Here is a 72,089-nt window from a genome sequence, read left to right as displayed (position 1 = left end):
ATATATATTGTATGTGTTTACACTGACCCTCGATTGCTAAAATATATCCTCCAGTGATTCTTTCAAAGAGGGTATGCAAGAAATGAACTTTCTGAATTCTTCAATATAAAGAAATACCTTTGTTTGACCCTCAAAATCAAATGCCAATTTGGCTGGATATAAGATTCTAGGTTTAAAGCCTTTTTCCTGCAGACCTCTTATGATACTGCCCCATTGACTTCTAGCATCCAGAGTATCCAGTGATAAGTCTGCTGTCATTCTGATTCTTCTTCCTCTGTAGGTTACCTCTTTTTTCTCTCTGGAAGCAGTTATGATTTTTTCTCTATCACTGGAATTGCCAAATTTCACCAAGATGTGTCTAGGAGTGGGTCTCTTTTCATCTATTTTACTGGGTATTCGAAAGGCACTGACAATGTCCAGACCTGACCTTTTTAGCTCTGCAAAGTTTTCTTCAATTATTTCCTTAATTATTTCCTCTGCTCCATTCTCTTTATTATCTTTTTCTGGAATTCCTATCAAACGGATGTTTGAGCTTCTGGCTCTATCCTCTACATCTCTTATTCTTTCTTTAATTATTATCTGTTTGGCCATTTGCCTTGTATCCTTAGAGGACTCTTCAATTCTATCTTCTAGATTATTTATTTTCTCCTTAAGTATGTCTATTCTAACACTCAGTGTAGATAGTTTTTTATTTCCAGGATGGTAATTTTTAATATCTACAATCTCTTCTTGTATCTTTCTGAATGAATTAATTACACTTCTCCTAAAGTTCTCTTCTGTTTCTTGTAGTAACTCTGTTTCCTTAGATGTTAGCTTATGTTTCACCAATTTTTTCTCCTCAGAATCTGAAGCCAAGTAAGTACAGGGAAGTTCTTTAAGTAAAAGTGAGGCCTCTTTTTCCTCAGTCTCGGAGGTAGTCTCTTCTACTTCAGAGTCCTCTTCTTCTGGCCATGGTAAGTACAGTTCCCTTTCCCACTCTGAGCTATCTCCCTCCTGTAGCTCATAACATTTTTCCTCTTCAGAAAAAATTCTATCCAATTCCTCACTGTTTAGTTCAATTCCATGTGCCATAGCAGAATACTGCAAGTTTGCGTAAAATTTGTTACATGATACTGAGGCCTTTTCTTCCTCCAGTCCTGAAGACTCTTCCTCTTGCTCTAACTCTGAAACCTCTTCCTTCTCCCCTAACTCTGAGAACTCTCCGTCTTCCTCCAACTCAGAAGCCTCTTGCTCCAGCCCTGAAGCCTCTTCTCCATCCTCCAAATCTAAAGCCTCCTCTTCTTCCTCTTCTAGCTCTGAGGCCTCTTCCTCCTCCAGGGCTTCCTTTTCCTCAGACTCTGAAGCCTCTTCCTCGTGAGTCTCTAAGCTTTTTACTTCCTCTGTCTCAGCAACCTTTACCTCTTTACTAAATAGAAAGCTCAAGCCATCACTGGTTGCTGCCACAGATCCATACTTAGAGGTTATTAGAGTTTTGTCCATTTTTTCTTGAATCCCATATCTTCTTCCTCCTTTCTTCCTGTTTTCATTTTCTGGGAATGCCCCTTTCAGTAATTCTTTCATAAAAGATTTTTGGCTGATAAATTTCCTGAGGCTTTGCATGTCTGAAAAAGTCCTGATTTTGCCATCACATTTAAATGCTAGCTTAAATTGGCATAAGATTTTTGGTTCAAAATCATTTTCCCTCAGAATGTTGAAGACATTACTCCATTGCTTACTAATGCCCAGTGTTGCTGATGAAAAGTCTGCTGCCAGTGTTAGTATTGCTCCATCTTCTTTGAAGGCTTTTAGAACTTTCTCTTTATTTTTGAAGTTCTGAGGGATGTTTTCCTCTCTCCTTTCTTTGACTAATACATCCTCTCCATGCTCTTGGCCCTCATCCTCTCCTGTAACTTCTATATGAATGTTGCAATTTCTACCTGTGTCATCTGTATTACCTATGGATTCTTCCATATTTTCTAGAACTTTGTGATTTTGTGAATCATCCGGGGACAGTTTTTTACCTTGGTTACTAGTGTAGTCTTTACTTTGGTCTAATTTGCTACCGAGTTTAACTATTTCACTTCTTTTCAAAGTCAAATTTTCTATATCCTCAATATAGTTTTCTCCTTCTATTTTCTCTACCAACCCTCTTTTTATAGATGTGGTATCCTTCATTTGTTGCAACTCTTTTCTGATATTGGGGTTCTTTGGATTTTTCATTTCAAGCATTGTAGTGTTTACTCCTAAAATTTCCTTTAGGTCATTTTTAAGAGATTCCCTTATCTCTTCAACCATTAAGTCCATATTTTCCATCAAGACTTTAAACTTACTCATAATAACTGCTGACATGTCTTTGTATTTTAAATACAATAATTGAACCATCTCAGTTTCTATCAACTGAATCATTTCCATGTGGAAGCTGCTTTCTAGTTTCTTTGCAAGTGTAGGAATTTCTGATTGTATACTGGACATGGTGAATATGTTGTCAAGACTGGATTGTCTTCGTTTCCGGAAAAGTAATTCTGTTCTTGCACACCTGCTGGATTTCCCTTAAAATCTTTTTACAAGATCATCCGCCGAGGGCCCCGGCCTGAAGGTGAGCCCTCCGCAGAGCAGCGCCGGCCTCCTGCACAGCTGCCTCTCACGGCCTGGAGAAGGAACCCGACCTGAAGATGGAGAGGCGGAGAAGAGAAATTGACTCACTGATTACTTCTTTTTAAAAAAATTGATTTTAGAGAGAGAGAAAGGAAGGGGGAGAGACAGACACACACACACACACACACACACACACATACACACACACACACACAGAGAGAGAGAGAGAGAGAGAGAGGGATTCATTTGTTGTTCCACTTATTGATGCATTCATTGGTTGCTTCTTGTGTGTGTTCTCTGACTAAAGATCAAACCCCCAACCTTGGTGTATCAAGGTGACACTCTAACCAACCGAGCTACCTGTCCAGAGCCTGATTATGGTTTCTTGAAAGTCTTAAATTTTATCTCCTTTGAATAGAATGGAATCTCAGCTAACAGAGCACATTAATTAATATAGCACTTTATATGCATGACGGTTGCCTATATCAGTCTGAGCTCATGACTCACATTTTCATTCAACGAACTTTCCATTTTTCCAAAATTTAATATTTATGGAGCAGCTATATTTCTCTGCTCAAAAGACTATTAGTAGAATTACAATATAGTTAAAAGAGGTATTAACAAGATAGCATACTTTGAGCTCTGGTTTCAGATGATTGACCTGTATTTAAATCTTGCTTTATTATTTGCCTCAGTGTCCTCATTTTAAAAAATGGGTTATGACCTGGCCTGCGTGGCTCATTGGTTGAGCATTGACCTATGAACCAGGAGGTCACAGTTCGATTCCCAGTCAGGGCACATGCCTAGGTTGCAGGCTCCCTAGTCAGGGGCATGCAGGAGGCAGCCAAACAATGATTCTCTCTCATCATTGATGTTTCTTTCTTTTTTTAAAAATCCTCACCCGAGGATATTTTCCCACTGATTTTTAGAGAGAGTGGAAGAGAGAGGGAAAGACAGAGAAATATCAGTGTTAGAGGAACACATCAATTGGTTGCCTCCTGCATGAGCCTTGACCAGGATCCTGGACGGGGAGGAGCCTGCAACCGAGATACCTGCCCTTGTGTGGAATCAAACCTGGGATCCTTTGATCTGCAGGTTGACGCTCTATCCACTGAGCCAAATTGGCTAGGGTTCATCATTGATGTTTCTATCTCTCTCTCTGTTTCCCTTCCTCTCTGAAATCAATAAAAATATAAGAAAACAATAATCTTAAAACATGTGATATGACTATTATCTAAATCATGGGGCCATGCAAATGAACAACTGAAATTAAATATATAAAAGGCTTAGTAGTATGCCCAACACATGATAAGTTCTTAAGAAACTATATTTTTGCTTTATATTAAAATCAGAACACTGGGGATGTTTTTATTTTTTATTTTTATTTTTTATTTATTTTTAAATTTCTTTATTGATTAAGGTATCACATATTTGTCCTCATCCCCCCGTTCCCATCCCACACCCCTCCCCACACATGACCCCACACCCCTGTTGTCCTTAACCACTGGTTAGGCTCATATGCTTGCACACAAGTCCTTTGGTTGATCTCCCCCTTTACCTCCACCCTCCCTTACCCTCCCTCTGAGACCCGACAGTCTGATCCATGCCTCCTTGTTTCTGGGTCTGTTCTTGTTCATCAGTCTATGTTGTTCATTATTTCCCCTAGATGAGTGAGATCATGTGCTATTACAAATACACTTATAAGAACCGAAAATGAGACAAGCAATAATGGTTATGGTGACAGGCAAATGAATCAGTGTGTAGTGAGTTTCTTTCTGGACCAACAGTTCTTTTGAGACCCAATTTCAATGTCCAACAGTTCCTTATGTGTACATGTCAGCACTGACATTTCAGTTCTGGATGGTGGACAAATGGTGGTAATGCAGGTCCGACTCTGTCTGGTTTGGTCCTGGGCAACCTGCAGTGATGCACAGCTGCTACCTGCTAGTATGGGAAGGCCACATCAGCGTCTTCCATCTCTGGACTGCTTCTCTTCTGTCTTCATGGCTGGAGTAGTCCTGTCGATTCCTCTCTGTTGCTGGAATCCACATGGTCTCGGAGTTGTTTTCTGAAAATATACAAACATATTCTCGACCAAAATTTAATAAAGGAATATTTTCTATAAATTTGACTGGGAATCCTTTTTCATTTTTTGCCCAAATGATTTTCCTCTGGCTTGTTTTGTCACCTTGTGTGTTTTTCATGGGTGTCTTGCTTTTAGCCTTACAATTAATTTTCTAAAGTATTAATTTTCTAGATGTAATTTACTTACAGGATATTTTTCCTTACATGATATTCCTCTACTATCCCCTCCTTTTTTGATTTAAATGTTAGGAGGCTTTTGAAAATTTTACAATGTAGTCTTGATGGCTTTTAAATTTTAATTTTTGCACTATAATATTACTGTTTTAGGTTTATTATATGGTGCACAATTTTATCATGAGATGAAGTACCAATAAAAATTTTAGTTAATACTTTAGGAACACCTTTTTGTCCAATACAATTAATTTTTCTAGAATATTCCCTTGTTTCAACTAGCCAATTTAAATTTGCCTGAAAGCTTGACTACTATTTTACTGTCAAATTTATTACTCTAACAATAAACTTATTTTACCCTGTAAATATTGGTGGAAGGGATTATTTGCCTTCTTGAGTAGGTCCTGAGCATTCCTGGTGGTAGGCTGGATTTAGATATCGTAAACCCACTTCCCCACACCATGGGTACAAGACAACTCAAACAATTATTGTTGGAGTGAGAGGGCAGCTGCTGTCGGCCAAGTCTCTGTCGGTCACCTGGGTCCTGATCTGAGCTGGGCATGGGAAGCACGAAGCAGCCATGGGGGCAGGAGACCTCCCTCACAAGGGGCTAGGATTCAGGCCCCTGCAATGTTGGGAGGGTGAGGGTCTGTGCCCCACCTCTGTTGATCCCCAAATTCTCTCCTGATGGCCCCTCTGCGACTGTGCCTGTCTTAGGTTGTTCCTTCCTTAAGGAATCTTACCTGTCTTTGGCTAACCAGCCATCCTCCAGGGCCAAGCAGGGTGACGTGAGGTTCAGTTTTCTCTCCTTGGTAGCCTATGCCCCCGTGGTCTCCATGCCCAGAACCTGCCTTGGGATCCCCTCGCCTGCTGGCAGGGCCCCAGCACTGATCACATATCTTTTGGAACCCGGGTTTCTTCTCCAGGGAGGGCTCAGTTCGCCCCACTGGGTGAGAGACAGATCCATGGCACCAGTCATCACGAGACTTCAACCTCGACATGAACAGAGAGCTCATGCAACAGCTGTGAGCAATTGAATTGTGAGAAGAGGGTCTCTCTTGGCCTAAAGGGTTAGAGAGACCAATATAGAATGCTCAGGTGCCCTCCCAGGAGGCCCTCTACACAATGAAAAGGATTAAATCCTTACATGTCCTTTTTAAATTGCTGCCAGACATTCGAAGAATTAGTTTGTACGTTTGCTTGGGATAATTGTATATTATGCTATAGTAATTCTAAAGTATCAAGAGATGTGTTAAGTTTGTCTCCAAGCACCAAACAGATGACTTTTTTTTTTTTTATCCCCAAGGGTGCAAGGAACTATTATAAGTACTGGGGGTGATCCAAATCTGGGAAAAATTTTAATGATGGTGTAGAATAATATCATGTAAGGATATTCTTTGTTCTAGTCCATGGGAATTCCCTTTCAAACTGGCTATTCATTTCTTTTTATATAGACAAGGTCTTAGTTACATTTTCTGCACCTCTACCGGGGGCACGTAGTGATAGTAGTGACACCCTTTCTTTGGTGTCCGCACAAGCCAGAAACCTCTCTTTAATTGTACAAACAAAGGGGCATTGTTTTGATTTCGTGTCATACAAAAGGGAAGCTGGGTGGAGACCCCTGTGTATTTATACTTTCTTGCCCCACCCATGGACCTCCTGGATGTCCAGGGTGTTTGGTATTATTGGTAACTACATTAGTCAGGGGATCAGCCCAGGTAAGGGGTCTTACCCCTGAAGGGTCAGGAGCATAAGACCAAAATACTTACACTCTTGTCCCAGGTAAAATTACCGTACATCTGATGATTGCTAGCGTGGCTAGAAAGGTGTTCTCAGACATTCTTGGGTTTCTGGTTACCTCACAATTTCTTCCCTGAGGTTTGACGTTCTGATTCATGTTTCTCTGTTTCTGGATCTATTTTTCCCCCCATCAGTTTATGTTGTTCATTATATTCCACAAATGAGTGAGATCATGTGATATTTATCTTTCTCTGCCTGGCTTATTTCACTAAGCATAATGTTCTCCATCTCCATCCATATTGTTGCAAATGGTAAGAGCTCCTTCTTTTTTACCACAGCGTAGTATTCCACTGTGTAGACATACCACAGTTTTTTTTTTTTAAATATATTTTATTGATTTTTTACAGAGAGGAAGGGAGAGGGATAGAGAGCTAGAAACATTGATGAGAGAGAATCATCGACCAGCTGCCTCCTGCACACCCCCCACCAGGGATGTGCCCGCAGCCAATGTACATGCCCTTGACCGGAATCGAACCTAGGACCCTTCAGTCAGCAGACCGACACTCTATCCATTGAGCCAAACCGGTTTCGGCTCCACAGTTTTTTTAATCCACTCATCTGCTGATGGGCACTTAGGCTGTTTCCAAATCTTAGCTATGGTGAATTGTGCTGCTATGACCATAGGGGTGCATATATCCTTTCTGATTGATGTTTCCAGTTTCTTGGGATATATTCCTAGAAGTGGGATCACTGGGTCAAATGGGAGTTCTAATTTTAGTTTTTTAAGGAAACTCCATACTGTTCTCCACAGTGGCTGCACCAGTCTGCATTCCCACCAGCAGTGCACGAGGGTTCCTTTTTTTCCACATCCTCTCCAGCACTTGTCATTTGTTGACTTGTTGATAATGGCCATTCTGACAGGTGTGAGATGGTACCGCATTATTGTTTTGATTTGCATCTCTCTAATGATTAGTGATTTAGAGCAGGTTTTCATATGTCTCTTGGCCTTCCTTCAGTCTTCTTTCGAAAAGTGTCTATTTAGATCAGTTGCCCATTTTTTGATTGGGTTGTTTATCTTCTTTTTGTTAAGCTGCATGAGTTCCCGTAAATGTTGGAGATTAAACCCTTATCATTGATATCATTGTCTAATATGTTCTCCCATGCAGTGGGCTTTCTTGTTGTTTTATTGATGGTTTCCTTTGCTGTGCAAAAGCTTTTTATTTTGATGTAGTCCCATTTGTTTATTTTCTCTTTAGCTTCCATTGCCCTATGAGCAGTATCAGCGAAGAAGTTCTTTTGGCATATGTCAGAGATTTTTCTGCCTGTAGATTCCTCTAGTATTTTTATGGTTTCCTGTCTTATGTTTAAGTCCTTGATCCATTTTGAGTTTATTTTTGTGTATGGTGTAAGTTGGTGGTCTAGTTTCATTTTTTTGCATGTATCTGTCCAATTTTCCCAACACCATTTGTTGAAGAGACTGTCTTTACTCCATTGTATGTTCATGCCTCCTTTGTGAAATATTAATTGAGCATAGTGATTTGGATCGATTTCTGGGTTCTCTATTCTATTCCATTGATCTATATGTCTGTTCTTGTGCCAGTACCAGGCTGTTTTGAGAACAGTGGCTTTGTAATACAGCTTGAAATCTGGTATTGAGATCCCTCCTACGTTATTCTTCTTTCTCAGGATAGCTGTGGCTATTCGGGGTCTTTTTTTATTCCAGATGAATTTTTGGAAAGTTCGTTCTAGGTCTGTGAAGTATGCCGTTGGTATTTTAATGGGAAGTGCATTGAAATTATAGATTGCTTTGGGTAGTATGGACATTTTGATGATGTTGATTCTACCAATCCATGAACATGGTATGTTCTTCCATCTGTTTATGTCTTCCTCTATCTCTTTTTTCAGTGTTGTGTAGTTTTCCGCGTATAGGTCTTTTACCTCCTTAGTTAAGTTTATTCCTAGGTATCTTAATTTTTTTGGTGTGATGGTAAATGGGATTGCTTTTTTAGTCTCTCTTTCTGTAAGTTCATTATTGGTGTATAGAAATGCCATAGATTTCTTAGCATTTATTTTGTATCCTGCTACTCTGCCGAATTCATTTATTAAGTCTAGTAATTTTTTGATGGAGTCTTTAGGGTTTTCTATGTACAGTATCATGTCATCTGCAAATAAGGACAGTTTTACTTTTTCTTTTGCAATTTGGATGCCTTTTATTTCTTCTTCTTGTCTGATTGCAATGGCTAGTATTTCCAACACTATGTTGAACAGGAGTGGTGAGAGTGGGCATCCCTGTTCTTAGGGGAAATGGTTTTAGTTTTTGCCCATTGAGTATGATGTTGGCTGTGGGTTTGTCATATATGGCTTTTATTATGTTGAGGTATGATCCTTCTATTCCCAGCTTGCTGAGAGTTTTTATCAAGAAAGAGTGTTGGATTTTGTCAAATGCTTTTTCTGCATCAATTGATATGACTATATGGTTTTTATCTCTCAATTTGTTTATGTGACGTATCACGTTTATTGATTTGCGAATATTGTACCATCCTTGCATCCCAGGGATGAATCCTACTTGGTCGTGGTGTATGATCTTTCTGATGTATTGCTGGATTCGATTTGCTAGAATTTTGTTGAGGATTTTGGCATCTATGTTCATGAGGGATATTGGCCTGTAATTCTCCTTCATTGTGTTATCTTTATCTGGTTTTGGTATTAGGGTGATACTGGCTTCATAGAAGGAGCTTGGAAGTGTTCCTTCTTCTTGAATTTTCTGGAATAGTCTGAGGAGGATAGGTTTTAGCTCTTCCTTGAATGTTTTATAAAACTCCCCTGTGAAGCCGTCTGGCCCCGGGCTTTTGTTTGCTGGAAGCTTTTTGATAACTGCTTCAATTTCTTCCATAGTTATCAGCCTATTGAGATTTTTAGTCTCTTCCTGAGTAAGTTTTGGAAGGTTGTGTTTTTCTAGGAATGTGTCCATTTCCTCCAGGTTGTTTAGTTTGTTGGAGTCAAGTTGTTCATAGTATTTTTTGACAATCCTTTGTATTTCTGTGGGGTCTGTTGTTATTTCACCTCTTTCATTTCTGATTTTGTTTTTTTGGGTCCTCTCTCTTTGTTTCACTGGGGATGTTTTTAAGGGAGTGTAGAGCTTTTAAAAAGATGGAAAATTCTGAATTTCTGGAAGAAATAGCAAATGGAAGTAGGCTATAGGGGTTTGGTGACCTTGGCCCTCTGAGGATGATTGTCTTGTCTTACACCATAGTCTCCATTGCTCCCTTTTGATGCCCCATCCAACATGGGCTTTGTTCATTCCTTGAACACATCACACTTCCCCACAACTCTGAGTCAGTGACCATCTAGCCATTCTTGGTTAGTTTCTTTGCTCTCAAGTCTTAGCCAGGCAAACTGCTTGTTATTCAAGCCACAGTTGAAAAGACATTTCTGGGGGAGGCCCTGCCTGATGAGGATGAGGTTAGGTTCCCTTCTATTATCCACTTCTCTGTTACCTGTATTTCCTCTTATTCATATCACTATTATTAAATTTATTGGGGTGACATTGGTCAATATGATTATATAGGTTTCATGTGTAGGTTTCCATGTTAAAAGATCTGTATATTGCACCATGTGCCCACCACCAAAAAGTCAAATCTTCTCCTGTCACTATATATTAGGACCTCCTTCTCCCCCACCCCTATTTCTTCTTTTTATACATTTGTTATACCTGTTTAGGGTTTGGCTTCCATATGACTCCAGAAGATCCTTGATCCTAGGGACCTATTTCCCATTCCTAGCAAAGGGCCTAGACAAGAATAGATGCTTAAAAGTATTTGTTGAAATTATTGAGAAGAGGCACCATGATTAATACTGTAAACTGGCATATTGAGTGTATAAGTTTTCTATTACTGTGTAACAAACCATTCCAGAGTGTATATCGGTTTTAAAAATTGGTCATTTTATTTGCTCACTATTTGGTGTGTCAGCAACTTTGGCTTAGTTCAGCTGGATGGTTCTTTTTCTGTTCTTGCTTCTGTTGGTTGACTAGGGGTGGATGGTCCCACACAGCCTCACTCACATGTCTAGTAGTTGCTCCTGGCTGTCAGCTGGGCTTGTCTCTCCCTTGGACTTCACACTCAAAGAGGTTAGTTAGCCCGAGCTTCCTCATGTCAGCTTTAGTATCCCAAATGATGAGAACAGAAGCTTCAAAGTCTCTTGATGGCTAACTTGGAATTGGCAAGGCATAATTTCTGCTACATTCTATTGTTTAAAGCAAGTCACAAGTCCAGCCCAGATCCAAGGGGTTAGAAATAAACCCCATCTAATGATGGGAGGAACAGCTACACTGCAAAGAGTATGCAAAGGGTTAATTGCGAACGGTATATATCCAGAGATGGGAGTAATTTTCATGGTCATCTTTAAAAACAATCTACTGCCCTAGTTTGTTTGGCTAAGTGGATAGAGCATCAGCTTGCAGACTGAAGGGTCCCGGGTTCAATTCCTGTCAAGGGCACATGCGGGATTGTGGGCTTGATCCCCAGTTGGGGGCGTGCAAGAGGCAGCTGATCAATGATTCTCTCTCATCATTGATGTTTCTATCTCTCTCTCCCTCTCCCTTCCTCTCTGAAATCAATGAAAATATATTAAAAAAACAATCTAAGATTCACTAGTAGTGCCAAATTAGCTTAAATACCTGGCAAGTGCAGGAGCTTCAGACAAAGCACACAGGACAGAGAGAAACGGGTTGGTATCTAACAGGGACAAGCTAGGTAATAAATATGTGCCTGGTTCTTATTTTTTTTTAAATATATTTTATTGATTTTTTACAGAGAGGAAGGGAGAGGGATAGAGAGCTAGAACATCGATGAGAGAGAACCATCAACCAGCTGCCTCCTGCACACCCCCCACCAGGGATGTGCCCGCAACCAATGTACATGCCCTTGACCGGAATCGAACCTGGGACCTTTCAGTCCGCAGACCGACGCTCTATCCACCGAGCCAAACCGGTTTCGGCTGTGCCTGGTTCTTGAAGTGAAGGGGAGAAAACTTTGCAGACAGACAGGGATCTTCTCATAGAGACCAAGGGTGGAGAGGCATATTTGAGGGCGTATCCAATTAGTTTACAGCAAGCATGTCAAACTCAAAGGCTAACACGGGCCAAATAAACAAGGTTTAAGTTTATGTGGGCCACAAAAAAACAAAAGCTTCCATTTTCATAGAAATGTAGGTTTATTTCAATAGAGACATGCTGAATACAAAGGGCTGAAATAAATGACTAATAATGAACATAAAATAATAGAACATTTTAATAAAAATTAATATTTTTCTTGAACATTAACTTACCAGACACTGAATAACTGCACAAATTAATAAGCGTAACGCAAATAAACTATTTTTCTTGTTCTTCAAAAGTGAAATATTTCCTGTTGTGCACATCAAACAAGTTAGTACAAGACTAATGACGTGGCCATCGGCTGCTAAAATATTCGCTGCTGGTATTAGTGGAGGGAAATGGTGCGCCTGCGCATAAGGCGTGTAAGGGAAATGAATGCAACACGATTCTAGTAATCAGTCATTAGTGAACCTTGTAGTTCATTATTAATAATTATGTATAACAGGATATTGTAAAAATTAAGTTACGAAAATTTTATTAAAACGTTTCTTACATACCATTATATTGGCTGGGCTGCAAAAATAGTCATTGTGGGCCGCATGTGGCCCGCGGCCACAAGTTTGACATGCTTGGTTTACTGAGTAGAAGCTTAAAACAGAAAGGATGGGAAGGGTTGCAAAGACTACACGACATATAGAGTGCTGACTTGAATAAATTTCAGGTTGGAAAAGAGGAAAAGAAACTATAGAAAGTTGACAAGAGAGAGTCTCCAAATCATCCAAATCATTATTTGAGGTTCGATTAGTAGCCCCTCAGGACATCCTTTTACAGTACAGGATACTGAAGGATGATTACGATGATGATACCAATTGATTGAAAACAAGTTTAATTATATTTAAGGCTGTCTGTGAAAGAAACCAGTGAAGTTATTTAGAAAAATTTTCATCAAGCATGTGATTTCAATCACACCTGTGATTTTTAGTTTTAATTCATAAGGGACAAAATCATTTTTAAAATATTCATATAGAAAATATTTATTCTGCAAATCTAGTTAAGAATTGGAGTGTTACTATTTTGCTATATACTGCTTTACCTGGTCTTTCTTCTCTTTTTTTAAAAAAAATATTTTTATTGATTTCATAGAGGAAGGGAGGGGGAGAGAGAGATAGAAACATCAATGATGAGAGAGAATAATTGATTGGCTGCCTCCTGCACACCCCACACTGGGGATCAAGCCTGCAATCTGGGCATGTGCCCTGACCAGGAATCGAACCGTGACCTCCTGGTTCATAGGTTGATGCTCAACCACTGAGCCACACCAACTGGGCCAGAGAGTTTTTATCCAAAAAGGATGCTGGATTTTGTCTAATGCTTTTTCTGCATTTATTGATATGATCATGTGATTTTTATATTTCATTTTGTTTATGTAATGCATCACATTTATTGATTTGTGAATAGTGTACCAGCCTTGCATCCCCAGAATCAATCCCACTTGATCATGGTGTATGGTCTTTTTAATATATAGCTTGATCCTATTTGCTAATATTTTGTTGAGGATTGTAGCATCTGTGTTCATCATGGATATTGGTCTGTAATTTTCTTTCTCTGTAGTGTCTTTATCTGGTTTTGGAATTAGGATAATGCTGGCTTCGTAAAAAGAATATGGAATTGTTCCTCCCTCTTGGAATTTGTGGAATAGTTTGAGTAGGATAGGTGTTAGTTCTTCTTTGAATGTTCAGTAAAATTCTCCTGTAAATCCATCAGGTTTAGGACTTTTGTTTGCTGGGAGTTTTTAAATTACTGCTTCAATTTAATCAGTTGTTATTGTTTTCTGATTCTTGTATCTGTCCTTGGTATATTTTTTCACCAGTTTCTAATTGGGGAGAGCTTCTTCATTCTTTCAATGTTTAGTCACCTGTCAAATTTTCCTCAAACCTTTTGGTCATAACGAATTACTCCAGTAGCACCTTTTAAATAAGTTCCCTACTAAAGCACCATATTTATGATGTTCTGATTTGAACCTATTTATGACTCAACCTTGGTAGTCCCTAACCAGGAAATCAAACACAGATAGTTGCTTGATGGTAGGAGCTATCTCTCAGCCACTGGCACAGAAGGTAAGGTAAAAAAACAAACAACCTATGATGTGAATGAATGATGAGACAACTGAATTTATAAAGAAGAAATGGTGTAGAGGACAAGACAGCATGTGGGAGGTAAATGGCAATGCCACAGCTCAGGGCGTGTAGAAAGAACAAGTGTTGCTCCAGTTTTAGAAGACTGAGAAGGGAGTCTGCTGGAATCCTTGACTTCTTGGTCAAGGCACTTTGATCAAGTTGCATTCAAGGGGAGGAAGAGCAGTTCCTGATATTGGAACTTATCCTGGTTTGGGCAATGGATTGAAGATATTTGTATACTAGCTACTCAGGAGAGAATGTCCTAGGTGATCCTGAACCGAGACTGTCCTGAGGAGGGAGCTCTCAGGTCTTGGACCTCTCGGAGGTTTAAGGATGTCTGGATAGACACAAAGCTGTGATGTGTGGGTACATATTTATAATAACAAATGAGGCACTCAGTATATTGAGTGGATAAATAATAGGAAATAGCTTTAGCTTTAAACTGAGCAGCAATTAGAAATGTATGGAAATGTGTATGGTACATTTCTGTAAATAGTCTCTTTCCCTGTCTTTTTTCCTGTTTCTTGAATTTCTAACTTGTCTTTTATGTATGGCAACATTCCAACAATTTTTAAGATTTTGGTTTTTTAGAGTAGTTCCTGGTTTACAGCAAAATTAAGCAGACGGCGAAGAGATTTCCCATTTACTCTCTTCCCTCACACACACTCATTTTTCTATTATTTTCCACTTTATTATTATGTTTATACAAGCAAAACATTCATTATAAAACATAAAATCCTCAACTAAGCAAAAAAAGAGGGGAAGGAAAATTTTTTCAAATAACATCTTTTAAAGATAACTATTGTTAATTTTTGGTGGTTACCCTAAGGTAAATAAACATTTTTTTTTTAATTTCTTTATTGATTAAGGTGTCACATATTTGTCCTCATCTCCCCATTCCCATCCCCCCCTCCCCACGCATGCCCCAACCCCCTGTTGAACTTAACCGTTGGATAGGCTCATATGCATGCACACAAGTCCTTTGGTTGAACTTTCCCCCTCTCCCCACCCTCCCCCATCCTCCCTCTGAGGCCCGACAGTCCGATTGATGCCTCCTTGCTTCTGGTTCTGTTCTTGTTCCTCAGTCTATGTTGTTCATCATTTCCCCTAGATGAGCGAGATCATATGTCACTAGATATATACTTATGAGAACTGAATGTGAGACGAGCAACAATAGTTATGTTGACAGGCAGATGGATCAGTCTGTAGTGAGTTTCTTTCTGGACCAACAGTTCTTTTGAGACCCAATTTCAATGTCCACCAGTTCCTTATCTGTACAGGTCAGCACTGACCCCTCAGCTCTGGATGGTGGACAAATGGTGGTAACGGAGGTCTGACTCCCTCTGGTTTGGTCTCGGCGAACCCAGGGGCACAGCTTCACCCGGACTAAGGGGCACGTGGCCTCACCCGGATCTAGGGACACATGGTCTCACCCGGACCCAGGGACGCTTGGGCTCTCCCAGACCCAGGGGCACGTGGCCTCACCCGGGCCTAGGTGCACGAGGCCTCACCCGGATCCAGGGACACATGGTCTCACCCGGACCCAGGGACGCTTGGCCTCTCCCAGACCCAGGGGCACGTGGCCTCACCCGGGCCTAGGTGCACGAGGCCTCACCCGGATCCAGGGACACATGGTCTCGCCCGGACCCAGGGACGCTTGGCCTCTCCCAGACCCAGGGGCACGTGGCCTCACCCGGGCGTAGGTGCACGAGGCCTCACCCGGATCCAGGGACAAATGGTCTCACCCGGACCCAGGGACGCTTGGCCTCTCCCAGACCCAGGAGCACGTGGCCTCACCCGGGCCTAGGTGCACGAGGCCTCACCCGGATCCAGGGACACATGGTCTCGCCCGGACCCAGGGACGCTTGGCCTCTCCCAGACCCAGGGGCACGTGGCCTCACCCGGGCCTAGGTGCACGAGGCCTCACCCGGATCCAGGGACACATGGTCTCGCCTGGACCCAGGTGCACGTGGCCTCTCTCACACCCAGGGGCACGTGGCCTCACCTGGACCTAGGTGCACGAGGCCTCACCCGGATCCAGGGACACATGGTCTCACCCGGACCCAGGGACGCTTGGCCTCCCCAAGACCCAGGGGCACGTGGCCTCACCTGGGCATAGGTGCACGAGGCCTCACCCGGATCCAGGGACACGTGGTCTCACCCGGACCTAGGGACGCTTGGCCTCTCCCAGCCCCAGGGGCACGTGGCCTCACCTGGGCCTAGGTGCACGAGGCCTCACCCGGATCTAGGGACACATGGTCTCACCCGGACCCAGGGACGCTTGGCCTCTCCCAGACCCAGGAGCACGTGGCCTCACCCGGGCCTAGGTGTACGAGGCCTCACCCGGATCCAGGGACACATGGTCTCGCCCGGACCCAGGGGTGCATGGCCTCTCCCAGCCCCAGGGGCACGTGGCCTCACCCGGGCCTAGGTGCACGAGGCCTCACCCGGATCCAGGGACACATGGTCTCGCCCGGACCCAGGGACGCTTGGCCTCTCCCAGACCCAGGGGCACGTGGCCTCACCCGGGCCTAGGTGCACGAGGCCTCACCCGGATCCAGGGACACATGGTCTCGCCTGGACCCAGATGCGCGTGGCCTCTCTCACACCCAGGGGCACGTGGCCTCACCTGGACCTAGGTGCACGAGGCCTCACCCGGATCCAGGGACACATGGTCTCACCCGGACCCAGGGACGCTTGGCCTCCCCAAGACCCAGGGGCACGTGGCCTCACCTGGGCATAGGTGCACGAGGCCTCACCCGGATCCAGGGACACGTGGTCTCACCCGGACCTAGGGACGCTTGGCCTCTCCCAGCCCCAGGGGCACGTGGCCTCACCTGGGCCTAGGTGCACGAGGCCTCACCCGGATCTAGGGACACATGGTCTCACCCGGACCCAGGGACGCTTGGCCTCTCCCAGACCCAGGAGCACGTGGCCTCACCCGGGCCTAGGTGTACGAGGCCTCACCCGGATCCAGGGACACATGGTCTCGCCCGGACCCAGGGGTGCATGGCCTCTCCCAGCCCCAGGGGCACGTGGCCTCACCCGGGCCTAGGTACACGAGGCCTCACTCGGATCCAGGGACACATGGTCTCGCCCGGACCCAGGGATGCTTGGCCTCTCCCAGTCCCAGGGGCACGTGGCCTCACCCGGGCGTAGGTGCACGAGGCCTCACCCGGATCCAGGGACACATGGTCTCGCCCGGACCCAGGTGCGCGTGGCCTCTCTCACACCCAGGGGCACGTGGCCTCACCTGGACCTAGGTGCACGAGGCCTCACCCGGATCCAGGGACACATGGTCTCACCCGGACCCAGGGACGCTTGGCCTCCCCCAGACCCAGGGGCACGTGGCCTCACCCGGGCCTAGGTGCATGAGGCCTCACCCGGATCCAGGGACACATGGTCTCGCCCGGACCTAGGGGTGCGTGGCCTCTCCCAGCCCCAGGGGCACGTGGCCTCACCCGGGCCTAGGTGCACGAGGCCTCACCCGGATCCAGGGACACATGGTCTCACCCGGACCCAGGGACGCTTGGCCTCCCCCAGACCCAGGGGCACGTGGCCTCACCCGGGCCTAGGTGCACGAGGCCTCATCCGGATCCAGGGACACATGGTCTCGCCCGGACCCAGGGGTGCGTGGCCTCTCCCAGACCCAGGGGCACGTGGCCTCACCCGGGCTTAGGTGCACGAGGCCTCACTCGGATACAGGGACACATGGTCTCGCCCGGACCCAGCGACGCTTGGCCTCTCCCAGACCCAGGGGCACGTGGCCTCACCCGGGCCTAGGTGCACGAGGCCTCACCCGGATCCAGGGACACACGGTCTCACCCGGATCCAGGGATACCTGGCCTCTCCCAGACCCAGGGGCATGTGGCCTCACCCAGGCCTAGGCGCACGAGGCCTCACCCGGATCCAGGGATACACGGTCTCACCCGGACCCAGGGACGCCTGGCCTCCCCCAATAAACATTTTTTAAAATAATCTTGTTTAGGCCATAATTAAGTAGAAAATAATGTTTCTTATACACTATAATTTTATTTTTAAGAGATTTACTCTCTTTTGTAGAAAAGGTAATAAATACACATAATACAAGTTTCAAAAATTACCAGAGGTATGCAGCTCCTTCCATACCCTCCTGGAGACAAACATTATTTAATATCTTGTTTTTTTACTTACAATAGATCTTGGAGATCTATTACATTTCAGTTCACTGAAATTTTCTATACTTTTGCTAGGTGGCAAGAACTATTAAAGCTGGAGATATATATTTTTTTCTAATAAGACTAATTTAAACAGTTAAAGAGAAGCTAATGCCTTTTGAGTGATGCTCAGAACTGCTAATATCAGGAGGCACAGAGAATGGGGATTAGTCAAAGAGCAAAGAGCAAGAAGTATGGAGTAGATGGTAGGGAATTGGTTAGAGCAGTGGTTCCCAACCTTTCTTTGGCCATTCCCCATCTAAGCATCTCTAAAACCCTGATGCCCCTGCCCCTATGACATATAATTCTTATTATTCAAAAAGTGACTCCTATTCACATGGAGGAAGCCTAAAATGCCATTAACTTGGTCTACAGAAGCTTCCAAAGAACATGACATCCATGAAAGAGAAAAATAAAGGAACGAAAGCACAGTTGAAGTACTGAGGAAGAAATCACTAAGAAATTGTTAAAAAAAATATGAAGTGATATGAAAAAATAGCAAATAAAGTTTCAAAACATATAATAGAGAACTGAAATTCATAAATATGTCATAATATATATTTATATACTGTATATGAGGCCCCTAGAACCATAGGAAATGCAAAAATTCACTGTTAATAACTCATTCTCAAATTGCCCCCCCTTAAAATCAAATTGCCCCCCTGTGGGACGTGTGCCCCATGTTGGGAACCACTGGGCTAGAGCCTGAGGGATGGTGGGGAAGGAGTTGCTCAGTTCTAGCTGGTAAAGAGAAGAGGTTGGAAGAATGAGAGTGGCCAAGGTCATTGGCTAGAGATAGGAAGGGAAAGAGAAAATCATGGAGAATGAGAAAAAAAACAAAACAACTTTTGAAATCCTGAAGCATCTCTGGTTTTATTCTACTTTGTATATGGAAAGGGGAAATTTTGGCCTAGTGGCAATCCCTAGTTTATGCTTTATAGTACATCCTCATGGCACATCCTCAAAGCCTATCCATCCCAGATGCTGTCCTAGTTGGTTAATCCTGTATCTTGCAAATTCTCCTTCCCACCTTAGGACTGCCCTGATGTGAAGGGACTCTCAAGGCCTGTCTACAACTGCTTTGTGTGGCTCTGCTTAAGGTGACCTTTTTTTTTTTAAAAAAAATATTGTATTATTTATTTTTCTTTTTTAAGGTGACTTCTTTACCATGGCTGGGACAAATGTCAGAAGGGCATCAACTTCCCCTCCCCTGAGAGTCCTTTCCTGCTCTCCCAAAGGTTCCCGAATCCTCACTCAGTACCTTTACTGGCATAATGCTAGAGCTTCTGCTTTTCAGAGATACTCTACTCTTTGCCTAGAGGTGGGAAGTCTTGAGAATTAATGACTGCTTCCCACTTTCTAAAGGAACAGGTTTATGTCAACCTCCTGAGAATTCCAGGCTATACTTTGTGTTATAATTGTTGGGCTTGGGTGGGGATTTCTACTTACCCTCATCAAGTTGACTTGAATCAATGTATTGGTCTCCTTCATCAAAGTAGAAACTTTGTTTTGTACAATGCCTAAAACAGTTCTTAGGCTCTGGGTTCAAAAACTATATTGAGTAGATAGAGATAATGAATAGAAATAATAAACCAGCAGATAGAAATTGATCAGGTTCCCAGGCTAGCACAGAAAAGTTAATTTAAGCAGAATGGAGATGGGATCTAGGTTAAGAGAACTATAGATGAGAACCACTAGGTGTAGCAATACTTCTAGGGGATATGTCTTCAGAGGTTCCTGACCTCTTGAGGCAGCTTTTTTTTTTTTTTTTTTAAAGGATAGACTTTTGCCCTAGCCGGTTTGGCTCAGTGGATATATAGAGCGTTGGCCTGCGGACTGAAAGGTCCCAGGTTCGATTCTGGCCAAGGGCACATGTCTGGGTTGCGGGCTTGATCTCCAGTAGGCAGCCAATCAATGATTCTCTGTCATCATTGATGTTTCTATCTCTTCCTCCCTCTTCCTTCCTATCTTAAACAAATAAAAAAATATTTAATAAATTAAAGATTTCTGTCTAATTTAAAAATAAATAAATAAAAAGATAGACTTTAAAAAATATCTATATTTTTATTGATTTCAGAGAGGAAGGGAGAGGAGAGAGAGGTTGAAACATCAATGATGAGAGAATCATTGATCAGCTGCCTCCCGCACACTCCACACTGGGGATTGAGCCTGCAACCTAGGCATGTGCCCTGACTGGCAATCAAACCGTGACCTCCTGGTTCATAGGTCAATGCTCAACCAGTAAGCCGCAGCGGCCAAGTGAGACAGCTTTCAACGGGATGGTAGATCCTTCCAGTGCCAAGTTCTAGGTGGAGTCCATCTGGACAGGGATTAGAATTCTAGGATTGAGGAATAGAGACTATTGGGGAGTGGAAAGGCCTTTGGAGGGAGAAATCCATATTGGGTTTGGAGCTTAGAGGCTGAACTGGGCATGAGGGAGTTGATGAGCCCTGGGAAAGCAAGGTTCCTGTAGAAACGGCAGGTTGACCCTTTGCACTCGCTTGCTTTTTTCTCGATTCCTTTATTCTACTCGGGATTTAATTTTTTTAAATACCCCAGATTTTACAAAGCACGGCAGTAGAATAAAAAACTGGAGTTTCTTTTCATACAAACTTATTTATTTGGATTTTCTGTTGTTTTTTTTAAATATATTTTATTGATTTTTTACAGAGAGGAAGAGAGGGATAGAAAGTTAGAAACATCGATGAGAGAGAAACATCGACCAGCTGCCTCTTGCACACCCCCTACTGGGGATGTGCCCGAAACCAAGGTACATGCCCTTGACCGGAATCGAACCTGGGAACTTTCAGTCCGCAGGCCGACACTCTATCCACTGAGCCAAACCGATTTCGGCTATTTGGATTTTTTTATATTTCAAATTATTGTTGCTGCTACCCATGCTTACCATGTGGAGTCACACTCGACATCCGAGTGCAAAAGGTTAATTGCCTTCCTTTCTTATCTGTATCACTGGGGAGGTTCCTGTGTCTGAAAGGAAAAAACTGAAACCTCAGGGCTGGGAGAAGAAAGAGAGAGAGGAGGAGGAACAGCAGCTAAAAAGTTTGGAGTCCTCAGTTACAGAATGGTATTTTCTCGTTCTTTCTTTTTTGTTAGTAGATGCTGTTGCCCACCAAGGGAGGTTTTTCCTGCCCCTAATCCCCTCCCTCTTGCAGAGACCCTCCATCCTGCTTTGACATGGGGAAGGCAATCAGAACTTGGGAAGGCGGAGTAAGAAAAGATGGAGGTGTGGGAGGAAAGTAGAGTCAGTTAGCTAGCAGGGGCTGTAGTAGGTGAGGGGTAGGGAATAGGAAAGGAACTCCATGGTCCAGAGGGAGGCAGTCTCTTTTTTAAAAAAAATTTATTTTTATTGATTTCAGAGAGGAAGGGAGAGGGAGAGAGAGATAGAAACATCAATGATGGGCCCTGGCCAGTTTGGCTCAGTGGATAGAACGTCGGCCTGGGGACTGAAGGGTCCTGGGTTCGATTCCGGTCAAGGCCACATGCCTGGGGTGTGGGCTCAGTCTCCAGTGGGGGGCATGCAGGAGGCAGCCGATCAATGATTCTCATCATTGATGTTTCTCTCTCCCTCTCCCTTCCTCTCTGAAATCAATAATATATATATATATATACATATATATATATATATATATATGTATATATATATATATATATATATATTTTAAAGAAACATCAATGATGTGAGAATCATTGATCAGCTGCCTCCTGTACACACACCCACGGGGACTGATTCCACACCCCAGGCATGTGCCCTGACTGGGAATCGAATGGTGACCGCCTGGTTCTTGGGTTGATGCTTAACCACAGAGCCATGCCGGCCAGGCGAGGGAGGCAGTCTCTTAAACACACATGGAAGGACCAATTGGGGAACCTATTTGTTTTTATGAAAATTATAGGTAAACATGAATGACATTTCTTTCTAGATGAGAAATCTCCCATTGGCTGGAGAAATGGAGTTCCACTTAGGAAAAAGAGCTCTTGTCTTGTAAGTTAACCTATAAACTCATTTTGATGGATTGAGTAATAATACCACTGCCATTATTTTTAGAAAAAGAAAATATTCCCCAAGATGACTAATGCTTGTAGTGGTAGATGGTTCCATTGTCACACTCATGATTGTTTCAGAGCCCTGGTCTTCTCCAGGAACAGGTGTGCTCTTTGTCGGGTGTCTGTCATATGCTCAGTATGACATAGACCACATCATGTTCCCATCTGCAGACTTGGCCACCACATCCTGGTCTTGAAAATCTGAAATGTAAACTGAACTGCGCTCCTTTTAGGACTCTATTCTTAGTGATTTATATGAATTAACTTCCTGCCCAAATTTCCACACACTTATGAAGATTTTTCCACACATGCTTTTGCCTCTCCTTGAGGAAATGAAACAAATAAACCAAGGCCTTTTGATCACATGATGTTTTGTATGCAAATTGGCAAAAGTATCTGTTTCATGTATTTAAGTAGTTCTCTTATTCAAGGAGTGATTACAAGTATGCCATATACTGTATATATACATTTTAGGTTTCTTATTAGTATTTTAAATCAGGAGATGTTTTAGCAACATGGTTTTGAATTCAATCTTCTTGGGTTAAAATCCTAGCTCCCTAGTTACTGGCTCTGTGAATTTGGAAAAGCTAAGTAACCTCTCTGTTTCCTCATGTATAAAATAGGGCTAACGGGCCCTGTTGAAAGGATTAAATGAGTTAATACATTTAATATCCTAAGAACAGTTTCAATAAGTGCTCAGTAAGTCTTAGCTGTTATTTAAACCCAAAACAGTTCAATACAAGGAAAATGACTTGGTGTAATGGCAACAGAACAAACTTAACATCAGGAAGAGCTAGATTTGCATCTTTAAGTCCTAGTCCTTGCTTGAGCTAGAAAATTATTTAACTCTTCTGAGTTTCAATTCTCTTATCTGTATCATAGAAATAATATCTACTTTGTAAATGTTACTGTGAGGCTTAAATAGGATAATAATAATAACCCACATGTGGTAGATATTCTAGTCTCAGCAATACATATGTAAATGAATGCTAAACTTGTCCCACCCAACTCCCCTACTAAGGCTGCTCTATGTTTTTTTAGGTCAGCAGTTTTCAAAGTATGGTTCCTAGACCTTTTTAGGAAGTCTAGAAGTCAAAACAATCTTCTTCTTTTTTTTTTCTTCCCCTTCCTCTGAAGTCACTAACTGATACACTCTCAGCAATTATTAACATGTTTTCTGAACAGAAATAGCTCGCAGAAAAGAACTCTGGACCAAATGTTAGGATAATATTTTCTAGCTGTGTTACGTTATGCCTGTATCTGAGTGAGACAAATCTGGTGTGGTCATGTTTAAAATCATTAGTATGGAACAAAGAACTTCTCACAAGTTTATATCCTTTAATTTTTAGCAAGTGTAGTGAAGGAAAAACTTTTCCTTTACCCTCTTAGCCTCAGGGCCTAGAAACCTGTGAATTAAACTAACAAAAGACAGATTAAGAAAAAAGGCATACAACTTTTATTGATGTTAATATTTTTTCATGCACAGGAGGCTTCAGAGAAAAGAAGTTGAAAAACCCCAAAGAAGTGGTTAGACTCAGGGGCTTCTATACCATTTTAATAGGGGCTGAGAAGTGACTAGACAAAGGAAAAGAGGTTTGGGTTTCTGAGGCTGATAAATTATGTGAGTGACTAGAAAGTAAGTATATGGAGGAAACTAACACAGATAAGGGTTATCTTAGTAAGGCTTATTTATGTGGACTCATCTAGGTGCCACCCCTCCATCTCTGGTGTAAGAATTTTCCTCCTCACCTTGGTACAGGAGAGGAGAAAATTAATGCTTTCCTTTTAGGTAGAAAGGTTAGAGCAAAAGGCTTCTTGCACTTGGCTGTTTCTCAATTGCCTTCAGCTCAAAATAATCAATATGCCAAAGTGGCATATTTGTTGGTAGCCTGTCCTAATTCCCATCACAAACAAGCAAGGCATCTTTATGCCCACTTTATAGATGAGGGCACTAAGGCAATAAAATGTTAGGAAACTTTTCTATGATGAAACTGGAAGGAAGGGGTGAAACCTGTAAAAATGCTCAGTTTTACTGACTCCTACTCACACGTCAAAACCATTTCAAAACACCAAGACATTGACATTTGCACTGATGTGTAGAGAGCACCTGTGAAGGCACATGGGCATTTCTTTAATGATTGTCAGCTGAATCCAGTGGCTTTGGCAGAGCCACGTCCTAGAAACACACCTTGCCAGAGGCAGGTGTGTTGTCAGCTTGACCTTCAGCCCAGGTGCCAGGGGGTGGGTTTCGTTATCTAAATCCAGCCAAACACCAGGAATGAATACTACTCGGGCCCACCCAAGAATGCACATAATCTCCTTTGTCTTGAACTTTAGTAAAACTTCCTGGTTTTTGCTGTATGAAATAAACAGGCTGTATTGGCTCTGGGTCCCTGTCTCTCCATCAGAGGACAGTGGTCCCACCCGTCCCCAGCTTTTTCCTTCCATCTCTGTGTCTGTCTCTTTCTTTCATTTTCTTAATCCCCAGCAGCCCCTACCCAGGAACTGGACCACTCTCTAGCTGCGCTGGACTCGGAAAAGAGAAATATTTACACTGATGGTGAAAAGCAATAAAAAAAAAAAAAAACCCTGGTTCCTTAGCACAAATCAAGGCAGTGGCACCAAACCCTCAAATGCTACTAGTAACTATTTTATTCTTCACCACCACACAATCACAATTTAAAAAAATGCCTATGTAATATAAGAATATCCTTGATGAAGCAGCAACAATTATTAATTTTATTAAATCTTGACTCTTGAGTAGACTTTTAGAAATATTCTCTGTAATGAAATGTGAATTATGCATAAAGCATATGCATGCTGCATATAGAAGTATGCCTCCAGAAAAATCACTGGTGTGATTGAGTTGCGAGTGGAAATAGCAGATTTTCTCATGAAACAATTTTTACTTGAAAGGACAACAGACAGACACAATATAGCTATTCACACTTGGAATTTTGGCAGACATCTTGAAAATGAAGGAAGGCATAAATAGGTCTCCATTAGATTTTTGAGGGCAGGGATTAGATCTTAATTCAGTTTGCATCCTGTAAGATCTTTAACACAGATATTCAAATCATATATATGTTTATAATAAATACTAGGGGCCTGGTGCATGACATTCACTCACTGGGGTGGGGGGCTCAGCCTGCGCCCTCTCGCAGTCCAGGACTCCTTGGGGGATGTCCGTCTGTGGGGGGATCAGGCCTAAGCCTGCAGTCAGATATCCCTCTAGAAGTCTGGGACCCTTTGCTCCTTACCGCCTGCCTGCAGTGGAGGCGGTAGAGGTTCCCACCACCGCTGCTGTGCTCGCCAGCCATGAACCTGGCTTCTGGCTGAGAGGAGCTCCCCCTGTGGGAGCGCACTGACCACCAGGGGGCAGCTCCTGCATTGATCGTCTGCCCCCTGGTGGTCAGTGCACATCATAGTGATGGGTCATTCTGCTGTTTGGTCGATTTGCATATTAGGGTTTTATTACATAGGAAAACTCTTGTGCTTTAGATTTTTTTCTTTAAAAGGACATAGAAAATTACTTAACTTAATCTACCCAAAATTGAAAGCACTAATATTTACCAAAGAGAATTCTCACTAGTATAATAATCTACCACTGTCCTGAATGATAAAGAACCGATTTTTTTGAAGTATGAATTTTCAAGCAAATAATGAGTTCTTTTCTCTTTTACATGGAACATACTAGATGAAGTCCTTTAATAATCAATTTCTCTAGGTTAAACTGTATATTTTCCATAAGTATAAACATTTTATTTCAATTAAAGGTAGCAGAAATATAAAATTATAAAGTAGAGATGGTGTAAAATACCACCTTATTTTCATATCTTTAAAATCTTGAATATCATTCTGTTCTGATGGATTTTTATGTAAACAACTAGGAATTTACACACAACACAGTAGTATCTTGGCACTTTTTCTGAATGCAATCCCAATTAAAATATATTAAATTATTAATTGTATTTTCTTCAGAGTGCTGTTACCATTAAGAGCACTGAACTACAAAGCAATTAAAAAAATGTACCAACTAAAAAAAAAAAAAACAAAAGAAAAAGAAGAGAGTCTGCCACTTTGATGAAAATAATTGACAGTATATGTTGCCAAGGATAAAATTTGTTTTCAAATTAAAATGAAAATTTGGAAAAACTTGATCTACTCTTATGATCTTGAAGGCCTCCCAATGTAACCGGACTGCCAGTCACAACTTCATCCAATTAAGCAGAGACAGGGTTGAATCATAAATGAGCATTTATTCTAATAATGCCAGCAGTAAGGGAGAACAGCAGGTCATCCACTAAAATCTGCTTTGCCTCTCCCCATAACCCAGCTGTTCATATTGGACAGAAGGACAAAGATTAGTGTAACTAACTTGTGAATTTAGTGTAACTTGTGAATTAAGTTGACTTGAATCAATGGATAGGTGTTAATTAAGTTAACATTTACTGAAAGTTCCCGGACTTTTCAGTACTTATTAATAAGAGTTAAATAATTTTCCAGCTCAAGCAAGGACTAGGACTTAAAGATGCAAATCTAGCTCTTCCTGATGTTAAGTTTGTTCTGTTGCCATTACACCACATTTACTGTTTTGGGTTTAAATAACAGCTACTACCACCCAGAACTGAAATATCATTGCTGACATGTACACATAAGGAAATGTTCGACATTGAAATTGGGACTCAAAAGAACTGTTGGCCCAGAAAGAAACTCACTACACACTGATTCATTTTCCTCCCAGCAAATAACCATTATGGCTTGTCTCATTTTCGGTTCTTATAAGTGTATTTCTTGTATCACATGATCTCACGCATCTAAGGGAAATAATGAACAACATAAGCTGAAGAACAAAAACAGACCTGGCGACAGGGAAGCATCAACCAGATTGTCAAACCTCAGAGGGAAGGCAGGGCAGGGTGGGGGAAAAGGGGAGAGAGCAACCAAAGGACTTGTATGCATGCATATAAGCCTAACCAGTGGTCATGGACAACAGGGGCGTGGGGGCATAAGTGGGGAGGGGTTCGGGATGGGAATAGGGGGATGAGGACAATTATGTGATACCATAACCAATAAAGAAATTTAAAAAAAAAACCCAAGCAAAAATAAATAAATAAAAAATAAATAAATAAATAAATAAATAAATAACAGCTACTAAGACTTAATGAGCACTTATTGAAACTATTCTTAGGATCTTAAATGTATTAACTCATTTAATCCTTTCATCAGGGCTAACCTTTTATAGTCAATTATATATTTAATTTTATTATTTAATAAAAGTTAATTCTCATCATTGATGTTTCTATTTCTCTCTCCCTCTCCCTTCCCCTCTGAAATCAATAAAAATATATTAAAAGCTTTTTAAAAAATACAGTACTCTTCCCTTTTCCAGCTGCATATTTCTGAGAGGCTGGATTTTCTTCATATACTTCGAGTTGAAATTTTCAGCCCAAACAACATATCCCAAAGTAGAAATTACAGGCATTGGAAAGTAGGCACGGGATAATCACTACAGGTTACAAGTCATGAAGGCTGGGGGAGTGGGGGGTCTCAGAGGGTGGGAGCCTCCAGGATCAGATTACCGGTAATAGGGGGTAGGGTTGTAAAGAGCAGGTACCTTCAGGACTAGATTGTTTCAGCCACGAGGTTGTAAATCTTTCCATAATGATAGGCAGTTCTCGGGAAAGGAGGATGGACTGCATTCTGATGTTAGCTCCCCTGTCCCAGGGCGTACAACTCCCAGCCAAGTTAGAATGTGCTTTCTTTAATCAGAATAGAATCACCATGGTTAACAGAGCATGATTGACATTTCTTATAATTGCAGCTGGTTCCCAATTTTCTTTTATTTAAAAATACATTTTATTGATTTTTTTTTACAGAGTGGAAGGGAGAGGGATAGAGAGTTAGAAACATTGATGAGAGAGAAACATTGATCAGCTGCCTCCTGCACACCCCCTACTGGGGATGTGCCCGCAACCAAGGTACATGCCCTTGACCGGAATCGAACCTGGGACCCTTCAGTCCACAGGCCGACACTCTATCCATTGACCCAAACTGGCCCAATTTTCTATTTATGCCCCTAACACCAATACTTAAAGACTTTTCTGATGAGATTGGTCATGGCATTAGTAAATGTGATTTTTTGATTAAAAAATATGAAATGTGTCAGTATTTAAAAAAATATGTTTTTATTGATTTCAGAGAGAGGAAAGGAGAGGGAGAGAGAGAAACATCAATGATGAGAGAGAATCATTGATCAGCTGCCTCCTGAACGCCCCCTACTGGGGATTGAGCCTGTAACCTGGGCATGTGCCCTAACCTGGAATCAAACTGTGACCTCCTGGTTCATGGGTGGGTGCTCAGACACTGAGCCCTAAGGGCTGGGCTGAAATGTGTCAGCATCTGAAAGGGCTGCATACCTTAGTGAACCAGTATTTTTTCAAATGACTAATGCATAATGTTGTAAAATCATGAATGAGTAAAAGATACATTTGAAGTATAAGATAGATTAATGGATTTTAACATAGCAGACTATGTAAGTTCATTGACATGGTTTCAGATTCCACATTACAAATAACCTTTAAGAAATCATCATTTTTTGCCCTAACTGGTCTAGCTCAGTGGATAGAGCATCAGCCTTCGGACTGAAGGGTCCCAGGTTCGATTCCGATCAAGGGCATGTATCTTGGTTTCGGGCACATCCCCATTTGGGGGTGTGTAGGAGGCACCTGATCGATGTTTCTCTCTCATCGATGTTCCTAACTCTCTATCCCTCTCCTTCTCTGTAAAAAATCAATAAAATATATATTTTTTAAATTATCATTTTTTGAGTTTTGGTGTTGTGTCAAAAAAGAATATCCACAATTACTGGAAAAGTCTATTAAAATACAGTACTCTTGAACCCTAACTGCTTTGACTCAGTGGATAGAGCATCAGCCTGTGGACTAAAGGGTCCCGGGTTCAATTCCTGTCAAGGGTACATGTCCAGGTTGCGGGTTCGATCCCCAGTAGAGGACGTGCAGGAGGCAGCCAATCAATGATTCTCTCTCATCATTGATGTTTCTATTTTTCTCTCCCTCTCCCTTCCCCTCTGAAATCAATAAAAATATATTAAAAACTTTAAAAAAATACAGTACTCTTCCCTTTTCCAGCTGCATATTTCTGAGAGGCTGGATTTTCTTCATATACTTCAAGTTGAAATATTCAGCCCAAACAACATATCTCAATAGATTAAATGCAGAATCTAGCTCTCTTCTATAAGCCAACATTAAAGATTTGTAAAAATAGGAAATGATTCTACTCTTTTCATTAGTGTTTTTAGAAAATAACCTTTTCTTTAAAGCTATGTTTTTTATATTACTACTTAATGGTTCTATCATTGTGATTATTAAATGAGTTTAAAAATATTAAACATTTTCTTAGTATTAATTTCTATTTTGAAAAATATCATCACCTACGAAAACAAAAGCTCTTTGACATCCACCATAATTTTTACATGTGTAAAGGTATCCTGATACCAAAATATTTGAGAACTACTGTTTTGGACCATTATTCCTTTTTTTTTTCTTTTAAAAAATATTTTTATTGATTTCAGAGGAAAAGAGAGGGAGAGAGAGAGAAACATTAACAATGAGAGAGAATCATTGATTGGCTGCCTCCTGCAGGCCCCACACTGGGGATCGAGGCTGCAACCTGGCCAAGTGCCCCAATGGGGAATTGAACTGTGACCTACTGGTTAATAGGTCAACGCTCAACCACCGAGCCACGCCAGCAGGGTTGGATCATTATTCCTGAATACTAGAAGAGATGAACACTAGACTTATCTGGGGAGCTTTTAAAAAAATACCAAATACCTGAAAAAAACAAATAAACAAAACACCCAAAATACCAATGCCTGGCCCCCTCCTAGATAAATCAGAATCTCTGGGTTTGGAGCCAAGCCTGGGCATTAATATATACTTTTTTTTTTCAAACTCTCCAGGTAATACTAATGTACATTCAAGGTTGAAAAACTACTTCACTGCTGTACTGTTTTCCAATTTTGCCCAATCATAAGAATCATCTGAGACATTTGTTAAATATTAGCAGTCCCAGTTGCCTTCCTAGATCTAAGGAACCAAATCTCCACAGCAAGTGGCTGGAAAATCTGCCTATTTAATAAGCACCTCAGGTGAGTCTTAAAATGAGACAACTTTTAGGAAACATTGCACCATTCTCTTCCCAACATCCTCATTCTTGACAGCAGGCTAGTTAAGGCATTAGTTGCTGGCGAAGTCATTACTCAACTCAATTCAATCCACAAAGTTTGAAGCACACACCTTAAAACTTCCCCTGGGAAATTACCTTTTAATGTAAGATTTTGCATGCAGAAATGACTTTAAAATTTAAAAGAATAAAGACAAATTAGTTAATTATTTGACAAGGTACTATTCTTAAATATTTTTTAATTGATCTGAGAGAGAGAAGAAAGGAGAGATAGAAACAATGATTTGTTGTTCCACTTATTTCTGCATTCATTGTTTGACCCTTGTATGTTGCCCTGACTGGGGATCGAACCTGCAATTTTGGTGTATCGGGCAAGGCTCTCACCAACTGAGCTACCCGGTCATGGCACCAAGGTACTGTTCTTGTATAGGGGGACTTTTCTCCCAGGTCACTCAAATTTCATGCAGTTTTGTGGGAAGTTACACTCTATACAATTGGGTTGAGTAAGTGAATTCCGCATTGGCAGCTGACTCCTCAGCCCAAGTGTTCAGAGAGACCTATCTCAGAGGACTGGCAAGAACCAGTTTTTCTTGATTGTCTTGTACCCAGGATAAAAGCTTTGTAAATACAATTTCATTTCCTCATCAATTGTAAGAGGACAAATAGATCCAAGGAGGGGTTCAAATGGATAATCTTGGAGTGAGAACCAGAAAGTGGTTTATGGGAATCACAGTGGAGAAGTGAAACACACCCTCAAATTCCTACTTTTTATCTTTGGGTAAAACAGGAAGAAGGCTCTGCCAGTATTAAATGGTAATTTCCTGTCTGCAGCACCACAGTGATTCTTTTTTTCTGGCCAGAGAAAGAAATAAATCACTCAATTACAAGTGAGTGGATGTAGAGATGGAATCTTATTAGTTTTTACTTGCTAACTGCTTAATGCCTGCCTGGCTCATAATAAATGCTCAATAATAGTAGCGATCACTTGTCTAGAGCTCAATGTTAAAAAGTATAAAAATATTAATAATTCTATATAGACATTTCTTTAATGTAGCTTGTGTTCAATGAGGCTTATACTAAAACTTTATAAAAACCTCTAAGAAAAACTAAGTTCTGCCAGAAAAGATAACCATATAGCTGAAAACAGTATTTTCCTCTGGGGAGTGAAAAGATATGTACATTTGTTTTAACCATAAGCATCTAGTTCATAGACTTTTTAAAAAATATATATTTTATTGATTTTTTACAGAGAGGAAGGGGAGAGGGATAGAGAGCTAGAAACATCGATGAGAGAGAAGCATCGATCAGCTGCCTCCTGCACACCCCCTACTGGGGATGTGCCCGCAACCAAGGTACATGCCCTTGACCGGAATCGAACCTGGGACCTTTCAGTCCGCAGGCTGACGCTCTATCCACTGAGCCAAACCGGTTTCGGCTAGTTCATAGACTTTTTAAAATGACAAGTTTGAATTTTGAATTACATAATCATACAAGTGGAGGCCTTGAAGGTATCTTGGAGACCTCTCTCTCCCCATTAACACCAACTCTCAGAATAGTTCCACCTTCCTCTTCATTGTTATGTACAAGTGGCAGTTAGAAAAGAGGTAAAATCTTTTTAAAAATATATTTTTTATTGATTTTAGAGAGGAAGGGAGAGGGAGAGAGAAAGAAACATCAACGATGAGAGAGAATCATTGATCGGGCTGCCTCCTGCACGCCCCCCACTAGGGATCGATCCCACAACCTGGGCATGTGCCCTTGACTGTAATCAAACCTGGGACCCTTAAGTCCCCAGGCTGACGCTCTATCCACTGAGCCAAACCGGGTAGGGCAAGAGGTAGAATCTTTTAAAAGCCTCTCCCCCACCAGAGATTGAGCCCACAACCTGGGCATGTGCCCTGACTGGGAATAGAACCAGCAACCTTTCAGTGCATGGGAAGATGTCCAACTGAGCCACACCGGACAGGGCTAGAGGTAGAATATTTTGAACATGGGTTGACCATGTGATTCGCTTTGATCAATGGGATGTTAGCAAATGTGATATAAGCAGAGGCATGAAAAACACTGGTTCACTGGGCCTTCCACTTTGGTGCTCTTATCACTTAAACTCTTGAAATATGCTTTATATCTGTTAACTCTTCCAGTGCTAGGTTTTAAATTCTATTAGAAATATTTCTGTAGTTTAACACAACAGAAATTAATGAGTTAATCCAAAGTAATTTTACAGAAATATGTTGTCGATTAATGTTTCCTTTCCAGATTTATTATTATTTAACTCAATAGTCTTTGATCTTGTGTTATTGGAGGGGTGTCCTCTGTGGCCCCACCTGTTGCCTGGGGAAGTGGGCTATTTGTGATGTCATGAGAAAAAGAATTTTCTGAGACTTACATGGGAGAATGAGTGATATTTATTTGTGTGGAACTAAACCCCCGGGTTTCCAAGATTTCCTCTCCCTCAATCCTGCCATGGGCGAAGTCCAGCTGTGTCTTCAGCAGGGCTAGGATTAAAACAGTTGTCCAGAGCTTCTGTTCCATATTTGCACAGTCTGGTCCAGCATCAGGTTAGCTTAGTTTGTGTTCCTAGTTGTAGTCCATTGTGCATGGGGTCCGCATGGGCTTCTAGGGCCACATGGCTATGGAGGTAGCACGGGTGAGTGCAAGAAAGCAGGAGCAAAGCCAGAGGAACAAGAGAGGAGATTCCTTTGTCTGGGGTTTTTAATCTAAGTTTTTGCACGCTTGCATTTGCTCCAACCCCTCTAGCCAATCCCCTTCCCTACATCACCACAACCTACTGCACATGCGCTCATCTCCCATTTGTCCAGTCCCTTCCCCCAGGGAACTGCAGGGGATGGACCAGTTGCTCCCGGGGCGTGTAAAATTGCAGCTTCCCAGTAAAGCTTCCCAGATGGCCATGCTTATAATATCTGGCCTCCATTTTGCTCCTTTCCTATTGTTAGAAATAAGGCAAGCCCCCAAAACCAGGGGCCTTGGTAGAACACAAAAGATACTCGGGAGCCAGACAACAAGGCAAATATCTTTACTCCTGCTGGAGCACATGGTCTGGGAGCACACACACTGAGCTGGCAATCCACTCGGCTTTTTATTCCTTACTCGGCATCTGTCTCTCACTCTTGATTGGAGCTTAGTCTCACAGTCTTTCTCCATTGGCTTATTTAAAGGAAAGGGTTGACCTTTGCGGTTTCAAAATGGCAGCCCCCAGGGGAGCTGCAAGTCATGTGGAAAACTCCCGTCTTTGACAGAAAAAATTACTTGTTTTACCTTACACTATTAATAGCAATATGCACAACACTTAAAAACTGTTATTTGTGCTGCTTCACCAGCACAAATACTAAAATTAGAATGGTATGGAGAAGATCAGCATGGTCCCTGAATAAGAATGACACACAAATTCATGAAGCATTTTATATTAAAAAAAAACACAAAAACCCCAAACAAACATAAGAACTGTTATTTATCTTTTTTATGTACAGGGATAAGCAAAAGTAGGTTTACAGTTGTGAGTACACCAAACAGAGTTTATTCTTGTATTATTATCAGTTACTGTATTATAACTATAGACCTATTTTTGCCTACACCTGTATATGTCCAATCCTACCATTATACTATTTTGATTTCCAAAGGGTAGAAACTTCCTCACCTCTCAAAGTGCTCTGTACAAGATTTTTTTTTATCTTGTTTTTCTTTTTTCTTTTCTTTTATTTATTTTATTATTATTATTTTTTATTTCTTTATTGATTAAGGTGTCACATATTTGTCCTCATCCCCCAATTCCCATCCCACACCCCTCCCCACAGATGCCCCAACCCCTGTTGAACTTAACCAATGGTTAGGCTCATATGCATGCACACAAGTCCTTTGGTTGATCTCTCCCCGCTCCCCCCCACCCTCCCCTATCCTCCCTCTGAGGCCCGATAGTCCGATCGATGCCTCCTTGTTTCTGGTTCTGTTCTTGTTCATCAGTCTATGTTGTTCATCATTTCCCCTACATGAGTGAGATCATGTGTCACTAGAGATATAAGAACTGAATGTGAGATAAGCAATAATAGTTATGCTGACAGGCAAATGAATCAGTCTGTAGTGAGTTTCTTTCTGGACCAACAGTTCTTTTGAGACCCAATTTCAATGTCCACCAGTTCTTTATGTGTACATGTCGGCACTGACCCCTCAGCTCTGGATGGTGGACAAATGGTGGTAATGGAGGTCTGACTCCCTCTGGTTTGGTCTCGGCCGGACCCAGGGGCACGGCTTCACCTGGACTCAGGGGCACATAGCCTCACCTGGACGCAGGGGGCGTGTGGCCTCACCTGGACCCAGGTGCACGTGGCCTCACCCGGATCTAGGGGCGCACGGCCTCACCTGGACCCAGGACCCAGCCTCACCCGGATCCAGGGGCACACGACCTCACCCGGACCCGGGATCTGGCTTCACCCGGACCCAGAGGCGCGTGGCCTCACCCGGACCCAGGGGCGTGTGACCTCACCCGGATCCAGGGGCACACGGCCTCACCCGGACCCAGGGGCGCGTGGCCTCACCCGGGCCCGGGACCCAGCCTCACCCGGATCCAGGGGCACATGACCTCACCCGGACCCGGGATCCAGCTTCACCCAGACCCAGGGGCACATGGCCTCCCCCGGACCCAGGGGCGCGTGGCCTCTCCCAGACCCAGGGGCGCGTGGCCTCACCCGGACCTAGGTGCATGCGGCCTCACCCGGACCCTGGACCCAGCCTCACCTGGATCCAGGAGCACATGGCCTCACCCGGACCCGGGATCCAGCTTCACTCAGACCCAGGGGCTCGTGGCCTCACCTGGGCCTGGGACCCAGCCTCACCCGGATCCAGGGGCACACAGCCTCACCCGGACCCTGGGATCCAGCTTCACCCGGACCCAGGGGCACGTGGCCTCACCCGGACCCAGGGGCGCATGGCCTTTCCCAGACCCAGGGGCGCGTGGCCTCACCCGGACCCAGGGGCGCATGGCCTCTCCCAGACCCAGGGGCGCGTGGCCTCACCTGGACCTAGGTGCACGCGGCCTCACCCGGACCCGGGACCCAGCCTCACCCAGATCCAGGGGCACATGGCCTCACCTGGACCCGGGACCCAGCCTCAGCCGGATCCAGGGGCACATGGCCTCACCCGGACCCGGGATGTACAAGATTTTGTATATAATACATAGAGAATACTGCTGTAGGTTCCCTCCTTGTTTTTCTTCTTCTTCTTCTTCTTCTTCTTCTTCTTCTTCTTCTTCTTCTTCTTCTTCTTCTTCTTCTTCTTCTTCTCCATTAAAAACAAAGAAACACCCAAGTCCAAATATGTGGCACTTACTTGCTGTGCAACCTTGGGCAAAAGAATGAACTTTTCTGAAAGCCAAACTTTCCTTAAACCGTACTTTATAGGGTTATTTTGAATTAAATGACATAAATCAAACATTCTAGTTAGTACTACACACAAAGCAGGTATGCTCTATATAAAAATTTTTCCTCTGAATAAAGCCTCATGTTAAGATACAAAATACAGCTACCTTAAGACCTGGCTACTCAAAGTGTGGTGCTATGCAGGTGCATGCATTGTCATCCCTGAGAGACTGCTGGAAAACTAGAATGTCAGGCCCCACCCCAGACCTATTGAAGGCGGATTTTAACAAGATTCCCAGGTGATTCATATGCATGTCAACATTTGAGAAACACTGGCTTAAAAGATAAAGTAAAGCCAAGAGATCTGTACATTGATTTTTGCCATGGTATCTTGGCAATTAAGCACGCATATCCAATGGGTTAGATCCTCATCTAGTCTCCGTATTTGATGGGAATTTCTGATAAGGAGCCCCCCAAATAAAGTTTGCATTATTGTACGCATCATAGTAATTCCTCCAGGGGAGTTGATAGAAAAGGCTTCTTTCTTCTTTAAACTTCAAAACCAATGAATTGATTTCTACTAAATGTGAATACAGAGGGACTTGTTGGTTTAAAACTTGTCTTGAAAGGTGTTTTTTTTTTTTTGTTTGTTTGTTTTTCACCAGTAGCCTCAAAATTTTTCTTTTCATCCCTAGGAGTTAAAGAGCAAGAGAAAGAGTTATAAAGAATAGAAATTATTTTGTTGTTGCAAATGGTACTTGCAAACAGAAGTTGCTTAAACACAACTAGCTCTTGAATCTAGAATACAATATACACTTCGTTTGGCGTTTACTCTAATGGGACAGGAACCAAAGGAGGATTTGATTTGGCCAGGAGGAGATAGTGGTGAAAAATTTCTCTCCCAGAAGCTTCTCCACAAAGGGAGGAAATCTGGAGATTTGAGGGCTCAACAGCGCTATTTTCACTTCCCTGTTGATTTGTGAAATAATGTTATTTGGGCTTAAGTTTTAGTTTCTTCTCCATATGTCTCACGAGTCCCTGGTTACTTTTATAAACATGAGTCAGTACAATGACATGATAAAAATAGAATCAAGGGTGGGGGGACTAAAAAGAAACATTCCAAAGAGAATGTCAATTTTTAAAAATCTGGAATTTTCTCTGGGGTGGTAGAAACTTCTACTTGGCTTTGGAGTATGTAATTCTTCCTTCAGAAATCTACCCCAATTGCACAATCTGGTGGGATTAGAGCTCACAAAGATTATGGAGGTTTAATTTTTCTCGGCCCTTTTACCTTTGGGCCAAGAACTAAGAGCTAGCTGTTTGATTGGCTCTCATGAAGGATCCTACGAACTTCTAACCACTGCTTGGTGACAGAAACTAAAGTTTTCGTTAATAGCATGAGTATAGAGCAGTATTTAAACTGCTTGGGGCTTTTGCCCTCCAAAGCCATGGTCCTAAATTAATCAGGCTGGAGAGAAAGATGAATTTGGGGAGCCCACTATCACTTCTGGATTTGAAGTTTTACTATGTTCATTTTGTGTGCTATAGCTCAGATTATCTAAAAATGCAGAAACAACTAAGGAGAATGGAATCCATCTGATATCAAAATCCAATTTTACCCTATTAATTAATATATCCTTTTCATTTAATTCAGTCTTTTAGAGAGGCACAAATAAGAAGAGATACTAAGAGATCCAACTTTCCCTTTGCCTTCCTTCTTTTAAAAGTCTGAAAGGAAGACAAAAGAAAGGATAATAAGATAGACAGGTTTTGGGTAGAAACTGATGCATGAAAATTGAGATTCTCCACACATTTGGTTGTGTCTTTGGCCTCCTGGTCTTAACAAAATAAATATTTGCAGAGTTCATACAAATATTCATTTGTGTGAAATGCAAAGAATAGGTAAACAACATCAGGAAATTCTCAGTTGCTCAACTAAGGAACAAAACAAGTATTTTTCTCTTTTAAGAACAATTTATGATAGAGGAAGTGAAGCATTATTTTGACTTGAGGAGGAAGTGTCTCTGTTCCTAAGCACTGAACATCAGACTGGGGGGAGAGGTAACTGGTTAACAGAGAAAAATATGAAAACTAGGAAAGAGGAGCAGAAGTGTGTAAAAAATGGACAAAAAGAAGCAAGAACTTGTAGCAAGACTCTGTCAAGAGTTTCCAGGGTAATTTATTTTGGAGTTAATAATAAAGATTTGTATTTTGATGTTAGGGATTATTGTTAGATTATTAAGTCAGAGAATGTCAAGTAATAGCAAAGACTGACAATTAGAGAACAGAAGCCAAAATAGTTCATGGGATTGTCAATTCCTCAAGTATTCAGGTACTTGCCTTGCTACCTTTGATTAATGCCAACTACAGGGTAATAGCCAACAAGGATGAGCTATTCTATACACTATACATGGCCTTAAAATGAAACATATGGGATTAAATTCAATTTGCTCCCTTAATTTATATCATATTTCAATTTTGAATTATTTTTAATGGACAAAATTTCAAAATGCTTCAGAAACATTATGAATGCAGTAATCATATTATTTGATGCTGAAATGAAAATCCCTGAGGTGGAAAATGGGAGTTATTCAAGAGCAAACAGTATATATTACAATCAATTATATTCTAAGTAACAAAATCTCTAGTGCGCAACAAGCCATTACAGCTTCACAGGAAATCAGAATGTTGTAGTTAATAAAGCAATTATAATATGTCATCCTGTCCTCAAGATAAGCAGTACTGCCCTGGAGCTTACTTTATGGATTTCTTTGGTGTAAATTAGACCTACTGAAGTATAACCAAGAATTTTAAATGTCATATTAATTTTACTTTCTGGAATATGTAATATGTTTCTAAACTCCTATATGTTCAAGTTAATTTTTATAGAATATCAACTAAAATTAATCTTCTGCATAGGAAATGCATTAAAACTTTATATATAATACTGTAATTGTGTCTTCAGGAAATATAAAAATGACTAAGACAAACTGAAAAATGAATACGGGTAAATGGAGTTGTGTCTTTAAAGATGTTACATTATACATTACTTTGACAAAGTTTATTTTTATACCATTATGACTGCTATATGGGCAGTAGGGCTTTTACTTTGCTCACTTTTCCTAGAGGTACAGATCAAATTCAGTTATAAACTACTCTGATCTGTTGAGTCAACTTGGCAGGTATTAGAAATTAATTGTTTACAGAGATCAGTGATAAGGTGAAAACAGAGATTTCAACATACTAATCTTGGGTAATGCTATAAAGATAAGTAAGCATGTGAATTTTGGGGTCAAAGATTAAATTTTAAAAAGAAATTATGTGAGCTTGTATATGTGTAGCAGTCAAATATTCACTAATGAGAATCTGGAGATAATAGGAGAGAGATGCCAGTACTGGAGATACCAATTCACAGGTGATCCAAAGAAGATAACGGAGCATATGGCAAATGATGAGTTTACTATTAAGCTACCGGGGGGTGGGGGGAGGGGGTGGTGGTGGAAAGCAAGAATTTCAGTTCTAGGAAATAGGAAGTTGATAGGGGACCATTTAAAAAGCTTAGAAAGGAGAAAGTGAGGAGGCAGGAGATTAACTAGCAGTGTACAATGACACAAAATCCACTGGGTGGTAGTAGGGACACCTTCCTAAAGGAAAGGCTATATCAACAACAACAAAAAAAAAACCTGGGTAAATACAGTATTACTATACCATCCATGCATTAGATGTCTATGTAGTTGTTAAAAAAGGATGAGGGCAATCTGCATGTAATAACATTGGAATATTTTTACTTTTTATTTTGTTGTTGTTTTTATTAATCCTCAGCCAAGGACATTTTCCCATTGATTTTTAGAGAGAGTGGAAGGGAGGGGGAGAGACACACAGAGAGAAACATTAATGTGAGAGAGACACATCTACATCAATTGGTTGCCTCCCACATGTACACCAACTGGAGCCAAGGATTGAGCCTGCAATCGAGGTACATGCCCCTGACCAGAATCAAACCAGGGGCCCTTCAGTCCTTAGGATGATTCCCTATCCACTGAGCCAAACCAGCGAGGGCTGAAAATTTTTAAAAATTTAATTTATTGGGGTGACATTGGTTAATAAAATTATATAGGTTTCACGTGTACAATTCTATTATACATCATCTGTATAATGTATTGTGTGTTTATTACCCCAAGTCAAGTCTCCTTCTATCACCATTTATCCCACCTTTACTCTCTTCTACCTCCTACCACCCTCCTTTCCCTCTGGTAATCACCTTACTGTTGTCTGTGTCTATGACTGTGTTTTTTTCCTTAATCTCTTCACCTTTTTTATCCAGCTTCCCAAACCCCCCTACCCTCTAATAGCCTGACATTGAAAAATTTATACAAAAAAGATAAAGAATAAAATAGCATATATAGTATCCTAACATTTGTATATAAAACTAGAGGCCTGGAGCATGAAATTCGTGCACGGAGGGGGGGCGGTGTTCCTCAGCCCAGCCTGCACCCTCTCCAATCTGGGACCCTCTAGGGATGTCCGACTGCTCGTTTAGGCCCGATCCCACCGGACATCCCTCTGACAATCCAGGACTGCTGGCTCCCAACTGCTCGTCTGCCTGCCTTCCTGATTGCCCCTAACCGCTTCTGCCTGCCAGCCTGATAACCCCCTACCACTCCGCTGCCAGCCTGATTGATGCCTAACTGCTCCCCTGCCAGCCTGTTTTCCCCCAACTTCCCTCCTCTGCCAGCCTGGTCACCCCTAACTGCCCTCCCCTGCAGGGTTGATTGCCTCCAACTGCCCTCCCATGCAGGCCTGGTCCCACTCAACTGCCCTCCCTTGCAGGCCTGGTGCCTCCCAACTGCCCTCCCCTGCTGGCCATCTTGTGGTAGCCATCTTGTGTCCACATGGGGGCAGCCATATTGTGTGTTGGAGTGATGGTCAATCTGCATATTACTCTTTTATTAGATAGGATAAGATAGATATACTCTTTGGATTGACTCACAAGAAGCTGACAATTGTAATTGCTCAGGGGAGGGGACCTGAGAGCTGGAGATCAGATAGGAGGACATGTTTAATTTTTAATACAAACCTCTTTGTACCATTTACACTTTTTACCTGTACACAATTTAAAAAAAAATGAAATACAAAAAAAGAGAAGAGATTAGTGAACAGGGTCAAATACTGTAGAAATGTAAAAGAAGTTATTAGATTTAATGATTAAGGGGCCTTGGTATTTTTCATGAAGTTGGTTCAGTTGAGTCATTTGATATTGAGAGAAAAAACCATTTAAGTGGTTGGAGAGAATACTTCAAGAAGACAAACAATTTATCCTGAAATAGTTGAGATTTGATGGAATAAATTTGTGAAGTGATCAGTTGTGTGTATTCACATATATGTGTGTACATATATATTTAACATATACATATATACCTTTCTGTAGTTATAAGAAAGGCAATAATGGATTTTATCTCGAACTGGCAATTGGCAAGTAGGATGTGACAGCAAGAGAAACTGTTGAGGAATTTTTTCCCCCATTTTTTTATTAAGGTATTATATGTGTACGTATCTTACCATTGCCCCCCCCCCCCCGACTGTTGAGGAATTTGAGAGTGCTGCTAAGAACACTTGAAAGTGAGTAGAGGGTACACAGGGTGGAGACAATATGGTGAGGATTGGGGATAAGCTAAGAATGGATAACATCATAATAGAAATAGCATGAAGAAATTTTGACATCAGGAAAGGAAACCATCAACAAAGTGAAAAGACAACCTACTGAATGGTAGAACATATTCACCAATGATACACCTGATAAAGGGTTAATATCCAGATTAACCAAAGAATTTATATGCATATATGCATAACCCATGGACAGACAATAGTGCGGTGAAGGCCTGGAAAGACGAAGGAATCCAGGTGAAAATGGTCAATGGGGGGGGGGGGGAAGGGACATCACTAATACTTTCAATAATAAAGATAAAAGCAAAAGCAGAAGCAAAAAAAAAAAAGAGTCATATAACTTAACACCAAAAAGTCAAACAATCTGATTAAAAAATGAGGAAAGGGCCTGAATAGATATTTCTTTTTTTTAAAAAAAAAATATATTTTATTGATTTTTTACAGAGAGGAAGAGAGAGGGATAGAGAGTTAGAAACATCGATGAGAGAGAAACATCGATCAGCTGCCTCTTGCACACCCCCCACTGGGGATGTGCCCGCAACCAACGTACATGCCCTTGACCGGAATCGAACCTGGGACCCTTGAGTCCGCAGGCCGACGCTCTATCCACTGAGCCAAACCGGTTTCGGCATGAATAGATATTTCTTTAAAGAGGATATAGACATCAGTAGATACATGAAAAGATGCTTAATATCACTAATCATCAGAGGAAATTAAAATTACAATGAGATGTCACCTTACACCTGTCAGAATGACTATCATCAATAAAATGACAAACCAAAGTGTTGGCGAGGATGTGGAAAAGGGGAACTCTCGTGCACTGTTGGTGGGAATGCAAATTGGTGCAGCCACTATGGAAAACAGTATGGAAGTTCCTCAAAAAATTAAAAATAGAACTATCATATGACCCAGCAATCCCACTTCTGGGTATTTATCCGAAGAAATCTAAAACACTAATTCAAAAAAGTATATCCACTCCATTGTTCATTGCAGCATTATTTACAATAGCCAAGATATGGAATCAACACAAGTGACCATCAATAGACTAGTGGATAAAAAAGTAACAGTACATATATAGAATGGAATATTATTCAGCTATAAAAAAGAATGAAATTTTACCATTTGCAACAACATGGATGGACCTAGAGGGTATTATGCTAAGTGTAATGTCAGACATAGAAAGACAAATAACATATGATTTTACTTATATGTGGAAATTAAAAAGTGATATAAATAAACATACAAAACAGAAACAAACTCATAGATGCAGAGAACAAACTGATGGTTGCCAGATAGGAGGGGGCTTGGGGGACTTGGAAAAGAAGTGAAAGCATTAAAAAGTATAAGATAGTACTTACAAACTAGTCATGGGGATGTAAAGTACAGCATAGGGAATATAGTCAATAATCTATAATAATAAAAATGTGATATGCTAACCAGGCCAGACCACCGAATGACCTTCTGTACGACATTCCGGATGAACTTCTGGATGAAATCAGGGCTACAAGGGCCGAGGCGAGCTACCGCAGTTGTGAGGGCTGAGCCCCTTGCATGAATTTTGTGTATTGGGTTTCTAGTCCTATAAAAGGCTAATATGCAAATTGTCCCCACGGGCAAGAGTTCGACTGACCGGGAGTTAGATGTGTGCTGACCACCAGGGGGTGGTGCGGAACATGGCTGGCACCAGTGACTTGGCGCTGGCAGTGGGTGGCAATGGAGGTGCTACTGGCCTTGATGGGCCCCCACGAGAGCGGGACTGCAGTGGGATGGTGGAGCAGGTGAGTGGGTGGCACCAGGCCAAGGTGGGTGCAAGTAGTGGCCCCAATTGCCCCACCAGTCTCCCCACAGATGATGACCAGTGGTGGTGGCAGGGGGCAGGGCTGGCAAGTGGGCGGCACCAGGCCAAGGCGGATGCTAGCGGGGGCCCTGATTGCCCTGCCAGTCTCCCCACAGATCAGCCCTGATCGCCAGCCAAGCCTAGGGACCCTACCCATGCACAAATTTCGTGCACTGGGCCTCTAATATTGTAATAACTATGTATGTTACCAGATAGACTTAGGGGGATCACTTCCTAAGTTATATAAAAGTCAAGCCATTATGTTGTACATTGAAACTAATATAATGTTGAATGTCAACTATAATTGAAAAATAAAAAGGGGATAAAATATGACTTAAAATACTAGTTTTTAAGTCAAAATTTCAAAAGGTATAGGGTAAAAAGCAAGATTCATTCTCAAAAGCAATTACTTATTTTTAGTTTTCTGTATATCCCTGTAGAAACATTCTATGTATAAGCAAATTCCTTTAAAAATACAAATTGGACTATATTATGTTCTTACTAAAGAATGTATTTTTATTTTTATTATTATATTTTAAACATTTTTTATTGATTTTATTTTTTTTAACAGATTTTATTGATTTTTTACAGAGAGGAAGGGAGAGGGATAGAGAGCTAGAAACATCAATGAGAAAGAAACATCAGCTGCCTCCTGCACACCTCCTACTGGGGATGTGCCTGCAACCAAGGTACATGCCCTTGACCAGAATTGAACCTGGGACCTTTCAGTCTGCAAGCCGGTGCTCTATCCACTGAGCAACACTGGTTACGGCTAAAGAATGTATTTTGGAGAGAAACCAAGATGGTGGCATAGGTAAACATCTGAAATTGCTGCCTCACACAACCACTTCAAAACTACAACTAAAAGGCAAAACGGACATCATTCAGAACCACAGGAAGCCTGGCTGAGTGGAAATTCTACAACTAGAAGGGAAGAGAAAAGCACACTGAGACTCAGAGGAAGTGCAGAAGTAAAGTGCAGAGGTACGGAGGCGTGTGCGCAGAAAAGGCTGGCAACTGAGGACGCTGTTGTCTTTTTTAATTGGGAGGGAGACACAAGCTACTGACTGCTCTGAACTCCAGTTCTGGGTGAGACTCTGGGGACCCAGACTCATACGGGGAGAAACTGGACTGTCTGGCAGTGGGTGGAACTCGATGGCAGCTTTCTCTCAGAGGTGCTTGCAGTGATTACCAAGGGACACTGAGACCCCAGGGATCTCTTAGGGCAGGGCTGAGGATCAGCCACAGCTGTTTGATCTGCCCTGTTGATTCCCTGAGACCCCGACCCACCCAAGCTGTGCTCAGAGGCTTTTGCACATGAATGGCCTAGCCCTTTGCAATCTAAACTTACCTAACAAACTGAAGCTGAGTCAGAGAGACCCAGAACATCCAAAAGAAGGCCCAAGGTCCCACAGCAGTTTTCATTGCTTCACAGTTGGGCCTCATCTGGGCACCTCCAAAACCCAAACAAAGAAGAGGAATCTACAGATTTCTCCATAGCTCCTGCTGGGTGGCCTCAGGCAGAGGCTAAAGTAGCACCTCCTTGGAGATCCAAGAGCCAGTGTACCCAATGGTCAGAGTGGGACCGTCCAGATAACAACTCCTCAGATCCATAGGAACACACTCAAGGGGCAGACTTGGTGAGCACCAAAGCCACACTAAAGCAAGTCTTGCCCCATAAGGGTGTCTCCAGCACAGAAGTTCTCCCATCATAGACACAGCTGATCCTCATATCCAATTGGTCTGGAGGTCAATTCCTCCCAGGGATACCAACAACAATTAAGGCTTAACTACAACAAGACTGTGCACACAGCCCACAAAGGGGTGCACCAAGAGCAGGCATCCTCAAACTACGGCCCGTGGGCCACATGTGGGTGTTTTTGCCATTTTGTTTTTTTACTTCAAAATAAGATATGTGCAGTGTGCATAGGAATTTGTTCATAGTTTTTTTAAAACTATAGTTCGGCCCTCCAACGGTCTGAGGGGCAGTGAACTGGCCCCCTGTTTAAAAAGTTTGAGGACTCCTGACCAAGAGTAATTACCTCAGGTAATTGGGGAGGCTGAGCCACTGGGATCTATAGGACACCTAACACACAAAGCCACTCTATCAACTCAGGGAAGCAGCCAAAATGTGGAGACAAAAAAACAGGTCACAAATGACAGAAGTGGAGGAAAGCAAATGACTGGATATAGAGTTCAAAACCACGGTTATAAGGTTTTTCAAGAATTTTCTAGAAACTGCCAATAAATTTGGTGACACCCTTGAGGATATGAAAAAGGACCAACTAGAAATTAAGCATACACTGACTGAAATAAAGAATAATATACAGAGATCCAACAGCAGACTAGAGAATTGCAAGAATCAAGTCAAAGATTTGAAATACCAAAAAGCAAAAACACCCAACCAGAAAAGCAAAAAGCAAAAAGAATCCAAAAATATGAAGATAGTGTAAGAAGCCTCTGGGACAACTTCAAGCATACCAACATCCGAATTATGGGGGTGCCAGAGAAAGAGAGAGAGCAAGATACTGAAAACCTATTTGAAGAAATAATGACAGAAAACTTCCTCCACCTGGTGAAAGAAATAGACTTACAAGACCAGGAAGCGCACAGAACCTTGAACAAAAGGAATCCAAAGAGGACCACACCAAGACACATCATAATTAAAATGCCAAAAGCAAAAGACAAAGAGAGAATATTAAAAGCAGCAAGAGAAAAACAGTTAGTTACCTAGAAGGGAGTGCCCATATGACTGTCAGCTGATTTCTCAACAGAAACTATGCAGGCCAGATGGGAGTGGCAAGAAATATTCAAAGTGATGAATAGCAAGAACCTACAACCAAGACTACTCTACCCAGCAAAGCTATCATTCAGAATTGAAGGTCAGATAAAGAGCTTCACAGATAAGAAATAGCTAATGGAGTTCATCAGCACCAAACCAGTATTATATGAAATGCTGAAAGGTATTCTTTAAGAAGAGGAAGAAGAAGAAAAAGGTAAAGATAAAAACTATGAACAACTAATACATATCTATCAACAAGTGAATCTAGAAATCAAGTGAATAGAAAATCTAATGAACAGAATAAACTGGTGAATATAATAGAATCAGGGGCGTAGAAAGGGAGTGGACTAACAATTTTCAGGGGAAAAGGGTGCAGGGCGTGCGGGAAGAGACTGGACAAAAATCGTACACCTACGGATAAGGACAGTGGGGAGGGGTAAGGGCAGAGGGTGGAGTGGGAACTGGGTGGAGGGGAGCTATGGGGGGAAAAAGAGGAACAATTGTAATAATCTGAACAATAAAGATTTATTTAAAAAAAAAGAATCTATTTTGGAGATTTGCTCTTATTATTAGACATTAAACTACCTCACTAACAACTGCATGGTATTTTACAATAGGGATATTCTTTCATTTGTTTAGCCAATATCTTGTTTCTGAATCAACCCCCCCCACCTTGTTTACATTCTTTTTTTTTAAACATTTTTATTGATTTCAGGGAGGAAGGGAGAGAGAGAGAAAGAGAGAGAGAGAGAGAGAGAGAGAGAGAGAGAGAGAAACATCAATGATGAGAAAGAATAATTGATCAGCTGCCTCCTGCATGCCCCTATTGGGGATCGAGCCCACAACCTGGGCATGTGCCCTTGACCGGAATTGAACCTGGGACCCTTCAGTTCAAAGGCGATGCTTTATCCATTGAGCCAAACTGGCTAGGGCTTGTTTACATTCTTAAGCAATGCTGCTACAAATACATTTTCACATGTCTGTGCACAGGTGCAAATATATCACATGGATAAGTTTATAGAAATGAAATTGTTGGGTAAAAGGATATGAATATTAAAACAAACACTTTGACGGAGACTGGGAAATTGCCCTAAAGATGTTTACAGTCTCACCAATAATGTATGAGAGTGCCTGTTTCTACAAAACCTTGCCACTAAGTGTTTTATTGATTTATTTTGCTTTTGTTAATTTGAGAGAGAAAATGGTTTTAACTTGCATTTTTAAAAACTATGAGTACAGTTAAGAAATAATACTTCTTAAAAATGATAATTAGTGATAATACTGAGAACTTTCTAAATTGTATCTGACTTTGGGTCTCTTTTGGGAGAGAGGCCCCAGAGAATTTAGTTATAGGAGTAAATGTACGTTGATAGGGCTCTTATATAATGTGTAGTGATCAACTATTTTAACAAGAGACAGTTTCATAGATAGGTTTCATTTTTTGAAAAAGGGGAAGAAACACCATTCTGTGGCTCGGTTTGGGTTTGTCAGTTATTACCGCCCCCTCCTTTCTGGGACTTCCCACTGTTCTTTAGAACAAATCAGACGAGCAAAACCAACTCTTTTTCCATTGGATCAGTCATAAAAAAAAGTGGAAATGCAATGAGCAGCTTAGTTTCTTGGCTTTTAGCAGTGAAAGGAATACTCACCAAAGGCTTGCGAACATTTCTGGATAAAGCACTGGCTGGCTTATTCATCTTCGTATGGTCAATCGTGTTTCTGCAGCACCAAAGGAGCAGATTGGTTAGTGAAGGTAAGAAAATGAGGCAACAGGCCCTGTAACTACTAACCTTTTCTTTCATTTCTCTTCTCATACTTAGTTTCTTTAGTATCAGAACTCAGGTCCAATCTTATGACATGTAAAATGCTTTTCTAGTTTACCAAATCAGAGGTGAGTGGGAGTTTAAGTAAACATCCAATAATGAGAAATTAAGTTAAACACTTCCTTCTCTTACCTCCTCATGTTCACATTTGGGGCATTGGTAAAATATCCCCCGCCCCCCCCCAAAAAAAAAACCCTGATTGATCTGATCAAATATTTGTTGTGTAATTTATTCAGTCCTCATTCACTAATTCCTTCACAGGTTTAACTTCTGTGTTTTTAAAAGAAGGCCAACTCTACTTTCATAAAAGTAAAAAAAATAATTTAAAAGGCTGAAAAACCTAAGCAGAATTTTGCAGAGAGAGCACAACTCTTGAATTGTTACGATGATGTAATTTTAGAGAGGAATACAATCAATCATATGCATTCCAATTGGATTTGACTCTCAGTTATTCATTGTGAGCTTATGATAAGTGTTTTTCTGTGTAGCAGGACATATTCAAAGTGAATGTGATCTACAGTGATGATGCCTTTATTTTATTTTATTTATTTATTTTTATTTTTTTTAAAATTATTTTTTATTTTTAAAAGTATTACAGATATCTCCCATTTCCCCCCCTTTCCCCCCTCCTCCCAGCCCCTACTCACCCAGGTCTTCACTACCCTATTCCTGTGTTCATGGGCTATGCATATAAGTATATAAGTTCTTTGGTTTATCTCTTCTCATCCCACCAACCCCACATCCAGGTACGAGGTACATTAGTCTGTTCCATGCCTCCCTGCTTTGGGTCTTATTTTGTTGGTCAATTTATTTTGTTCATTAGATTCCACAAATAAGTGAGATCATGTGATATTTGTCGTTCTCAGGTTGAGTGATGGTGCTTTTAGAATTGCCATCTGGGTGATTTGTTGGTATTAAAGACAGTGCTTGTACAGGTGGGCTTTTGTTTGGATTATCTTTACACTTGATCCTCGCAAAAAAACCGAGAAGCAATTGTTTGAATTATCTTTAGACCTAGTCAAACATTCTTTTTCTTGTGCACAACTATTTGTGCTTGAATATAGACCTGGTTTGGTCAGCATATTCATATGGATATTTTCAGAACATTGCTTGCAAAGGTCAGTGTAAGAACCTTGCATTTCTGAACTTGAGAAGTTTCTTGAAGGAGTAGAGGATATTTAAAATTGGTGTAAAATATTCATATTACAATGGTAATTTGGCATATATACAAAGGTAGTGCACTAATTCTAACAACACTTTGATGCAATGTTTTCAATAGTTATTTCAAGTTACTGAACCATTTCTAATCACATACCTAATGATTATCTTAGATATATGATATTGCCCCTCTATGCTCTTCTCAAACATGATAGAATGTAAATTTGTCTTCAATAGCTGTTAACCCTCACCAAAATTTTGGTGTGCAAAGTTTCAAACCTATATAAAAATGGAAAGAATAGTACAGTGAACACCCATATTTATATAATGTAGATTAAGTAGTTGTAGTATTTGCCACATTTACATTCTCTCTCTCTCTGTATACACACACACACACACACACACACACACACACACACACACACACACACAAATATTCACAGCTTTTTCCTGAACTGTTTGAAAGTATATTGTTGCCTTTAGGTCACACGATACCGTTAGATTCTTGAGCAATATATCTCCTACGAAAACGGGGAAACTTCTACTTAATTATAATGCAAAGGAAATTTAACATAAATACAATCCTGTTATAGAACGTAATTCATATTCAAATTTCTCCAATTTTCCACATGTTCTTTAAAGAGTTTTTAAATCCAGGATCCAGTGAAATACCTTACAATGCATTTGGTTCAAATGCCTACAACTAAGCAAATGTTAACATTAATTGGCATAATTAATAATATCATGAACAATGATTAACAACTTTAACACCAAAGAAATTTAATACCAGTCAATACTATTAAGGTCACTTTTCTAATTTTTTTAGTCCTTTCATTTTGTGTCAAATATTTAAAAAATAATTTAAAAGATGAACATAAGCTTTAATTTTTCTATCTGTGAGATGTAAAGACAGAATTTAACAAATCCAAACTATGAAAGAAATATATTTACTAATATTTCTGCACCAAAATTTACATTTTCTGAAATAAGGAAATTTACATATCCAGATAAAATAGTCATTACCTCTGGTCATAGGACCTAAGAAAATTATTTATTAACATTATCAACATTATTGGTGATGTTAATATGGAAAACAGAGGCCTTTTGATCTATTACCTTAGCCTTCAAATTAGACTTTCAGAAATTAATTTGTTAAGTAAGAATCACTTCACATTTGATAGAAGAATAGATAATCACAAAGTATATGTTTTGTGAGGAGAATTGAAATATGGATAAGTGATACTTTAGACAAATGATAATGTCAACAAATGCCACAAAAGATGAAATAATAGGGTATAAGACAAGGCATATGATTAAGTGAATGGTTATTTTCAGCTCTAAACAATATGAACTTTAAAAGATAAGAGTAAGGAAATGGCAGGTTGGTGTTGTTCAAGGAGGTCCTTCCTAAAGAAACCCTTTGTTTTGGGTAAAGTTATTATATCAGTTACAAAAACAAAAAAATTAAAACATGTAATACAGATTTGGTTACAGTATTATAACTAGATTATGAACAAAATAATATTCAGGTTTTTCAATGACAACCTTTCAGTGGTGTATCTGCAAAGCCCCCAAATAAAAAAGCTCTTAAAAACATGGGTTGGAATTATAGAATCTAGAATTTAGATTACAAGGGAAATAGGGAATTGGAGAGATGAAATAGAGTATTTTGAGAATGGGGAATATTAAAAAGACAACATCCCTGATATATCACTACACATAATCTTAACAAGACAGTTTGCTTCACCCTCAAATTTGAGACAAAAAAATAAATTTTCTTACCTGATTGAAAAGTTAAAAAAAAAAAATGTGTTGAAGAATGTCAGTGGAAACAGTTAATCTCAAACATTGCTGGTGAGAGAATAAATTGGCCCAAGCTACTTGAAAGGCAATTTGCAATAGCTAGGATCTAATAATTCAGCTTTTCCAAAGCGGGCGGGCCTAAGGAAGCATTCATGGAAGCATGCACAGTGGTTGCACATAATGAAAAAGCAAGAAAAACCCCAATGCCCACTATGAGAAATGATTTGCTAACATAAGCTGTGCCTGTAGATGTATGATTTTGTAACTGTTAAAAGGCAGATCTATATAAGCAGACATGCTGACAGGTGGGACCCAAATTGCACCCCAACTAGTTAGGCCCAAGACCTTCTATGGAAGAACAGATGCTGTCTTTCTGTCTTCAGTTCCATAAAACTACATCCTATGATGTGGGAGGCAGCCTCATCCCACTGCCTCCATTATTGTGCGGCCGTGGTCTTTTGTGCACCCTTTCTCAACCCAGCCTCTCAGATGACCTAGTTTGCATGCACGTAAATTGTGCTTCCAGGGATAGGATGTTCTGCTGCTTATCACCTCCAACTCTCCCACTTGTTACCAATCCCCAATCTGCCTGCTTTCCTTTTGCTCTTGCCGGTTACTCCTTCATTCAGAGGACTGTCCCAATGATTGATTTCACTGTTTAAAGTAGCAGATGATTTTGCTAAAGTTTCATGCAATCCTGATAAATACAAGGGTTGGCAAAAGTATGTTTACAGTTGTTCATATGAAAAAAGACATGCAGGTTATGCTGATTACAATAGCTTTATTAACTCAAAAGAATATCACAGTGGCACAGTGCCCTTAGGTACAATCTTGTAAGGGCTCAAGTTGCTGGCCTTCATTATGTACACACTGTTGTAGTCTACTTGCTATACTCAAGCACACTTTGGCACATTTATTGTCATCAGTTTCTTGACATGCTTCACTTATGCAGCGAATCATATCATCCACCTTATGTGGCTTTTGCGAAAAGATTTTATTTTTGACAACTCTCCAAAGATGTCCACTGGGGTGAGGTCTGGTGATCGCGGTGGCCATGCCACTGGCTCTCACTGACCTATCCACTTGTTGGGTAATTGTTCATTAGGAAACTCACACACTGTTTCTACACAGTATGGAGGAAATCCGTCTTGTTGAAAGAAGAAGACATCAATATCAGGCTGTCTCTGTGATTGTGGTAAAACACTGGCCCTCAGCATGCTGAGATACAGGTTGTGTGTGATAGTTGTATGGAAAAAATAGGTCTAAGTACCCCTTTACACGAAACACCCACCCAAACTGTAGTCCCTGGCTGACTCAATGGTCCTATCATTACATGAGGATTTTCTCCTGAATAGTAGACACAGTTGTGTCAATTTCCAGCACCTGAAAGTTTTAAAAGGCGCTTCGTCGGACCACGCAATTTTATCAGTGATGACATGGCCTTGTCTTCATTCACAACCACTTCGCAAAATTGTAAACTGTAATCCGGATCATCTTCTAATAACCTATGAGGCAATCTTGCCTGACACATTTCCAAACCTAAATATTGCATTATATGACTCAGTGATCTATGGGAAATGCCTAACTCAATAGAAACTCTTTGTTTTTTGTGTTGTTTGTTTTGTTTTGTTTTTGTGGGGGATGCTCTTTGTAAATGCCTGACTCACTAACATTTCATTTTCCTGGTTGTAATACTGTCCTGTTGACCACTTTTTGAAGCCAGTTTCATCAAATTTATCTCATATTTTGTAAATTGTTTGTCTACTTAATGAAGGTGTATCAAATCGTTCAGCCCATTTAATCTAATAATAGACAAATATGCAAATTGACCGCACATTCGCTACACCTAAACCACGCCCACCAGCCAAGCCACGCCCACCAACCAATCAGGACGAGTATGCAAATTACCCCAACAAAGATGGCGGCTAATTTGCATATCAAGACAGCGTCAAAAGGGGGGGGAAGGGGAGGAGAAGGGAGGAGCGAAGTCAGGGCCGGGGCCGAACGGAAAAGCAGGCGGGCTGGAGGAGAAGGCGGGGCGGGGGGCAAGGGCGGAGCGGAGGCGGGGCGGGGGGCGAAGGGAAACGCAGGAGGGCGGGAGGAGAAGGTGAGGCGGGGGACAAGGGAGGAACGGAGGTGGGGTAGAGTGCAGCAGGAAATCCTATTGCAGGATTTTTCCTGCAACGGGAAAGCTAGTTTTTGTATAACCTTTTCTGCATTCTCTGTCTTCCAGTACTGTTTACTATTGAGTATCCACTTTTGTTGGTTAAATTGTCAGCCATCATTATCTAAAAGATAAATCATAAGTAAAAATACAGAATAATAATAAGACATACAAATCAATAGTATGGTAATTAATAAATAGATAATACAAGAATAAACTGTTTTGAGTATTCACAACTGTAGACCTACTTTTGCCCACCCCTGTATATTGGGGTAAGGGAGAGAAGAACCAAGAATCTCTTTCTAATTGAAGGACATGGATTCTGCATGAATGGCTAGGGGCTCTGAAATGCTGATATAGAAGATGAGACTTGAAGGATATGGGTAGTGGGATGGGGGATAGATAGGGAACCAGGGCTCTCAGGACAGAAGAAAAAATGCACAAATACCTGGGATGGGCATGAAGTGTGGGAGAAACTGGGAGAAGTTTCTGGATCCTGTGGGGGCAAAGGCAGAGATGAGATTGGGAAGGCAGATAAGGACCATACATCATGAGGACCTAACCTGTATGGACTTTATTCTGGAAGTGATTGGAAGCTGTTAATATTTAAACAGGGCACCTGTAATATTAAATTACTCTGCTTGTAACATTAAGGGTGAGATGATGCCAGGCTATAGCAGTGGAAATGGTTAAGGAAAGTATTCATATGGTTAGATTAAAATACCAAAGGATAGCCTGGCCAATGTGGTTCAGTGGTTGAGTGTTGACCTAGAACCCAGAGGTCATGATTTGATTCCCGGTCAGGGAACATGCCTGGGTTGTGGGCTCAATCCCCAGTAGGCAGCATGCAGAAGGCAGCTGATCAGTGATTCTCTCTCATTATTGATGTTTTTATCTTTCTCCCTCTCCCTTCCTCTCTGAAATCAATAAAAAATTAAAAAACACACCAGAGGTTAAATCATTTGTGTATGTCAAAGACATAAGTATTACTACACAATTTGGTCCCATCTGTAGCCCTGTGGGGTGGGCATTGGCTGTCTTCTTGGAGATTTTCTTTCTGAACTTCATTGCACCTTCCTTCCTTTATTCAGCAGTGCTGTTGTTATTAAATAGAGTCAGGGTTGTTACCTTTTCCTGGAAGGACTAATTGCTTGTCATGATTGTGATATTTACTGCTCTCAACTGTGCAGTAGTGTGATATGCTTAAAGATCATACCACATGCTTTGGAGTTTGTAAACTTGGACTTGACTCTTGCCTCTAGTACTTAGTTGCTATTTGGATATGAGAAGGTCCTTTGTCATATCCAAATATCAATTTTCTCATTTGGAAAACTCAGATTATGATATACAGGGTGCGGCAAAAGTAGGTTTACAGTTGTGAGTATGCAAAACACAGAGTTTATTATTGTATTATCATTTATTAATTATTGTATTATTTTCTAGTTGAACAACTATAACCCTACTTTTGCCCAACACTGTATATCTAACATGAAGAATTGTTGAAAGATTAGGGATAATGTGTGGAAAGTACCTGACGCAATTGCTTTTGTTAGTATGCCCTATCCAACTTATTGCATCTTTAAAAAAATTATATATTTATTTATTTCAGAGACGAAGGGAGAAGGAGAGAACGAAACATCAGTAATCAGAGAGAATCATCAATCAGCTGCCTCCTGCATGCCCCCTACTGGCGATCGAGCCCACAACCCAGGCATGTGCCCTGACCAGGAATAACACTGGGACCTCTTGGTTCCTAGGTCAACGCTCAACCACTGAGCCATACTGACCAGGCTGCATCTGCTTTTTGACTTAGGTCTAGGGTAGGGAAGCCATGGCCTATGGGCCAAATGGGCCCTCTGGTTGTTTTTGTAAATAAGGTTTTATTGGAACACAGCCACACCCATTTGTATCATCTATGATGGCTTTCCTGCTATAATGGCAGAATAGTTATAACAGAGACCTAAAATATTAAATACTTGGCCCTTTATTTAAAAGGGTTGCTGATCCCTAACTTAGGTTTTTCCAAAGGTTCCCTTTTATAAAGGTCTTTCCTCTTTAGATTTTCTCTTGAAATCCATGCTTGTGTTGCTTGGGTGTAAATTAAAAGTGTGGTTATGTGCAGAAGTTGTAACAACAGTTTTCTGAGAAACTATGTAAATGCTAGTGTAGAAGGAAGAATTTATATTGCAGTTTCTTCTGAAACGAAGTAAATGGTTTAACAAAGTGCTGTACTTCAGCACATATTTCTAAGTTGTGAATTTGCACATCAGGTTAATTTTGGTATTCCCCTGTCTGGTAATGATTAATGTAGGCTAAATTTGCCTAGAACATTTCATCTGCAAATGTCCTTGGGTTTCTTTTCCTTTACACTTAACCAGTCATGGAGAATTCTAAATATTATTTAGACATTTTATATATATTCCAAATATACATATATAGCTTCTCTATGATGAGAAACAAAAAGTCAAGTGATAAAATATCTTTGAACAACTGAAGTAATCCATTGGGTCAAGTTTTAGTGTCTCAGATGAAATGAAGTCTAATAATGTTAACATTTGCTTGAAATATATATTTTGTAATACCTTTGAAGAGATTGAGTGATATCATAAGAATTTCACAGATAATCACTGAAATGTACTAAGAAAAATGCCAACAATTAATAAAAATAAACCCAAACAACTTTCTCTATTTTTCTATCTTTAGATTTTAGAATGTCATGATGTACAACACTTTTCATTATAAAGGTACATGAAAGAGTTTTAATGAAGATTAAATTAGTTAACATCTGTATAATTTTTGTTTATGAGTTTTATCCAATATTCTTCTCACAGCTTTAAAACAATCTTTGAAAAGCTGCTTTAGCATACTATCTGCTGCCCTCTGCTGCTAACTTTTCAGAAATGAATTTCGATTCTGAGTAATGCTCACCAAACCCTCTTTCTATTCTCCTAATACAGTCATAAACCCCTGCAATATTAAAGTTTGAGGGGAATCTATAGATACTTTAATACCACAGGTGAGAATTTAATTTACAGATGAGAACTTGAGTCTCTGAGCGGTTAAGCAACAAGTGAGTGTGGGCTCTATTTTCTGACTACCAGTGCTTGAATGCCTGGTGACTGTGGACATATTACTTAATTTTGACATCTATAAAATGGATATAATAATAGTACCTACATCTTACAATCTTCATGGGGATCCATTGATTTATTACATAAAAAGCAGTTAGGCATAGCTGGTATGGCTCAGTGGTTGAGCATCGACCCATGAACCAGAAGGTCACAGTTTGACTCCCGGTTAGGACACATGCCGGGGTTTTGGGCTTGATCCCCAGTAAGGGGTGGACAGGAGGCATCCAATCAATGAATCTCTCTCATCATTGGTTATTTCTATCCCTCTCTCCTCTTCCCTTCCTCTCTCTGAAATAAAAAACACACACACATATTTTAAAAAAAATCTCACTTAGTATCATATCAGGGTTGTAGCTAGTACTAATGTTAGCTACAGTATTTTATAAACTTGTCCCTAACTAGACTAAAACCACAGCTAGTGACAAGGTTAGAACTAGAATTCTGGTCCCTTGACTACTTGTTCAATAATTTTCTTTTGCCTTAGTGAGTCTCAATACATAACTAAATTTTACCTGTGAACGTGAATTTTTAAAACGTTACCTGTTTAACACATTTGAAGCTCTTGTAGTTTTTACAAAGCTACGTGATACCGCAGCTCTTGCTGTCACTCATTCCTCCTTGTACTGTTCAAGGCAGGCTCCCCACAGCAATTATTCCAAACACTCACAGGCTCTACAAGCTCCCAAGATGAAGTCCTTCTGCCCACATTTGAGCTGATTTTACTGTTGACTTTAAGTAACCTCTCTAATGAGCTCCCTGCCCACATTGATTGGTTGCTTCCTGCCAGAGCCTCTACCAGGGCCCAGGCTGGGGAGGAGCCTGCAACCGGGGTACGTGCCATTGACTGGAATTGAACCTGGGACCCTTTGGTCCGCAGGTAAACGCTCTATCCACTGAGCCAAACTGGCCAGGGTTCTCTCATTCAGTTAGATGTCCAATATTCTTAGTCTCTCAAGTTCATTCCTTCTCTTCTTGTTTTGCTACCTCCCTCCTTGATCCTGTCTCAATCACCCCAGGAGGCTGCTGAATTCATCCCTGCCTAACCTGGGTCCTTAGCTCCAATCTTACTTTGCTGAAATTCATCTTGCACTTTACTGATCAATTTCATCATGTCATGAATCAGCTTAGCAAACTGCCAAAGCTTTGTATTGTCTGCAGGGTAAATAGAATGGCCGAAGCCATGCATGACCCAGTTTACCTCTCTGACCTTATCTCCTTCTCCACCCTCATAGGAATCTTGTCCTTTAGCTTTCAGGTTATCAATCCCTAGACATTAGGACACACTGTCGGCCTTTCCATTATTGGACCTGCCTTGAGCACCATACTTGGTTCTTATTCCATTAGAATAAAAGTACCAACCAAGTTCTCAGTCAATGACAAATAGGGCAAAGGGCCCATTACTCAAAACAAAGTCCTAGATCCTCTTTCTTCATTGTTGTGAAAGAGTGGAGGTTATTGGAGTATTCATAAACAGTATCCACATAAAATGTAAGAATTCATTCGGGTTGATTATCCTACCTAATAATAGACAAATATGCAAATTGACCATACCTTCGCTATGCCCATGATTGGCCAGGAGGCGGGGGGGGGCGGGACTCGGAGTGGCCGGGGTAGCTGATTGGGCCGGCGGGACGCTGAACTGCGTCACCAGCAGTGGCACGAGCTCAGCATCTGCACCATGGCTGTTCTGCGGCACAGAAGGGGCCTCTGGGGCAGCGAGCTGACATCTCGCCACACGGGCCATCAAAAGCGGGGGAGCTGAGTGCCTGTCCGCTCAGGCAGCAGGCCTTTCAGAAGCCTCCTCGACGCCGGAGGCTTCTGAAAGGCCTGGTGCACCAGCGGACAGGCACCCAGCTCCCCGCGATCAAAAGCGAAAGCGTGGGAGCTGGGTGCCTGTCCACTCAGGCACCAGGCCTTTCAGAAGCCTCCTCGGTGCCGGAGGCTTCTGAAAGGCCTGGTGCACCAGCGGACAGGGACCCAGCTCCCCGTGATCGAAAGGGAAAGCGTGTAGGGGACCCTACACGTGCATGATTCAATCATGCACTGGGCCTCTAGTTTATTATAAAAAGACATAGGATAAATAGTGGGAGATTTGGGATGTGTCTGAAAGGGAACGAGGGGTGATAAAGAGTGATTCTGCAGCCCTAGCCAGCTTGGCTTAGTGGCTAGAGAGCATTGGCCTTCGGACCAAAGGGTCCTGGATTCAATGCTGGTCAAGGGCACGTACTGTGGTTGCAGGCTCCTCCCCGGCCCGGGCCCTGATCTGGGCATGTGTAGGAGGCAACCAACCAATGTGTTTCTCTCACATCGTTGTTTCTCTCTGTCTTTCCCTCTTTCTTCTACTCTCCCTAAGAATCAATGGAAAAATATCCTCAGGTGAAGATTAACAGCAACAACAAAAATTTAAAAAAAAAGTGATTCTGCAAATTGTAACATTTCACTAAACATTTCTTAAGTGACCATAATGGTGAAATAACACTTGCATCCCACCCAGACTGGTGTCTATTACTGACCCACATGAGAATGACAACACAGGCCTCTTTACTTTTGTTCACCTTCTCTCTCTCCAAGGCTTTTTTCCCCTTTCTCATTGCCTGTTCAAATTCTTCTTTTTCTTTAAAAGTTTACTATTTACATAATGATCTCTCTTTCTCTTCTTTGCCCTTAGAATATACAATATCTTTAACCACAAACTCAGCTATGCAGGAAATGCTCCTTTCTTTCCCCCTCTTAGTGACTTGAAAAATATTTTCTTTTTAATTCTTATTTTAATTAAAACATTAATAAAAGTTATACACACACAATTTGGGTCAAATAATTCTAAGATGTTTGCAATGAAAAAAATCGACACCCGTTTTTCAGAAGCAACTATTTTAATCTCCTTTGACTAATTATTTGATTTTATTGCCATTTCTTTTTTTAAAAATATATTTTATTGATTTTTTTACAGAGAGAAAGGAAGAGGGATAGAGAGCTAGAAACATCGATGAGAGAGAAACATCGATGAGAGAGAAACCTCGATGAGCTGCCTCCTGCACACCACCCACTGGGGATGTGCCCACAACCAAGGTACATGCCCTTGAGCAGAATTGAACCTGGGACCCTTTAGTCCACAGGCCGACGCTCTATTCACTGAGCCAAACCGGTTAGGGCTTACTGCCATTTCTTTAAATAGCATGTATGTGTTGCAACTTTTGGATTTTTCAGTTTGGGGCATTATTTATTGACTTGCCACCACGAAAATAAGGATTTACTTCTTTTTCATGCCCGGGCTTTCACCAAGTACATACATCCTTGTCCTGTTCCTTTCACTGTATGGACTGGCTACCCAGTCTGGACATATAGGCAAATGCCCAAGACAATTTTTATTGATATTACATTACTATCAGTGCTAAAACATTATCTTTGTTTCCCAATTTTATTATCATCTTATGGTTACACTTTAAATTTGATTGGATCAATTTTCAGTGTTATATACATACATACATACATATATATATATATATATATATATATATATATATATGTAATATATTTTATTGATTTTTTACAGAGAGGAAGGGAGAGGGATAGAGAGCTAGAAACATCGATGAGAGAGAAACATTGACCAACTGCCTCCTGCACACCCCCCACTGGGGATGTGCCCGCAACCAAGGTACATGCCCTTGACCGGAATCGAACCTGGGACCCTTCAGTCTGCAGGCCGACGCTCTATCCACTGAGCTAAACCGGTTTCGGCAGTGACTTATATATTATTATGACTATGCAAAAGCTATTTACAACTCAGCCATGTAGTGAACCACAGTTTTTTAAAAAATATGCTTTTATTGATTTTTTTTACAGAGAGAGGAAGGGAGAGGGATAGAGAGATAGAAACATCGATGAGAGAGAAACATCAATCAGCTGCCTCCTGCACACCCGCCTACTGGGGATGTGCCCAAAACCAAGGTACATGCCCTTGACTGGAATTGAACCCGGGACCCTTCAGTCTGCAGGCCAACGCTCTATCCACTGAGCCAAACTGGTCAGGGCTGTTCAAGAATTTTTAGACATTGTTACATGATCATCCTGCTTCTCATGTTGTTGTTGAGAAGTCTGGAGATTCTGGTTCTTGGATTTTTTTTCCTGAATTTTAAAAATCTCTAGAAACTTATAGTATTTTCACTTTGGTTCAGGTGTTCTATGTCATTTCACAATAATAATAAGAGGTGTGGTCTATTTTTACCTAATATTTTGAGAACTCATGTCCTTCAGTTCTGGGAAATATTGTTGAATTATTTGAATTTCTCCTCTGTTTACTCTGTCCTCTTTCTGAACTTTCTACTCTTCAGATAATAGATCTCCTGGACTGGTTTTCTAATTTTAACCTTTCTCTACTATTTTCCATCTTATAGTTTTGCTCTACTTTCAAAATGGGAGTTTGCCTCAACTTTACCTTCCAGCCATTCTATTGAGTTTTAAAATTGTATAACATTTTTAATTTTCAAGAACTTCAGAATGTTTTCCAATAGCATCCCATTCATATTTCAAGATTGCAATATTATCCTTATTGCCTTGAGAATATTAAGGATTGCGGAGCCAAAAAGCTAAATGGGCTCTATTGATTGTGAACTTGAATGAAGGGTGATCTGGGTGCCCCATTTAGTTGGGGGAACCTCTGATGTCAATTGGTCTCAGACGAGTCTGATTCCCCAGAACAGTCTTCACAATATCCTGCCTGGAAGGTGGATGCCCCTCCACCAGCATTCTGAGAGCTAAAGGGAGAGAGAGGTCATGGATCTCAGCATCTAAATGCGTATGTTTATTTAATCTATTATTGGTTCAGTAGTTCAACCCTCAGCTGGCATCTCATAGCCCAGAAACCTTACGTTTTCGGAGAATAAATCCCAAGTTTTCCCCTGAGAATGGAGAGGGGAGATAGTCACCTGGCTACCTGGAATGAGAGAGAGGATCTGGGTTTCTGACTGCCTTTTCAATAGACTTTCAATTAATCTTTCTTATTTTAGATACACTCCCTTTACCCTACTTCCAAAGGGTATAGGGTGCTACCAATTCTTAGACATTTAGGAAAATTTTAATCAGATTGGCACTTAGGTTTTCCCATGGGTCTTATAAGACTCAGCCTTTTTACGTCTCCTAAGTCAGTGGTCGGCAAACTCATTAGTCAACAGAGCCAAATATCAACAGTACAACGATTAAAATTTCTTTTGAGAGCCAAATTTTTTAAACTTAAACTTCTTCTAACGCCACTTCTTCAAAATAGACTCGCCCAGGCCGTGGTATTTTGTGGAAGAGCCACACTCAAGGGGCCAAAGAGCCGAATGTGGCTCTCGAGCCGCAGTTCGCCGACCACAGTCCTAAGTCATTAACCTTCGGCCTCCTGCTTTCTAGTTCTAAAATGTAATTGCTTTCGTCTCTTCTCCTATTCTCCCTCTTTTTGTGGATTGTATCTTTAAAAAAAATCACGTACTGTTGTTCTAATGAAGGTTAGGGGGTGGGAAATACATGCGTATGCCTAACCAGCTATTTTTCCTGAAAATCTTTGCATTTCTCTACCTCAATTTGATCTCGTTTTTGAGCTCAGCTTACATTCTCCTGAGTAATCACTGTCAATCAGGATGTCCTCAGTCACTTCAGGGCTCCGTCCTTGGGTTTGCCTCTAAGTTCCAGCTTGCTTACATAGAGCCATAGGGTCAGTTGGGGACATGGGAGTGGGGGGTATCTCTGGTTGTCATCATGTAGTCACACCAGCATCCATGGTAATTTTTCATCCTCCACTTGGCCCCTGTGCAGGAGGCAGCCTATCAATGACTCTCTCTCATCATTGATGTTTCTATCTCCCTCTCCCTCTCCCTCTCTGAAATCAATTAAAAATATATATGTTATATCAAAGCTCAGGTTATGGTATCTCAAAAGCCATTTCTCTAAAACGATGGTTTCTTCTGAGAGTTTCTGAGGCCAGTTTAGAAACTCAAAAGCTGAAAGTTGGACTTCTGCTCTGGTTTTCTACAATGATGTTCTGAGGCCTTGAAAGGGGAAGGCCTTAGCTGCAGCCTTGGTGGGGGGTAGGGTGGGGGGTGGAGGGTTGGGAAATAACTGCCTCACTATAAAGCCTTATTTTGTAAACTTTTTTGCTCTGTTAATTATCTTCTCACGTACTAGTATATAAAGATTTGCTTTTTCACCTGGATGTTCAGTTTGTCCAGGGCAGAACCACACTTAGAAAAATTTTTTAGAAAAGGAAAACATTTTCTTTATCTTTATAACTGTGTCCAGCGTACAAGGACTACTTCATGGATTTGTTGAAGACCTTTAATTTTGTATCATTATGGTACACGACTATACCTGGAATATAAACATTTAAATAATTGATAAATTTGCTGAATATATCTTGGAATAGTTCCAAAAAGAGAAAATAAACATTGAAAATATTACTCTTATACAATTAAAACAATTATATTCATTACTAGAGGCCCAATGCATGAAATTCGTGCAAGAGTAGGCCTTCCTTCCCCTGGCTGCTGGCACCAGCTTCCCTTTGGCACTCGGGACCCAGGCTTCCCTTGCAGCCCCAGCTTTGTCCAGAAGGACAGAAGCACATCCAGAAGGATGTCTGGTCTAATTAGCATATTACACTTTTATTATTATAGATATTTGTAATGTTTACTTTATACAATTAAAAATTTACTCGGGAAATAACTGCATGAATATAAAAGAGATGCTAATATTGTAAAAAAGGTCCTTTATGTATGGTTAAAATAATCCTTTTTTAATTTGACTTTTCAATGCAGCTTCATGTTGACAGGTCTGCTTCGGAAGCCCAGCTTTCAAGGACAAAGAGGATCAGTTTTCCTTGTTGTCTAGTGCCCAGAGCCAAGAATGTCAGTGTGTTCCTTTTTTAGAAAACGCAGCTGCTGCTTTCTAGCCTATTCTAGCCACTCCAGACTCAGCTGACAACTGCTGGGGGTGGGGAGGGGAGGTGGTTGTAGTGAAAGCCATGGTCAGGAAATCTCTTTGGTAACTAGGGTAGAGGTAAACACATCAGTTGAGTGCAGAGACATTTCCAGGACTTATTGTGAGAAGTATGTGGGATAGAGCAAGGAAATTGTCCTGGGCTGCAAAGGTTGGTGAGGCTTCATGGTCCTTCATGATGGGTTGATAGAGAATTAATTTCATACCATGCATTGTTGTCAGTTATTTAATTCAAATTAACAAATATCTTTTGAGTCCCTCCTAAATGCAAACAACTGTGCTAGTTTTGAGGGATAAAATCCAAAGGTGGGTAAAATATTGCTCTATTTTCAGTAGAATCTGCCTCATTGTTTTTCTCATAACCTACTGGGTATGTTGTTTTCTCAATTTGCAGCTTCTCAGTCACTCTCCATTTCCTCTGGGGCAGGATGCAAATGCTTTTGCTTCACTCCTAAGGCCCTTCATGACCTAATTCCAGTCTATTTTCCCAGACCCTTCTGCTTATGCTCAGCATTTGGTGTATGGTGAATAGGCCACAACACCATATTCTCTTATAACTCTGTGCCTATGGCTGGAACTCTTACTTAGTCTTCACAGTTTAGATGAAATGTCATCTCTGTGACATATTCGTAACTCCTTTCCCTTATCCACAGGTGGTGTTAGGGGCTCCTCTTCTTCGCTTCCTTTGTGCCTATCATGATTTGAACCCTCTGTGATATAATATTGGAATTGTTTGCATCTAGTTTATCTTTTCCCATACATATTTTATATATAGCTTTATTAATTTTAGAGAGGAACGGAGAAGGAGAGAGAGAGAGATAAAAACATCAATGATGAGAGAGAATCATTGATTGGCTGCCTCATGCACACCCCACACTAGGGATGGAGCCCCCAACCTGGGCATGTGCCCTGACCAGGGATCAAACCATGACCTACTGATTCATATGTCGACCCTCAACCACCGAGCCAAGCTGGGCGAGCCCATAGTGGAAATTTCTTGAAGGATGGAACTGTGTCCTATTTATCTTTCTATCTCCAGCACATGGCATAGTCTTGGTACAAAGCAGGAACAAAATTAGTAATGGCTTGGTGAATGAATGAAATGACTACTTCCTTTACTTTTTTTGGTACATCAACTGTCAATTTAAAAAAATCCAGTCTTCATTTTCCTCATTGTTACTCAACAACTCTCTTTCCAGAATGCTGTCGGAAGGGTACCTCAGTGGACTTGCCTACCGGAATGACATCCCCTGGAGTTGTGCATCTTATAATAAGAACGTGGCTGAGGAAGAGGAAGAAGAGACTAACACTGGTGCTCTTTGCTATTCCTCTGTGGATGAAACACAAGTCGGAAGTCTCTACCTGAGCTGCAAATCCTCTGGCAAGTTCATTTCTTCAGTGCATTCAAGAGAGAGCCAACACAGTAAAAATCAGAGAATCACAGTGCTACAGACAAATCCTAATCCTGTGTTTGAAAGCCCAAACTTGGCTGCAGTTGAAATATGTAGACACCCCAGCAGAGAGACCTACTTGGTTCCATCTTCCTGCAAAAGTATTTGCAAGAATTACAATGACTTACATATTGCAGGGGGCCAGGTGATGGCCATCAATTCAGTGACCAGAGATTTTCTCTGCGAGAGTAGTTTTGAATACGGCCCTTTGCTGAAATCATCTGAGATTCCTTTGCCGATGGAGGATTCCATTTCTACTCAGACCAGTGACTTGCCCCAAAAACCTATCCAGCGGTATTCATCCTACTGGAGAATAACCAGCATCAAGGAGAAAAACAGCCTGCAAATGCAGAAGCCTATTTCTAATGCTGTGCTGAATGAGTATCTGGAACAGAAGGTGGTGGAGTTATATAAACAGTACATTATGGACACCGTGTTTCATGACAGTTCCCCTACCCAGATTCTGGCATCTGAACTCATCATGACAAATGTGGACCAAATTAGCCTCCAAGTGTCGAGAGAGAAGAATCTGGAGACCTCAAAAGCCAGGGATATAGTCATTAACCGCCTATTACAGTTGGTCTCCACTGAGATCAGTACTCCTAGTCTCCATATTTCACAGTATAGCAATGTGAATCCATAATGGAGAGGATGTTTCCATTCCTCTTTGTCAACTCTCACAGCTAAAACAACACTTCATTTATTCTGAGAATGTGGAGGAGTGGTTTGTGAAGGAGTCAAGAGCTAGAGAAGTAAACATTGGCTGGAGGTCAGGTGTGAATTAAGAGGAAATCTCATAATATTACACATGATGAAGGAATGTGGGAAGAGGAGCTATAAAGAGTGCTTTCAAAGCCAGGGTTGTATAACAACAAAGCAAAAAATAAAAATGATCAAAAAAAGCAAATGTAGGATTCATTTCAAGGAGTATAGAAATTGAAAAAGAAGACAAGCCAAGAAGAACCATGGCAAAAGTAAAAGGCCAAAGGTTTCAGAGTAAAGAGTTAAGAATGTTTGTTACTCATAAAGTCCCCCAAGTTGCTTTTTCTTGAGGGAAATAAACTGTAAAAGGCTGCTATATTTGGGTAGAGAGACAGCCCAGATTGGAGAGGGTGCAGGCTGGACTGAGGGACACGCCCCCCCCCTCCCCCGTGCACGAATTTCATGCACCGGGCCTCTAGTGTTCTCTATAAACATGAAAACAGTAGCAAATTGCAATTGTGTTTTTATTATCAAATGGAATGGTTACTTAGATAAAGCCACACAACAGCCACTCAAATCTCCTAATTCTGTTTTCTAGTGGAGATGAAATGTCCTAAATGGAAAATATCGCATAGTGAGTATTAAACTATTTTGATTTTGCTATGTATGATTTTCTTGGTGACACAAAGTTAGGAATCTTATTTTTTCTCATATTCTTCTCTTCCTTTTCTTTTTAAAAAATATATATTTCTTTATTGATTTCAGAGAGGAAGGGAGAAGGAGAGAGAGATAGAAACATCAATGATGAGAGAGAATCATTGATCGGCTGCCTCCTGCACACCCCACACTGGGGATTGAGCTGGCAACCCAAGCATGTGCCCTTGGCTGGAATCGAACCTGGGACCCTTCAGTCCACAGGCTGATGCTCTAGCCACTGAGCCAAGCCGGCTAGGGCTCTTCCTTTTCTTCATGCTCTCTTGACTCTTCTGCAGCCAGGAAGGGGTCTTCTATATCCTAAAGACAAGGTTGTAAGGTCTAGGGTCTGAAGATATCAAATTCTGTAAATCCATGCACCAGAATGGTGACTTTGTGAGTGCTGCCCTGCTTTACCTCCTTCCTCTAGTTCAGGGATTGGCAAACTATGGTCATTGGCCAACTCTAGCCTGCCACCTGTTTTTTTTTTTGGGGGGGGGTATATAATTGACATATAACATTATATTAGCTTCAGGTATACAACATGATTTAAACTTTGTATATATTACAAAATGATCACCATAGTAAATCTAGTTACATAATTTTTAAGCTCCCATGAACTAAAAATTTTTAAGCCATTTAAAAAAATGGAAAAACCAATCACAATAATATTTTGTGACATGAATAAATTGTGATATTCAAATTCAGTGCCCATAAAGAAGGCTGTATTAGAATACAGCCACACCCATTCAGTTATGTATTGTCTATGGCTGCTTTCACCCTGGAATGGCAGAGCTGAATACACGTGACAGAGAACAGATGGCCCACCAAAAACTTAAAACACTATGTCCTTTTACAGAAGAAGTTTGCCCAAACTGCACCACAGCAGTGCCTTGCCCATATAATGCTTGCTTTGCTTAATCCAGCTTCTCTGGGGAAAGCTAACTCTGAGATGGAGACTGACGAGCAAGTTTATTGGGGAGTGTTGGGAACAACCTCTGTGATGGAGTGAGGAAAGCAGAAGAGGTTCCCACTGAGGCCTCAGGCCACCTCAGAGGGCTCTGGTGTTGGGTGGGCCTTCAAAATAGACCCAAGGCTTTTGGTTCTTCAGCTTGACAGGAAGGGGGCATAACCTCAGCTGAGGCAATTCAGTGGAGGGCAAAATTCCCAAAGTAGGAATCAAGTGTGAGTCTTCAGCGGTCAAATTCTGACAGTTGCTGAAGGAATGCGTTCCTCATCCAGAAGTAGGGATCTGTGGAGCAGAACAGCATCCTCTACATTTCTCAGTATTTGTATCTGTAGAGTGAATGATTTTTTTAAACAACATGTGATATTGTATAAGGAAACCCGATAAATAATTATTCAGAAATGTTAATCACTGTTTAAAATATATCATAATAATGGCTGCTATGTATTAATTACTTGCTATGTGTCTGGCACCAGATAAAGCATTTTGTATGGATTATCTTATATAATTCTCAAAAGAACCTTATGAGAGAAAGTGCCTATTGTTTGTTTGTTTGTGTGTGTGTTGTTTTTTTTTTTTTAACAGAAGAACCAGTTTGGCTCAAGTAAGTTAAGGAGTTTGTCCAGAGGCACACAATGAGGGGTGGAACTGGATTTAAATCTTGTTCCATTTAACTTGAAAATCCTGGTTCTTAACCACTACCACCTCCTCTTGTGTTGACCACTATGTTTGCCTCATTAAAGACTGGTTTTCTACTCCAAGGGAAAAGAACTCAATCTCTTTATCATTCTGTTACTTCATTTTTTTTCTTTATCGTGTTTTGCTTGATAATATTTATTTGCATATCTTCCCCCTCTAGAATATAAGCTTTGACTTATTCATTTGTTTCTCCATGTTCCAAACAGCACTTACACATAGTAGACACCCAATCAATATATGTCAAATGAATAAATAAGTTTTGGTTGTGTGGGGTACTGCATCTGGTGGCCAAAGTGAAATGCCATAATATGAAGAACAAAATTTTGACTAGAAAAATGTGCTATTGAGAGTTCCTCCTCAAGGAGAAAATTGACTGAATAAGTGAGCTTTAATTTCTTATAGCAAGTTAGTAAATAATAAAATGCATTATAATAAAATATTATCATGGATATTTTTCCTTTTGCTTACTTACTAAGAAATAATTTGTTACGAAGTAGAGACATACCTCAGAGATATTGGAGGTTCAATCCCAGACCATCACAATAAAGTGAATTATAATCTTTTTGCTGGTGGAGGGTCTTGCCTTCAATTTGTAAAAAATACATCTGTGAAGCACAATAAAGTGAAATATGATAAAATGAGGTGTGCCTGTAGACTGGCTCATTTTTTTTTTTCTTTTTTTTTTCTTTTTAAATTTCTTTATTGATTAAGGTGTCACATATTTGTCCTCATCCCCCCATTCCCATCCCCCCCCTCCCCACACATGCCCCAACTCCCTGTTGAACTTAACCGTTGGATAGGATCATATGCATGCATACAAGTCCTTTGGTTGAACTCTCCCCCTCCCCCCACCCTCCCCTATCCTCCCTCTGAGGCCTGATAGTCCGATCGATGCCTCCTTGCTTCTGGTTCTGTTCTTGTTCCTCAGTCTATGTTGTTCATCATTTCCCCTAGATGAGCGAGATCATATGTCACTAGATATATACTTATGAGAACTGAATGTGAGACAAGCAATAATAGTTATGCTGACAGGCAAATGAATCAGTCTGTAGTGAGTTTCTTTCTGGACCAACAGTTCTTTTGAGACCCAATTTCAATGTCCACCAGTTCCTTATGTGTACATGTCAGCACTGACCCCTCAGCTCTGGATGGTGGACAAATGGTGGTAACGGAGGTCCGACTCCCTCTGGTTTGGTCTCGGCCGGACCCAGGGGCACGGCTTCACCCGGACTAAGGGGCACGTGGCCTCACCCGGATCTAGGGACACATGGTCTCACCCGGACCTAGGTGCACGAGGCCTCACCCGGATCCAGGTACACATGGTCTCACCCGGACCCAGGGACGCTTGGCCTCTCCCAGACCCAGGGGCACGTGGCCTCACCCGGGCCTAGGTGCACGAGGCCTCACCCGGATCCAGGGACACATGGTCTCACCCGGACCCAGGGACGCTTGGCCTCTCCCAGACCCAGGGGCACGTGGCCTCACCCGGGCCTAGGTGCACGAGGCCTCACTCGGATCCAGGGACACATGGTCTCACCCGGACCCAGGGACGCTTGGCCTCTCCCAGACCCAGGGGCACGTGGCCTCACCCGGGCCTAGGTGCACGAGGCCTCACCCGGATCCAGGGACACATGGTCTCACCCGGACCCAGGGACGCTTGGCCTCTCCCAGACCCAGGGGCACGTGGCCTCACCCGGGCCTAGGTGCACGAGGCCTCACCCGGATCCAGGGACACATGGTCTCGCCCGGACCCAGGGGCGCGTGGCCTCTCCCAGACCCAGGGGCACGTGGCCTCACCCAGGCCTAGGTGCACGAGGCCTCACCCAGATCCAGGGACACATGGTCTCACCCGGACCCAGGGGCGCGTGGCCTCTCCCAGACCCAGGGGCACGTGGCCTCACCCAGGCCTAGGTGCACGAGGCCTCACCCGGATCCAGGGACACATGGTCTCACCCGGACCCAGGGACGCTTGGCCTCTCCCAGCCCCAGGGGCACGTGGCCTCACCCGGGCCTAGGTGCACGAGGCCTCACCCAGATCCAGGGACACATGGTCTCACCCGGACCCAGGGGCGCGTGGCCTCTCCCAGACCCAGGGGCACGTGGCCTCACCCGGGCCTAGGTACACGAGGCCTCACCCAGATCCAGGGACACATGGTCTCACCTGGACCCAGGGACGCTTGGCCTCTCCCAGACCCAGGGGCACGTGGCCTCACCCGGGCCTGGGTGTACGAGGCCTCACCCGGATCCAGGGACACATGGTCTCACCCGGACCCAGGGACGCTTGGCCTCTCCCAGACCCAGGGGCACGTGGCCTCACCCGGGCCTAGGCGCACGAGGCCTCACCCAGATCCAGGGACACATGGTCTCACCCGGACCCAGGGACGCCTGGCCTCTCCCAGACCCAGGGGCACGTGGCCTCACCCGGGCCTAGGCGCACGAGGCCTCACCCGGATCCAGGGACACACGGTCTCACCCGGACCCAGGGACGCCTGGCCTCCCCCAGACCCAGGGGCACGCGGCCCCACCCGGGCCTAGGTGCACGAGGCCCCACCCGGATCCAGGGACACATGGTCTCGCCCGGACCTAGGGGTGCGTGGCCTCTCTCAGACCCAGGGGCACGTGGCCTCACCTGGACCTAGGTGCACGAAGCCACCCGGACCCAGGGGCGCGTTACCTCTCTCAGACCCCTGGTCGCGTGGTCTCACCCGGATCCAGGGGCTCACGGCCTCACCCGGACTTGGGACCCAGCCTTACCCGGATCCAGGGGCCCACGGCCTCACCCGGACCCAGGGTTCAGATTCGCCCGGACCCAGGGGCACATGGCCTCACCCGAACCCGGAATCCAGCTTCACCTGGACCCAGGGGCGCGTGGCCTCACCCAAACCCAGGGGTGTGAGGCCTCACCTAGACCCAGAGGCGTGTGACCACATCTGAGCCCAGAGGCTCGCAGGCTCGCCTGGACTCGGGTCTCAGCGGGGTTTCATCTTCTTGATCCCAATTCCTGTTGGTCAATTCCCTCTCAGCAATTCCTTCGGTCATTTTCTCAGAGCTCCAGGGCGGCTGCCACAGAACTCGTTGGGCGGCGGGCTCGGCAAGGCTCCGGTGTGCCCGGTGCACGGCGGTGGGCTGGTCCGGTGTCGCTGCGTCGGCCCTTGGGTCTGCAACGGTGGCCGGTCGCTGAGCGTGCGCACCTGGCCACTTCGGGGCATTGAGATTCTTGAAAGACTCGGAGGTCAGCAAGCACGGAGTCTCCCACCCCATTTCTCCCAGGGGCTCGTCTGTCCGTGCTCGGCAGCGAGTGGAGCTGTCCCCTCAGCCGGAGACCGCCGGGGGTACTGCGCCGAGCACGTTCCAGGCTGCCATTGTGTCGCCTGAGCCATAGTTCTTAAAGTGTGGACTTTGGGTCACCAGCATCAGCATCATCCTGCGTACCCCTCTCTTTTATTCTAGTTGTAGAGCATCTGCTCAGCCAGCCCCCCGGTCTTTCTGGCTGGTGTCTGCTCTGCTCTCCCGTCGTAGTCTCAATATTGTTGTGGTAGGCAACGATCAGGCTGCCGCCCTATGTCTCCATCTTGGTCCTCCTTTGTACAGTTAAGTCTTGATTGTTGTTGGTGTCACTGGGAGGAATTTTCCTCCAGGCCAATTGGCCGTGAGGACCCTCTTTGTCTATTTAGGAAGAGTTGCTGTGCAGGAGACATGTTTGTGGGCCGGGTCTTGATGCAGCAATGCCTTGGCGCTCACTGAGTCTGCCTCTAGAATGCCTCCCTTATGCAAGTGATTGAAATCTGGTGTCATCTCACACCAACCACTAGATGCCCTCGTTTCTGGGTCTCCAATGTAGTGTGGGTCAGCCACTACCTGAGGCACTCAGCAGGAAAAAGCTTCTGCTCAGCTTGGCTGGGGCGGAGCTACAGGGTGGAGCCTACAACCTTGGCTTCCTGTCAGCCCCGCCCTATGAGGCTCCTGCGTCTGTGTCCCTCTGTATTCCTTGCAAACACCTCTGAGAGAAACGCGCCCTGGAGTTTCGCCCACTGCCAAACAGTCCAGTCCCTCCCCTAATGAATCTGGACTCCCAGATTCTCGCCTGGAACTGGGTTTCAGTGTAGTTGGAACTGGGTCTCAGCGCAGTCTGGCGTCCCTGTCTCCTTCCCAGCAGGGCCACCCAGTGGCGCAGGCAAAAGTCCGTCCTCTGCGCACCTTCCAGTGCGCGCGTCTGGAGCCGCCGCTTTTCTGTGCCTCCGCCACCACAGCCCAAATTCATTCCCCCAGCGTGCGCCTGGCTTCCCAGGGTTTCGCCCGGAACTGGGGTTCAGTGCATTCGGAACTGGGGTTCAGCATGGTCCTGAGCTTATGTCTCCTTCCCGCTAGGGCAGTTCAGTGGCGCAGGCAACAGTCCGTCCTTTGTGCCCCTTCCCGTGCGCGCCTCTGGAACTCTGCCTTCCCCCCGCTCCTCTGTGCCTGCGCCCCACAGCCCAGATTCCTTCCCCCAGCCTGCGCCTGGCTTCCCAGGGTTTCGCCCGGAACTGGCGGCGCTCAGTGCAGTCGGAGCCGGCGCTTAGC

General features: G+C 42.2%; 1 protein-coding gene and 1 non-coding gene across 2 annotated transcripts; both read left to right on the top strand.

Annotated features, from left to right (window-relative positions):
• The first annotated feature begins 33,637 nt into the window (after nt 1–33,637).
• On the top strand, nt 33,638–33,743 carry LOC114227651 (U6 spliceosomal RNA). Its single transcript, XR_003613728.1, has one exon. It is a non-coding gene; the product is annotated as a U6 spliceosomal RNA (small nuclear RNA).
• A 13,771-nt stretch (nt 33,744–47,514) lies between these two features.
• On the top strand, nt 47,515–65,426 carry TASL (TLR adaptor interacting with endolysosomal SLC15A4). Its single transcript, XM_008155198.3, has 2 exons — nt 47,515–47,719; nt 64,217–65,426. The coding sequence occupies exon 2, from the start codon at nt 64,218–64,220 to the stop codon at nt 65,109–65,111; it is 894 nt and encodes a 297-aa protein (XP_008153420.1). The 5' UTR covers nt 47,515–47,719; nt 64,217; the 3' UTR covers nt 65,112–65,426.
• The last annotated feature ends 6,663 nt before the right edge of the window (nt 65,427–72,089 follow it).

The sequence above is a fragment of the Eptesicus fuscus genome, chromosome 1 (assembly GCF_027574615.1).
Source record: "Eptesicus fuscus isolate TK198812 chromosome 1, DD_ASM_mEF_20220401, whole genome shotgun sequence".
Classification (NCBI taxonomy): Eukaryota; Metazoa; Chordata; class Mammalia; order Chiroptera; family Vespertilionidae; genus Eptesicus; species Eptesicus fuscus.
Note: the sequence above shows the minus strand (reverse complement) of the source record. Positions and strands in the feature narration are given on the sequence as shown.

Coding starts and splice junctions, on each gene's coding strand:
- TASL (XM_008155198.3), top strand. CDS start 64,218: ATGCTGTCGGAAGGGTACCTCAGTGGACTTGCCTACCGGAATGACATC.